The sequence below is a fragment of the Mustelus asterias genome, chromosome 21 (assembly GCF_964213995.1).
Source record: "Mustelus asterias chromosome 21, sMusAst1.hap1.1, whole genome shotgun sequence".
Classification (NCBI taxonomy): Eukaryota; Metazoa; Chordata; class Chondrichthyes; order Carcharhiniformes; family Triakidae; genus Mustelus; species Mustelus asterias.
This window is the reverse complement of record NC_135821.1, coordinates 54825156-54897244: the sequence shown is the minus strand read 5'-3', so window position 1 is coordinate 54897244 and position 72089 is coordinate 54825156. Positions and strand designations below refer to the sequence as shown.

The 72089-nt window shown below is 44.6% G+C and overlaps 1 protein-coding gene across 1 annotated transcript; it reads right to left on the bottom strand.

Moving 5' to 3' along the window:
• Positions 1 to 45121: 45121 nt before the first annotated feature.
• On the bottom strand, positions 45122 to 64212 carry LOC144508967 (ribonucleoside-diphosphate reductase subunit M2-like). The gene is made up of 9 exons (XM_078237187.1): positions 64024 to 64212; positions 58836 to 58985; positions 57271 to 57387; positions 56657 to 56790; positions 55543 to 55637; positions 53130 to 53263; positions 49078 to 49182; positions 47818 to 47931; positions 45122 to 46509 (listed from the first exon to the last, which is right to left on the bottom strand). Exons 1-9 carry the CDS (start codon positions 64099 to 64101, stop codon positions 46357 to 46359), a joined length of 1080 nt encoding a protein of 359 aa, XP_078093313.1. The 5' UTR covers positions 64102 to 64212; the 3' UTR covers positions 45122 to 46356.
• Between the last annotated feature and the right edge of the window lie 7877 nt (positions 64213 to 72089).

Genomic DNA, 72089 nt, shown 5'->3' with positions numbered 1-72089 from the left:
GTTTGCCAGAGTTAGCACCTTATTTATTTCATTTGTTTGCGTGCTGCAATGGATTCTGTCTTGTTGAGCAGAGATTCTAAGCTCCACCCACCTCACGGAGTTGGGTGCCAGCTGCCATCCCTAATTAAAGTTTTTTTATTAGTGTCACAAGTAAGGCTTACATTAACACTGCAATGAAGTTACTGTGAAAATCCCCTAGTCGTCACACTCCGGCGCTTATTCGGGTACACTGAGGGAGAATTTAGCATGGCCAAAGGAATCTAACCAGCACGGCTTTCGGATAGTGGGAGGAAACTGGAGCACCCGGAGGACGCCCATGCAGACACGGGGGGAATGTGCAAACTCTACACAGACAGTGATCCAAGTCGGGAATTGAACCTGGGTCTCTGGCACTGTGAGGCAGCAGTGCTAACCACTATGCCATCATGCGGACAGCTCTGTCAGAGGTGACCAATTAAGAAGATTGTGTTCAACATTCCAACATTTAGGGTTGAGCAATAAACACTGACCAGCCAGCGATGCCCACATCTCGTAAATGAATTTTTTTTAAAATGGTCACTTCCTGATTCCCAACCCAGACCCCACGGCCAACATTGAGCCCATGATCCAAAAAGCAGCCCAACATCTCTGGCCTAGAAACAAAACTAAAGTACAAGCTTTGGGTTTCTTCCTTTTCCTTTCTGCCTCATTTTTTTTTCCTTTTCCTAAACCATTATTACATTCCCTGGCTTTATTTTTCTTTCTGGACCTGATTCAACTCTAATTCACCCTCCTGCCCTTCACTCCACTGATTCTTTCTCAATCCTTAGCCATCATTAATAATGGACAAACACTGTTCCCCCCTCCATTCGCTAAGGACATAGGGGCCTTGTTGCCCTCACCATTATCAGCTCACGCCTCCAGCAGGTTAGAGTGCAATGAAGCAAACTTGAGCAGAAAAGTGCAGGAGAAAGGTTGACACTGGCACAAGCTACGAGATGTCCTTTCCCCAGCAATATCTGACTCCTTGCTTGTGCGCGTCAGGGTGCAAGGAGAGGGCCGCTTGGCCATGAGATCAATCGTCTGCGATTGGTTTAACCTGAATTGACCCAACAAATCTACACTAATTTGCTCATCCTGACACAAACCCTCAACAATAGCATTGTAAAGTGTCCACAATGCTCCCGGGAACACACAAATGCAATTTTACTGAATACATTGAAAGTGACATTTTGATGCATGGAGAATTTGGTTTGTGACTGAACATCTCAATAGAACATGAAGGTCAAGATCCTTCCTGTCTGCTAATGTTGCCACTAAATGGACAGAATGACTGTAACCCAGGCAACGTCAAATCCATCAGATAGTGCGACGTACAGCTAATCAATCTGTAATGAATCCTGCTGGTCTATTGACTTTTCTAATTAAATGTTACTCAAAGAACATTCTTTTCCCTTCACTTTAATTATATGATGATGCTTCTGTTTGCATTAGGACTCGCACGATTCATGCAAGTTTCCTCGACAATAAATCTAACTTTTTAAATAAGTATTTTCGCTGCATAGATTACTCACATTAGTTCCTCTGCCGGACAGTTTCAAATCTAATCAGACTTTCAAACTCAAGCCACTGTCCCCTTTATCCACCCCCCCACTACCCACACACATCACTGTCCCCCTTATCCACCCCCCCCACTACCCACACACATCACTGTCCCCCTTATCCACCCCCCCCACTACCCACACACATCACTGTCCCCCTTATCCACCCCCCCCACTACCCACACACATCACTGTCCCCCTTATCCAACCCCCCACTGTCCCCCTTATCCACCCCCCCCACTACCCACACACATCACTGTCCCCCTTATCCACCCCCCCCACTACCCACACACATCACTGTTCCCCTTATCCACCCCCTCACTACCCACACACATCACTGTCCCCCTTATCCACCCCCCCACTACCCACACACATCACTGTTCCCCTTATCCACCCACCCCGCTACCCACACACATCGCTGTCTCCCTTATCCACCCCCCCACTACCCACACACATCACTGTTCCCCTTATCCACCCACCCCGCTACCCACACACATCGCTGTCTCCCTTATCCACCCCCTCACTACCCACACACATCACTGTCCCCCTTATCCACCCCCCCACTACCCACACACATCACAGTCCCCCTTATCCACCCCCCCACTACCCACACACATCACTGTTCCCCTTATCCACCCACCCCGCTACCCACACACATCGCTGTCTCCCTTATCCACCCCCCCACTACCCACACACATCGCTGTCTCCCTTATCCACCCCCCCACTACCCACACACATCACTGTTCCTCTTATCCACCCCCCACTACCTACACACATCACTGTCCCTCTTATCCACCCCCCCGCTACCCACACACATCACTGTCCCCATTATCCACCCCTCCACAACCCACACACATCACTGTCCCCATTATCCACCCCTCCAATACCCACACATATTGCTGTCCCCCTTATCCACCCCCCCACTACCCACACACATCACTGTCCCCATTATCAACTGCCCCCCCGCTACCCAGAACTATCGCCACCCCTGCCCCCTTCCCCCCCCCCACCGATTGCCCGCAGAGTGGCAGCGGACCCCCCAGCCCCCCCCCCCCCGCGTCCCCACCAGAGATATATCTACTCCCCCACTAGAGATCCGTCTGCCCCCCCCACCACCAGGCATCCATCTGCCATCCCCCCCCCACCGCCTGAGATACATCTTACCCGTCTCCCTCCTCCCCCCCACCAACAACGATCTGGCTTCAGTCATTCCCCCTCCCCCCGCCCAGAGAATGGTCTGGCCTCACTCACCCCGCCCCCCCCCCTCCCCAGAGGAACATTTGACCCGCCTCCTCCTCCCTCCCCACTAGACAATGATAAGCCCTCCCCCTCCTCACCACTGATATATCTGACCCTCCTTCTCCTCCCCCCCCCCCCACCAGACAACGATCTGGCCTCACTCCCCTCCCCCCTCCCAACCAGAGAATGATCTGGCCTGCCTCCCCCCTGCCCCCCACCTCCGATCTGAGTCAGAGAGCTGTTGGAAGCTCTGAACATGCCCTTCAGCAGTTGGAGCTCCCGATTCAGACTTTTATTTAGCAGGTCCATAACGGCCCGGTTCCGGATTGGCAAACGCGGTGGTAAAGGGGGAAATGCTGATAAGGTTGGTCGGGCAGTTCATTCATTCAATTTAAATGCATGCAAATGCATTTAAATCGCCTTTGCCCCCGTTTTGGATGCGAATCGAATCGCCGCCATTCCCGGGTTTCGGTAAAGTGGCAAACTGCGTGGACACGGGTGCGGATCGCGTTAATGGCCTCAAACCCGACTTTACCATGTTTTCGCGGCCGAAAATGGGCGCAACGCAATGGTAAAATCGGGCCCTATGTCTGGGCTGTGAATCGACCTATTCATATTGTTGCAAAATATGTTCCATCATAAGGATCTCCCATCTATGAATTTGATAACTAACGGGTTCCCAGGCCTCTGGCTCTAAACTATGCAACTTTCCCATTATGCCTTTCGGTACCTTGGTTTGATTTGATTTGATTTATTATTGTCACATGTATTAACATACAGTGAAAAGTATTGTTTCTTGCCCGCTATACAGACAAAACATACCGTTCATAGAGAAGGAAACGAGAGAGTGCAGAATGTAGTGTTACTCTCATAGCTAGGGTGTAGCGAAAGATCAACTTAATGCAAGGTAAGTCCATTCAAAAGTCTGACAGCAGCAGAGAAGAAGCTGTTCTTGAGTCGGTTGGTACGTGACCTCAGACTTTTGTATACTTTTCTCGAAGGAAAAAGGTAGAAGAGAGAATTTCCGGGATGCGTGGGGTCCTTAATTATGTTGGCTGCTTTGCTGAGGCAATGGGAAGTGTAGACAGAGTCAATGGATGGGAGATTGGTTTGCATGATGGATTGGGCTACATTCACAACTTTTTGTAGTTCCTCGCAGTCTTGGGCAGAGCAGAAGCCATACCAAGCTGTGATACAACCAGAAAGAATGCTTTCTATGGTGCATCTGTAAAAATTGGTGAGAGTCATAGCTAACATGCCAAAACGGGGCCAAAGTCTTCTGAGAAAGTAGAGGCGTTGGTGGGCTTACTTAACTATAGTGTCAGCATGGGGTGACCAGGACAGGTTATTGGTGATCTGGGCACCTAAAAACCTGAAACTCTCAACGCTTTCTACTTCGTCCCCATTGATATAGACAGGGGCATGTTCTCCATTACACTTCCTGAAATCAATGACAATCTCCTTTGTTTTGTTGACATTGAGGGAGAGATTATTATTGCCGCACCAGTTCACTAGATTCTCTATCTCATTCCTGTACTCTGTCTCGTCATTGTTTGAGATCTGTCCCACTACGGTGGTGTCGTCAGCAAACTTGAAAATCAAATTGGAGGGGAATTTGGCCACACAGTCATAGGTGTATAAAGAGTATAGTAGGGGGCTGAGAACACAGCCTTGTGGGGCACCAGTGTTGAGGATGATCGTGGAGGAGGTGTTGTTGCCTATCCTTACTGATTGTGGTCTGTGAGTTAGGAAGTTCAGGATCCAGTCGCAGAGGGAGGTGCCGAGGCCCAGGCCACGGAGCTTGGAGATGATTGTCATGGGAATAATAGTGTTGAAGGCTGAATTGCATTGGCCAAAAGTATAATCATGGTAAAATACTTTGAAATGCATTTAAAATATCAACTGATATGTCTTAAAATCATAGTTACTTGTTTTAATTCTCTTACTGCACTCACATGTGGTTATGTTATCATTCCTCTTCCTATTGTTAGTGCTGTCAGTGTCTGCATGCTGTCTAAACTAAGAGAAATCTAAAATAATCACTTTCAAAAGGCAATTAGGGATGGACAATAAATGCTGGTCCAGCCAGCGATGCCCACATCCCATGCACAAATAAAAAATAAATGTGCTATTCATCACCATTTAGGAAGCTTTTCTATCCCAGCCTCAATCTTCCATGGGTTGGAGGAGCTCAGGATCAAGGAGGAAGCTCCTCAGCAGATTTTCTCTCCCCATGTGTCTCCAAAGACCCCTCCCTTCCCCCCCCCACACCCCTCCCCCCCGCCCCCCCCTCGCCCCTAAGGTCTCCCAGATATCATCCATACACTTAGCTGGACCCGGACTGACTTGTGACCCCAGTCCTGGCCACTGTACTACTAGTGCAGCTGGGACTATTCAGCTGCCGGCCAATCAGTGTTTTCCGTTGACTCTTTGATGGTTGGCGAGGAGAAGGCCGCCATCTGAAAAATCCACTCCCCTGATTTAAAAGCCAGGAACGGGGTGCGGTGCATACTTGGCCTAAATTGGGTGACACACCTGAGCAGTCCGGAAGAGTGGAGGCCTGGCCCATCTAACAACTGGGCTTCACTGACATAACCTGTGTGTGGATTTCCAAGAGTCATTTGACACAATGCTGCACAACAGACTTACAATCATTGGGCCCTAATTTACCATTTTGATTCTAAGTGCTGGGCGGACTTGAAACTGGGAGTGTTTCAGATCCGACTTTTAGACCCGTTCTGAGGCGCCCTCATACACACTCTGCCTGAAAAAATATCAGCCCGTCCGAATCACGCTGCACAAGCCTGTGGGTGGGGCTTAAGGTGCTCAAAATCCTGCAGCACCAATCGGAGCCTCCAACTGTGCATGTGCAGAAGAAAAATGATAGAATGCTGCTCCCCTGCCACATCGCTCCCAGGCTGGATAATGCCTCTCCCTGGCCCCCATAGACATTGTCCCACCCCCACAACATTACTGACCCCCTTATCCCCCCCCCAACCACCCAGACTGATCGCGGGCCCCTCCCCCTCTTCCCCCCCACCGATCTCAAGCAGAGTGGCAGCGGACCCTCTTCCCCCCAATGATCTCAGGCAGAGTGGCAGCAGACCCCCCTTTTCCCCCATTGATCTCAGGCAGAGTGACAGAGGACCTCCCTTCTGCCCACTGATCACAGACAGAGTGGCAGCGGATCCCCCTTCCCCCATTCCCCCCCATCGATCTCAAGCAGAGTGGCAGCGGACCCATCTCCCCCACCGCGGCCTCACTGATCTCAAGCAGAGAGCTATCGGACACTCGGCACTTACCTCCTCACTAACCCTCACTGATGGAGTGCCCGAGTCGGACTTATATGGAGCATGTCTGTTTCGCGCTGATTCTGGTTGGGCGAATGCAGTGGTAAAGGGGGAAGTGCCAGTAAAGTTGGACGGGCAACTGAGTAAGTCAAGCTAAATGCATGCAAATACATGTAAATGGCTGTAGTGCCCGTTTCGGGCACAGTTCCGATAATGGCCAATTTTGGGCCTTGGTAAAGGGGGAACCGGCGTGGAGGCGGGCGCAGATCACGCTACTTGCCTCACACCTGACTTTACCAAGTTTTCACATCCAAAAACGGGCGCAACGCGATGGAAAATCAGGCCCATAGAATCTTGCAGTGCAGAAGGAGGCCATTCAGCCCATCGAGTCTGCACTGACCATAATCTCACCCAGGCCCTATCCCCATAACCCCACATATTTACCCCATTAGTCCCCCTGACGTTAATGGGCAACTTAGCATGGCCAATCAACCTAACCAATAGATCTTTGGACTGTGAGAGGAAACTGGAGCACCCGGAGGAAACGCGCGCAGACAAGGGGAGAATGTGCAAACTCCACTCTGATAGTGATCCAAGCCGGGAATCAAACCCGGGTCCTTGGCACAGTGAGGCAGCAGTGCTAACCAATGTGCCACCATGCCACCCCAGACTTGTGAGCAAACTTATGGCTCATGGAATAACAGGAACAATAGCAACACAGAAATTCATTGAGTGACAGGAAACAAAGAGCAGTGGTTAATGGATGTTTTTTGGAAGGTTTGCGATGGAGTTTCCAAGGGTCAGTTGTTAGGATCCTCGCTCTTCCTGATATATATTAATTATCTGGAACTTGCTGCACAGGGCACAATTTCAAAATTTGCTGATGATACAAAACTTGGAAGCATTGGTGAATTGCGAGGAGGATGATATCAAACTTCAAAAAGACAGAGATAAGTAAATGGGATGGGTGAACAGGTGGCAGACTAAGTTCAATGCAGAGAATTGTGAAGTGATTCATTTTGGGAAGAAGAATATGGAGAAATAATACAAAATAAAACATACAACACCAAACGGGATGCAGGGCAGAGGGACAGAATCACAGAATTGTTACGGTGCAGAAGGAGGCCATTTGGCCCATTCTATTTGCACCAGCTCTGAATGAGCAACTCACCTTCTGCTACTCTCCTGCCTTTTCCCCGCAACCCTGCACATTCTTCATTCACAGATAACAGTCTAATTCCCTTTTGTGTTCTTCGATTGAACCTGCCTCCGTCATACTCTCATGCAGTGCATTCCATACTCTAACAACTCTTCTGCGTGAAAGGGCTTTTCTTCATATCACTTTTCCTTCTTTTGTTAATTACTTGAAATCAGTGCCCTCTTATTCTTGACCCTTTTACGAGTGGGAGCAGTGGGACCTGGGTGTACATGAGCATAAATGATCGAAGGAGGCAGGACAGGTTGAGAGAAAGGTTAACAAAGCATACAATTTTCCAGACTCTATTAATAGAAGCATAGAGTACAAGAGCTAGAATATTATGTTGAATTTTATAAAATACTAGTTCTGCCTCAACTGGAATATTGCAAGTAGTTCTGGGCCCTGCAGCCTTGGAAAGTTATGAAGCATTGTAGAGAAATTCATTCAAGTGATTCCAGGGATGAGGGACTTTCAGTTTTGAAGTTGGGACTGTCTTCCTTGGAAAAAAGAATGTCAAGAGATGACAGAGAGGCGTTCAAAATTGTGAGGGGTTTGGACAGCGTAAATGCAGAGAAACTGTTCCTACTCCTGAAAGAATCAAGAATAAGAGGGCACAATAAATTGCTGTTTGGCTCATTTTTTGATCTGATTTTGACTTATTATTGTCACATGTATTAGTAAACAGTGAAAAGTATTGTTTCTTGTGCGCTATACAGACAAAGCACATAGGGAAGGAAAGGAGAGAGTGCAGAATATAGTGTTACAGTCATGGCTGGAGTGTAGAGAAAGATCAACTTGTAAAATTAATATTAAAGAAAGTGAAAATTAATAGATTTTCTGGACAATTGTTTCTGACCACAATTTTTTTTTATTCTTAATTTTTATATCATGCAGTGATTTATGTTGCCCATAAACATGGAGACCCAGTGAGAACTGCATTTTGAACTGTTCCCCTTTAACTTATGTTTCGATTCTGTTTGTCCCCGTGTATCTTAGAGAACATAGCCAACATTTCTCAACACACCACCTTCTTCATTCCAATGTTCTATTACATTTACTGAACAAGGATAACACAGCTAACTCACTATTATTTTACTCTTAAAAGATCACCCATCCGGCTTTCAAACACTTAACTCATGAGTTATATTGGGTATCATGACAGCATCAATTATGTGTCACTGTGCACACATTGGCAACAACATACTTTCAAAGTCTTTTCTTCCCCATTCTGTCCGATATTTTCTCCTTATGCCCAGATATGGTTCAATTGCCATCTGTTGGGTAAAATACCAATGGGGTACCAACTGTCATGGAGGAGACAGAGCTTGCCATGGGAACCTGTATGAGTATGCATGTGTATGTGTGTTTGTGTGTGTGTGTGTGGGTGGGGAGGGGGGGAGGGGGGAGGGTGGTAGTAAGTGGTTGGGGTGCGGGGTGTGTGATGGGTGCTACCAGAGCTGCTGGACTACATAAACTGCCATGGTCATTAAAACACAACCCTGGGGGGATGATTGATATTCCGTCAACATAGTTTATTTATTAGTCACAACTGGGCTTGCATTAACACTGCAATAAACTTACTGTGAAAATCCCCTAGTTGCCACTCTCCACCACCTGTTTGGGTACACTGAGGGAGAATTTAGCGCGGCCAATGCACTAACCAGCATGTCTTTTGGACTGTGGGAGGAAACCGGAGCACCCAGAGGAAACCCACGCAGACATGGGGAGAAAGTGCGAACTCCACACAAACAGTAACCCGAGGCCGGAATTGAACCTGGGTCCCTGGCTCTGTAAGACAGCAGTGCTAACCACTGTGCCACCATGCTGCAATAAGAGATCGCTGTTATTGATTGCAACATTGGAGGGGGTGAGGTCAAGCAAGAGGGCAAGACTGTGAGAGTGGCCACTGGGAGTTGGTAATCAGAGTGAAGTTGAGAGAAGACAGAAAGGCAAAGACAGAGGAGAGGAATATGGAGGATTTAGGTGGAGATTGGCGTTTTTGAGGATGGGTAGTCACTTGGCCCATATAGGTTGTCAACTGCAGAGATGAATTGAAAACCTGGAGAAAGCTATCATGATGACACAGATCTGAAGTAAAAAAGAATGGAAAGGATGGAAAAAAGTGTAGCTTGGAGAGAAAAACAAGCCTAAAGAGTAAGGAGAGAGACTGAAGTGGGACAGACTCAGCCTAAATTGGCAACTGAATCTGAGGCATTCTGGTTTACATAACCTGGATACTCATTCTACAACAAAAACAGAAAATGCTGGAAAATCTCAGCAGGTCTGACAGCATCTGTGGAGAGAGAATAGAGCCAACGTTTCTAATCAGGATGACCCTTCATCACCACTTGTTCTACTCTAGCAGCACGGTGGCACAGTGGTTAGCACTGTTACCTCACAGCGCCAGGAACCCGGGTTCAATTCCTGGCTTGGGTCACTGTCTGCGTGGAGTTTGCACATTCGCCTCGTGTCTGTGTGGGTTTCCTCTGGGTGCTCCGGTTTCCTCCCACAATCTGAAAAATGTGCTGGTCAGGTGGATTGGCCATGCTAAGTTCTCCCTGTGTACCTGAACAGGTGCAGGAGTGTGGTGACTAGGGGATTTTCACAGTAACTTCATTGCAGTGTTAATGTTAGCCTACTTGTGACTAATAAATAAACTTTATTTTACTACCATCACGCACGAATTGTTAAAGACACAGCATTTGGGAAAAAAGCCAAAGAATCCTGTTATTCCTGATATTGATACCCGAAAAAAAACAGTGAATTATTTTATTCTTCAAAGTGAACTATCCAGAATTGATAGGCAATGCAGAGAACAAAGAAACAGAGGAATCACCTGTAAGAAATCAATTACTAAGCCAGGATTTTCAGAGCGGGAAACCAATAAATATTTATCTAACAGCAGAAATTTTCAACCAGTACTTGAAGGTAAATAGCAAATGTTATTGCATTTTGAGAAACGGGAAAGTGGAATTGGTTGAAGCATCTGGATTTTTCTCTGCAGTACAGGTTGAGGGACTGGGAGTTGAAAAGTTGAGGTTACAGAGACCCCATTGGCACAATGATGGAAGTGCAGTTTACAAAGGCAGTTCCCATTATAAATATAGACACCGGGATTTATAATGGGTAGGTTGACATAAAAATGGGCCAGAAATGTGACAATAGAAAATAAAGTGTGTATTCAGGAGGTGCGTGCTAGCACAATATTTTAACATATAATAGATTACAACCCATTTGCTGAATAGAGATTCAGATTTTTAAAGAAAATGTCAAATTATTTTTATTTCAGGAGAGCAGAACAGTTTAGTCCACCTCCTGGCAGTTCTGATATTTTCACTCTGGGTGAGATATTAAACTATATTTAGATAGATTTGTCCATTTACACCCCATTGTTTCCCCTGCAGCATGTGGCAGTGAGATAGAAGCAAGGAATTGGTTTATGATTTTTGATTTGATTTGATTTATTATTGTCACATGTATTGGGTTACAGTAAAAAGTACTGTTTCTTGCGCGCTATACAGACAAAACATAGAGTACATATGGGAGAAGGAAAGGAGAGAGTGCAGAATGTATAGCGCAGAATGAACAGTCATAGCTGGGATGTAGAAAATGATCAACTGAATATGGGGTAGGCCCATTCAAAAATCTGATGGTAGCAGGGAAGAAGCTGTTCTTGAGTTGGTTGGTACGTGACCTCAGACTTTTGTATTTTTTTCCTGATGGGAGAAGGTGGAAGAGAGTATGTCTGGGGTGCATGGAGTCCTTAATTATGCTGGCTGCTTTTCTGCGGCAGTGGGAAGTGTAGACAGAGTCAATGGATGGGAGGCTGGTTTGCATGATGGACTGGGCTACGTTCATGACCCTTTGTAGTTTCTCAGACCTGTCTGAGTTGGGAGGTGATGTAGGTCTAACACAGTTTTAGGGTGGTCGTGCTGGGTGTCATTTTTTAGTTTAATCATTTTAAGGATACGGACGTCACTGACAAGGCCAGCTTTTATTGTCCATCCCTCATTGCTTTTGAGATAGTGGTAGTGACCCACCTTCCTGAACTGTTACACTCTGCTGATAGGTAATGGGTTCCAGAGATTTTGACCCGATCATAGTGAAGGAGTGCCAATATATTTGCAAAACAGGATGGTGAGCAAGCTTGGAGGTGACTTTCCCATGAAGCTACCGTCCTTGCCCTGTGTAGTAGACGTTGAGGATTCAGGAGATGCTGTTGGACAAGACTAGGCTGGGATAGATCTCTCACAAATCTACAGAGACTCAGCCTGCCTGGGTGTACCAATGTTGTGTCAGAATCCAGTGTCCAGATTGGACGAAGCCTCACTTCATCGTTCCAGATTGGATGCATGCTTTAACATCCAAGGAGACAAAAGCAAATCATAAAACATCTCGTCATGGCTGACTTTGATATGCCAATCTTTCCTGGAAAAGAAAACGAAAATTGTTTGACATTTAAACAGACATCTCCTGCTTCACTTATTCTCAGAATGTGCCTGTCATTGGCAAGGGTGGCATTTATTGCCAATCCCTCAATACAATAAGAAGGTAGTGGTGAGCCATCTTCTTAAAGCACCAAATAACAGTTAGATTAAACTGAATGATATTCTAGGTCATTTCAGAAGGCATGTCCCAGGTCATTTCAGGTGAGGTTGATGGTCTAGCCGTTTTATCGCTAGACTATCAATCCAGAAACTCAGCTAATGTTCTGGGGACCCGGGTTTGAATCCCACCACGACAGACGATGGAATTTGAATTCAATAAAGATATCACTAGACCCAATGAGTTCCCTTTAGGACTTGGAGCCCACCCCAGGTAAAGTTGGAACAGGTGGAATGACATTGGGATCCCAAAAAAATATCTGGAATTAAGAATCTACTGATGACGTTGCTGATTGTCGGAAAAACCCATCTGGTTCACTGATGTCCTTTAGGGAAGGAAATCTGCCGTCCTTACCTGGTCTATGTGACTACAGAGCCACAGTAATGTGATTGACTCTCAACTATCCTCGGGCAAATAGGGATGGGCAATAAATGCTGACCAGCCAGCAACACCCATGTCCCATGAATGAATTTTTTAAAGTTCTGAGTCAAACCCATTTTTGTGGTTCTGAAGTAATTTAAGACCAGACCAGGTAAGGAGAGCACATTTCCTTTCCTAGAAGATCAAACCCAATTCTGATAGCATCCATTCTGATACAAACGTATTTTTCCAGATTGATTTAATTAATCAAATTCACAAGCTGCTACGGCGGTTTTTAAACTCCCCTCTCTGAGGCATTAGTCCAAACATTTGGATTCTTAGTCCAATAGCATGACCACAATCTCCAAAGATGTACATGTTAGATGGATTGGCCATGCTAAATTAACCCATAGCGTTTCAGGGGAACTAGCAGGGTAAATACATGGGGTTACAGGGATGGGTGGGACTGTTGTCGATGCAGGCTCAATGGGCCGAATGGCCTCCTTCTGCACTGTAGGCATTCTATGACTGTCACTGTCCCCCTTGCATTATTTGAATTCCTAAAGGTAATTTGGAAATAAACTCACTTTCCAACGGATGAAGTAACGCCCTCTGAAATAAAAGAAATAAGGATTAGCAATTTTGTTTAACCGATATTGAGAGGGGGCTGAGCTGGACACATTGCAGCTTTGAACTGACAACAGAAGGATTGTATATGTAGCAATGCAGCATTGAAAATGGTAAGCTGCTTTGTTAATCATTCCCTGCAGCACAATTACTCTTTTGTGGCCTTTTCAGATTGTTTGGAAACAGGGCTGGCATTCGATCAGCTTATAAAAATGGAAGTATCACGCTGCTCAGGGATTCCAAAAACAGGTTGCTTAAGACATATGGGAGGAAAGAGGAGGTATTTTCACAAGTGAATGTAATGCAGACTGGTAAAGGAATACCCCGCAGTGCCTTTATCCTTGAATCATCATCTTGCAATAGAGCCCTGTAATTTAATTTAGCAAAATCTAAAATTCGTTACACAGCATTTGGCCTTCTAGTCAAAGTCACCTTAATGGTTCCAGGGACGTAATCAGTCGTCATCTAATTTTATCCCCGATTACTCCTCCGCTGTTCCTGGGGAACAATCAGTGGGGTACAGACAGAAATGGAAAATAGATACAGAATATCAAAGTTAAGTAACAAACTCTGGAAGTATTAATAAAATGGCAGCCCTGAATTTGAGGCTAATCACTTTATTAGGAGTTTAATTCAACTGTTTTAGATATAGGAGCAAAAGTAGGCCATTGGGCCCATCGAGTCTGTTCCGCCATTCAATGAGATCATTGGCTGATCTGATGTGATAATTCTCAACTCCACTTTCCCGCCTTATCCCCATAACCCTTGATTCCCTCACTCATTAAAAATCTGTCTATCGCAGCATTGAACTGGCTTAACGATTCAGCCTCTATAGCCCTCTGTGGAAAAGAATTCGACAGATTCTCTACCCTCTGAGAGAAAAAAATCCTCTTCACCTCAGCCTTAAACGGACAACTCCTAACTCTGAGACTACGCCCTTTGGCCCTAGACTCTCATACAAGGGGAAACATTGGCATTGTGGGTCAACCCACAGCATGTGGACCGTAGCATGGGACAGCACGGTGGCACAGTGGTTAGCACTGCTGCCTCACAGCGTCAGGCACCCGGGTTTGATTCCTGGCTTGGGTCAGTGTCTGTACGGAGTCTGCACGTTCTCTCCGTGTCTGCATGAGTTTCCTCCGGGTGCTCCGGGTTTTTTTCCACAGCCCAAAGACGTGCAAGTTACAATGCTCAATTCTCCCTCAGTGTACCCAAACAGGCACCGGAGTGTGGCGACTAGGGGATTTTCACAGTATCTTTATTGCAGTGTTAATGTAAGCCTACTTGTGACTAATAAATAAACTTTTACTTTAAGGCAGCTCATTACCACCCTCTCAAGGGCAACTAGGGGTGGGCAATAAATGCTGGCCAGCCAGTGACACCCGTGTCCCACGAATGAATGAAAGAAAACTTCTCAGCATCTGTAATTCACTAATATCTTGGATGTTGAATTCAACAGATTGCAGTTGCAGACCACGGAGGTCCTTCTAGGTGGAATGTATCTACGGTAACAATTAGAGGTTGCATTTATATCATGATTTTAACATAGTAAAGTGCCTCGAGGTGTTTGCACAAGACTGTTACCAAATAAAATTCAGCATCATAGGATTCACTGTTGTCCCATTGCTGAGAGAACAAATGTAATGGTTTTCTCAGGGTAAACACAGTAAGGAGTATTTCTCAGGGTAGCCAGTGCATTCGCAAAGGTGGTCTAACAAAGTGACCTTTAAATCGCCCACAAAAGATCAAGAACATGGGAGAAGCTCAAACTTGAACTGAAGCCACGTGCTACACTTTGTAAATTTGATCTACAAAAAGCAAACAGTATCCCTTGCAGGAATATGAAATTTCATTTGTAAAGATAAAGTTAATTAATAATTAGTGCCTGGGGCAGTCAGTGAATTGAGAAATTAGCTGAGGAGAGACTTTTTTTTAATGAAAGCAAACACTTTCATTTCTCATAATCCATTGGAACGTGGCCCGTGAAACTGTAAATGTGTCATTGGGCTTCTGGAGCAGTGAGCCATCCAAATGGGATGAGATGGGATGGATAGACGGTTGCATGGAATTCCGGAAGAGCTGAGAAGCATCTTGTTTTTAAAATATTTGTTTAGCAGGTGTGGGAGTCTAATCAATTTCCCTGAATCGGTTACATTCCATTGGTGGGGGTGCTTCAATTTTAATCATCCTCCCACCTGCTACAGTATCGCATTCCAGGAACATCCATAGAATATCAACCTTCAAAGAGACTGATCCACTGATACTGGTGCAGTAATCTGGAGGTGCTGGTTAATGCTCTGGGGACACACGGGTTCAAATCCCACTAAGGAAGCTGGTGGAGCTTGAATTCGATTAATACATGCGGGATGTATAGCCAGTCTCAGTAATGGTGACCATGACAGCTCTCACTGAATAATACAAAAACCCATCTGGTTGACGAATACCCTTTAAGGAAATCTGTCATCCTTACCCTGGTCTGATATTCATATGAATTCAGATCCACATCAATGTGATCGACTCTTAACTGACACTGAAATGGCCTCGAAAGCCATTCATTCAAGGGCAATTAGGAATGGGCAACAAAAGCTGGCCTTGCCAGTGCATCGACATGAAAGAATAAAAAACAAGTTATACCTGATGTACCCAGGCACCATTAATAGGAAATGTATTGATATAGCATTACTAAGCTGGTGTCTGAGCTGTCTGGCACATTGTGCTTGGGGCATCTCCACATAACTCTATGCAGCACAGGACAAATTTTAAAAGCAAGGGCAGAAAAGAAGGTTTGTTGGGGGTGTGCCTCAGCAGGAAAGGGTTGTGTCAGGGGTGTGCCAGAGGGGTTGGTGACAGGTGCTAGGGAGACGTATACTGGAAGGCCACAGGGTATCAGGGGATGGATCGACATGGACGACAGGTACGGTGACGCAGTGGTTGGCACTGCTGCCTCACATCGCCAGGGACCCGGGTTCAATTCCGGCCTCGGATCACTCTCTGTGTGGAGTTTGCACATTTTCCCCGTGTCTGCGTGGGTTTCCTCCAGGTGCTCCAGTTTCCTCCCACACTCCAAAGATGTGCGGTTTAGGTTGATTGCCCATGCTAAATTGACCCTAGTGTCAAGGGGATTAGTCAGGTAAATATATGGGGTTACGGGAATAGGGCCTGGCTGGGATTGTGGTCAGTGCAGACTCGATGGGCCAAATGGCTTCCTGCTGCATTGTAGGGATTCTATGATGGACATTGCAGGCGTGACAGACCGGACTGATGGCAGGATGGGATGGACACTCACCATTGCTGCCCGAACAAGTTCATTCATTTTCTTCCGGCACTGGCAGCCAGTCCTCCGTGCCAGTGCGCGGGCACTGACTGCTGCCACCACCACCTCCTAGGTTTCATTGCCGGTCCTACACCTGGCTCATCACCCATCCTCTCCTCCACAGTATCCAGCAGACAGCCCAGCAGCCCTCAGTAAACCTCGGGGCTACTCTGCCAGATGCCATCTTCCTGTCATGACTGCCTGGGAGTCCATCATTGGTGCTTATATGAAGCTCTCTGCTGTTCACGCCGTACAGCTGCAGCCACTTTGGGCGAGTCACGCGCTCGGAGGATCCACAGTGGCGATTACCTACAACCCTCAGAGAACTCGGTTCTCCTCCAATTAGTGGGCGATTATGGGAATTTCCAACCCTACCCACGGACCGGGAATTCCTGCCTAAAGTCAACAGGCCATCGGCAAATGCTCTGGCAAATTTTCCATCCCCCCCGTGATGGTTCCCAGCACAGGCGAGCCTGGAAAATCCCAGCCTGGGGTTGAATTGAACCACTTTTAGGGGCCGTGTTTTCAAATGTGGAGGCCCTAAGCTCCGGAATGCCCGGCATGAGACTGTCTGTCTCTCTTTCCTCCGTGAAGATGCGATTTAAAATCTCTCGTTTTGAGCAAGCTCTTGGTCCTAATATCTCCTTTTGTGACTCGGTGTCAACCTTGTGTTTAAAAACACTCCTGTGAAGTGCCTTTGGTGGTTTTACTGCATTAAACCTGCTATATAATGACTTGTTGTTGTTGCATCTGTTGCTGGATCAGTTAGCACAGGGCGAAGGCCACCGCTGCTATTCACGAACCAATTCTTCACAGAATTCCAATAGGTCACTCAACGTTTACAATGCCAGACCCGAGCACCGATCACCATGGCAACTGTCATTGCAGCAACATCCAGGAATTCTCCAACCATAATGGTCGTGTAGAGATGATTGTTATTTTACCAGAATTCGATGCTGAATCTGGTTACCAAGGGAACTGCCTTCCAGGAAGGTCTGAATAAATAAATTTATCCCCTTGATCAGCTGCCCTCCTGCCATTAAATATTCGGAACGTGGTTGTCATAGTTATGCTGCCAACGTCGGCTTTTTGTTTGTTCTTGCACATTTACTTGACTCACGGTGAATGTACATAGACAGGGAGGAATTCTACAAGTTTTTAAATCTTTGATTCCAGCTGAGAAACATATTTCGTGGATTAGTTGCTGCTTTCTCATGGCCAAAAGAAGCCTTTCCCCTTTTACGGTGAGACATCGGCCTATACGTGTGTCGATGTATGAAGATCGAAAGCCAGGCACGTTATCGAGGTTAAGCTGGATAGCACACCCGACATTAATTGTAGGGATCAAGGTGATCCCATGGCCCACTGGTTGCAATGCAGAACGCAAGCCAACCTTGAGCTGCCAGCTCACTTCAGTGCATCCAGCCAGTGCCAACCACACTGTTGATTGGTTGGACACATCAGTCGGGTACCAATGTGGCCAGTCTTCCACTGTGTAGTTATGATATTACAAACTATGGGTGAAGTCCTCCAGCCCTTCCAGCTGGCGGAGTCTTTCAGTCTTCTGAAGTCGACCCACGGGCGTGGAATGTAAATTGCTATCGACTGGAGTGTCTTATGCAGTTTTGGGTGTCCTTTTCTGAGGGAGGATGTCCTTGCTATGGATGGAGTACAGCAAAGGTTTACAAGGCTGATTCCTGGGATGGCAGGTCTGTTACATGAGGAGAGACTAGGTCGGTTAGGGTTATATTCACTGGAGTTCAGAAGAGTGAGAGGGGATCGCATAGAAACTTATAAAATTCTAACAGGATTAGACAGGATGTTGAGATGCCGGCATTGGACTCGGGTGGGCACAGTAAGAAGTCTCACAACACTAGGTTAAAGTCCAACAGGTTTATTTGGTAGCACGAGCTTTTGGAGCGCTGTTATCAAATAAACTACTCACCTGATGAAGTCACTCACCTGATGAAGGAGCAGCGCTCCGAAAGCTCATGCTATCAAATAATCCTGTTGAACTTTAACCCAGGATTAGACAGGGTAGATTCAGAAAGAATGTTCCTTATGGTGGGGGAGTCCAGAACCAGAGGTCATAGTTTTAGGATAAGGAGTAAGAATTGAGATAAGGAGAAATTTCTTCACCTGGAGAGTGATGGATCTGTGGAATTCACTACCACAGAAAGTAGTTGAGTCCAAAACGTTGTCTGATTTCAAGAAGAAATTAGACATAGCCCTTGGTCCTAAAAGGGATATGGGGGGAAAGGCAGGATCAGGATATTGAATTTGATGATTGGCCATTATCAAAATGAATGACGAAGCAGGCTTGAAGGGCCAAATTGCTTACTCCTGCTTCTAGTTTCTACGTTTCTATGTTTCTGATACTTTGGCAGCACTGAAAGGTCCGACCAGTAGCCAATGGCGGGCAGTCTCAGCCTTGGAGAATTCCGCCCTAAAATACTGTTCTAGAGATCAATTTGTAAACATTGGACTGTGGTTCAAAATGGGTTCCAAAGAGCACTAGACTTTCTCTTGTGGATTGGGGTTGGAACCCCTTTCAGCCATACAAAGAGGGGACATCCTCATAAACATATAGGAAAGGACAGTTCACACATAGACCCTGATTCCTCTGGGTTTTTAAACCTTTGGTTGACAGTAGGTTGGGAGGTTTACATTTCGGAACACAGACAGTATAAAAAGTATCATGCAACTGAAGTCAGCTATACAGCTCTGGTGTAAAATAACCTTTTTTTAAAAGTTCATTTGTTAGTGTCACAAGTCAGATTACATTAACACTGCAGTGAAGTTACTGCGAAAATTCCCTAGTCGCCACACTCCAGCACCTGTTCGGGTACACTAAGGGAGAATTTAGCATGGCCAGGCAGAGCTGGGCCTGGTTTACATGCTCTTTCGGAGAGTCAGTGCTGACTCCATGGGCCGCCTCCTCCACTGTAGGGATTCTATGGTCCCTACAGTGGAGAAGGGTAGAAAGAGTAGGGATATGGAATTGTGGTTCAAAGGCACATGAAATACTGATGATGTGGAGATGCCGGCGTTGGACTGGGGTAAGCACAGTAAGAAGTCTCACAACACCAGGTTAAAGTCCAACCAGGTTTATTTGGTAGCAAATACCATAAGCTTTCGGAGCGCTGCTCCTTCGTCAGATGGAGTGGAAATCTGCTCTCAAACAGTGCACAGACACAGAAATCAAATTACAGAATATTGATTAGAATGCGAATCTCCACAACCAGCCAGGTCTTAAAGGTACAGACAATGTGGGTGGAGGGGAGGGAGCCCTCCACCCACATTGTCTGTACCTTTAAGACCTGGCTGGTTGTAGAGATTCGCATTCTAATTAGTGTTCTGTAACTTGATTTCTGTGTCTGTTTGCACTGTTTGAGAGCACATTTCCACTCCATCTGACGAAGGAGCAGTGCTCCGAAAGCTTATGATATTTGCTACCAAATAAACCTGTTGAACTTTAACCTGGTGTGAGACTTCTTACATGAAATACTGACAGTGCATTTTGAGATTTGCCCATAAACTGTTGCAGTGGCCACACTCCCGTTCACTCTGATATCCACACTCCCGTTCACTCGGCCTTTTGGCTAAGATCAAGTGTAGTTATGCGGATGCTGCACTTGGTTGAGGTCATTGGGTTGCATTTAAGCTTCATATGTTTCATATTGACATATTTTTTAAAGCGGTATCTCGGCCTTTTGGCTAAGATGCAAATGAGATCAAGCCTTGGCGGAGGAAATCTCCGCCTACTCCAATCAGCTTGGCTCATGCAGATCAGGCCCAAGACAGGGTAGAGGATTGCATGCCCTGTCTTGTCAGCCTGGATCGGAAATGTCTCAACTTGTTGAGACTCTGAATTGGACTTGATTTGATTGAATTGGAAAAGTATTTTTAAAAAATGCACCTAACCAGCATGTCTTTCGGATTGTGGGAGCAAACCGGAACATCAGGAGAGGAGGAAATCCATGCAGACACGGGGAGGATGTGCACACTCCCCACAGACAGTGACCCAAGCTGGGAATCGAACCTGGGTCCCTGGCAAAGTGAGACAGCAGTGCTAAACAATGTGCCACTGTGCCACCGTGCCGCCCCTGTTTGGAAGAAGTAATTCAGGTTCAGGTTTCCTGATTTTAAGTTATACTTCCTTCTTTACATTCACTGATGAAGTTAAATAACCTGCTTGCAACATTAAAGTTCCCAATATTGTAAAGACCTAGACGGCATTCTCCCTCATTCTTTCTTTCACCGAGGAGAGTGACAGGAGTAAGCCGTTCCAAGCCTTCGCGTCTGTTCCACCATTCAGTTGGAACATGACAGTTCCATGCTGCAATTTTATCCACTTTTGATTTATATTCCTTGATGCCCTTATCTAGTAAGTTTTCAACCTCAGTCTTCATGATGTTAATCGGCCCAAAATTCACAGCTTTTGGGGAGGAGGGGGCTGGGGGCAGTGGATGGGGGGGCGGGGGGGAGGGGTGGTGCAGGGCAGGTGGTGAAAAAGTGCTTTCTGGTTTCACTCCTGAATGGTCTAGAGCATAGAAAAGCTACAGCACAAACAGGCCCTTCGGCCCACAAGTTGCGCCGAACAATTTCCTTACCTTCTCGGCTCATCTATAACCCTCTATCTTACTAACCTCCATGAACCTATCCAAAAGTCTCTTAAAAGACTCAATCGAATTCGCTTCCACCACCACTACCGGCAGCCGATTCCACGCACCCACCACCCTCTGAGTGAAAAACTTACCCCTAACCTCTCTTCTATACCTACTCCCCAGCACCCTAAACCTGTGGCCTCTCGTGACAACCATAGAACATAGAAAAGTCTAACTCTAAACATGCAGCCCTCTGTTCCAGATTTCCCCACTGGAAGAAACTGTTCTCTGAATCCTACTCTATTGAATCCTTTTTATGAAATGAAAGGCCTCGATGAGATCACAGTTCAGCCTTCTAAACTCGAGGGAGAGCAAGGCAAGCGAATGCAACCTGTCCTTAAGCCCTAGTATAACTCAGATGAAACTGTGCTATATCCAGACTGAAGTGTGGCGCTCATAGAAACATAGAAACCCTACAGTGCAGAAGGAGGCCATTCGGCCCATCGAGTCTGCACCGACCACAATCCCACCCAGGCCCTACCCCCACATATTTTACCCGCTAATCCCTCTAACCTACGCATCCCAGGACTCTAAGGGACAATTTTTAACCTGGCCAATCAACCTAACCCGCACATCTTTGGACTGTGGGAGGAAACCGGAGCACCCGGAGGAAACCCACGCAGACACGAGGAGAATGTGCAAACTCCACACAGACAGTGACCCGAGCCGGGAATCGAACCCGGGACCCTGGAGCTGTGAAGCAGCAGTGCTAACCACTGTGCTACCGTGCCGCTCATGATGCTTTCTCATTTAAGGTTACATGCAAGATATTAACGTAGCATTATCTGTCAGACGCTAAAAGTTTGCTGTTCATTTCAAGCATTTTCTGCTTCTTTCTCTCATTATTTTGAAATCGGATTTGTCCAGCCTGACAAATTGTATTTCCCCATGTTATGTATTGTCAACCAATTCATCTCTGTGTACCATGTCACATTATTACATGGTGCCACCATCAGAGGCATTAAGGAGATTTTTCCTCTCTTCCATCCTGGACTACAAGCAAGCAGCACCTATCTAATGAAGCATTGCAAACTGGTTAAGCCACCGTGTGGCAATCTTTTCATTCTTTTATCTTTGCTGTTAAACTGAGCTGACCATTTTAGACTGCAACACCTCACGCCATGAATGATGATACAGTATCTCAGCTTTCTGTATTATTTAGCAGCCAGGAAGAAAATGTTTCCAATTTTCCACTTTGCCTAATCCCCAAGCCGCGACAACCATAACTCGTATACTGTAATAACTCAGGAGTCAGCTGTAAAGAAACAGTGCTTTACTGCAAAGTAAAACCACAAGCCTGTGGTGAACACATACAGGATGATACAACAATGGACCCGCTCAGGGGCCTGCTTTATAAAGGGCTCAGGACACCAGTTCTACCTGTTAAGGTAATTACCTATTGCCACGGGAATTCATATTTTACAAGTCCCACTGGGAGATCAATCGGGGATTCCCCATGTAAATCCTGGGGAGAACAGAGACCACTCCATCTGACGAAGGAGCATTGCTCCGAAAGCTAGTGGTTTTTGCTACCAAATAAACCTGTTGGACTTTAACCTGGTGTTGTGAGACTTCTTACTGCGATTATTACACATACCATGGCTAGAATTCTCCAACCTCGCCTGTGGCTGGGATTCTCCAGTCCTGCTGCTATGAATGGAGATATGGCTAAGCGCCAAATTCTTCGTTCTCGCGGGCACTAGTGGTGAGGCGTTCAAGACCAGAGAATTCTGGCCCATATGTTTGGGCAATAGTAGATTCTTGCCATTGCATAAGGAAGGTGCTAAGGCAGCTATTGGAATTAGCACAGTGTGGCTGAAAGGAAGACATCTTAAATGGCTAAATTGATCCTAGCATCAGGTGGATTAACAGGGTGAATGAGGCCTGGTGGGATTGTGGTTGGTACAGATTCAATGGGCTGAATGGCCTCCTTCTGTACCATAGGGATTCTATGATTCTATAATTCTACATCCAAATGAATTTATGAAAAAACAATAACAACAGTAGAAGAAATAATGTTCTGAAAATCTGGCCCATGCCAACTAGCAAACTGTCCACTCAACTGTTAAATACCACATAAAGTAGATTTGAATTATTGAATCCCTACAGTGGAGAAGGAGGCCATGCAGCCCATTGTGCCTGTACCAGCAACAATCCCACCCAGGCCCTATCCCCTTAACCCCACATATTTACCCTGCTAACCTCCCTGACACTAAGGGGCAATTTAGGATGGCCAATCAACCTTATCTGCACCATCTTTGGACGTGCAAGGAAACAAAAGCGCCCGGAGGAAACCCACGTAGACTCGGGGAGAATGTGCAGACTCCGCACAGACAGTGACCTGGGGCCAGAATTGAACCATGGTCGCTGGCACGGTGAGGCAGCAGTGCTAACCACTGTGCCACTCTTAAAGATTAAAAGGCTGTCTATTCAAAGCAAATATTATTTCATTAATGGGCCCAGGAGTCTAACCCAGAAAGCAGGATGCACACCTCCTTTCCTTGATGGGGAAATGGTGAATGCAAAGTGTTTAAGCACAGGCTTTGGTTTCTGAAAGTATAGGCATAAACATAAAATACAGATAGTGAAGCAAAAAAGACCTGTCAGTGTGCAATTATTTTACCCTGAATGAACTTTATTTCTTGATATTCCCAGTGCTATATGAGTCATCATAATGAGTGGGTTTTTTTCCCTGATTAGATCAGTGTTGGTTTTCCATCACTAATCAGCTAAATAAGAATGAGGCGCTTAGAGTCAGTTCATTAATTCTGCCAATAAAGAGCCGTTTTGGAAATTTCAAAGGCAATAAAACAAGTACAAAAATCTCTGCCTTCCAGGAATACAACGTGCAAACAAATTTAAGTGAGGTTTTAATCTTTCTCCTGTGAACGATAATGTAAGTTTTTTTTTAAAGTTAAACATCATAATAATATAATGAATCCAGTGGCCAAGCTTTCAACTATCCCAGTGTCAATTACACATGTACTGATCTGTGGGAGTGCAAATTCAAGAAGAGCCTCGAGTGGACTGAAGTATTTCTCTATACGATCTGTCTAAAACAGAGGAGATAGTACCAATCTGCGGCCAATTTGGCTTATTGGATAAGCATGTGAGAATGTATATTCCATCGGCTTTCTCATAGGTTTGTGCATAGGGGTGCTCTGCCACTGATCAGCCCGGATGGCACGATACTCCATGGACTGCAGACTTGGGGGCTGCAATTTTACCGTCCCGCCCACTACAGGAATCAGAGCGGGTGAGGGGCAGACCCTGGAAATGTCCATTGATGTCGGGCGTGATTTTACGATTTCGGGACGAGTGCGGCTGGAAAATCCTGCCCAGTACAGCACAGAAACAGGCCCTTCGGTACACCAAGCCTGTGCCGACACATGATGCCTTTCTAAACTTTTGCCCCTACGTGGTCTGTATCCCTCTATTCCCTGCCTATTCATGTATCTGTGAAGATGCATCTTAAATGTTGCTATTGTATCTGCTTCTAACGCCTCCTCCTCCAGCAGTGCATTACAGGCACTTACCACCCTCTGTATAAAAAGAATTGCCTCTCACATCTCTGAAACTTATGTCCCCTAGTAATTAAAATTTCTACGCTGGGATTTGTGCATTAGAACTCCACACGTGTTGATGTGGAATCTTCCACCCTCGCTGACACATGGTGAAAGCTCCAAGACTGCCCATTGTATCCAGCAATCTCTCATGGCCAAAAAATGTAGCTTTGGACGGGAGTGGATGAAAGAATCCATAACGTACAATGAGCAGGAACAGGTGGTGTTAGTGGCAGGCTGACTGGATGCACTATTAACTCACATTCTTTCTCTGAACAGGAGAAGGATACAGAGGCCACTCACATTTAGCCTGCACCCTGAGTTACAGTCATCTGCCTGACGTAGGGACAAAGAGAGGCCCAAGGATTTGGATATTGTTGGGACGCCAGGAATTGGCATTGATTATTTTCGTCACCGGACCCTAGGGTTTTTGATTGCTCATTAGTGAACTTGTTTGCAATGAGTCAGCTGTGAGGGAAAGAGTAAGGCCGTTTACATATCTTGGAACGGGTCTCCGCAAAGATGTTGAATAGCGCCACTTCAGGAAGGGCAAGAGTTTGGAGTATCTAGGAGGTTGACGGTGTGTGAAAAGTTTGGTAGGGGCGGTTTTGTTTCCTGTCTGGAAATTGGGAGATAAATAACTGACATTGATTTAAAAAAAGCTGTTACCATTTTAGCACGATGACCAGAACAAGCATCAAGCCTATACAATAATTGAAGTTGCTAAGAGAATGAAGTAAACGACAATGGTGGCTCAGCAAAGTCTTCCCAGCTACTTAATTGGCAAACATGGGACGATCTCTTGGGGTCGATAATCATCGTACCCTGCTGAGTGGAAGTAGTGAAAAACATGAGTGTGCTTCCTTTGTACATCTGGTAAAAAGCAAAATGAATTTCTTTCAGCATTGTAGACAGGTATAGGCTGCTGATATGGAAGTGAGAATCACAAAGGTCTTGCCAATTCTGCATTCTAACCCTCCATGAGACACAGTGTCCATCTGTGGTGTTATGTATGTTGGGGCATGCCCCTTTAAGGGAACGGGTCAGGTGACGTGGGACTCAAGCTCCATCCTGGGTGGAGGTAGCCTAGGCAGTCTTGTGTTGCCCTGTGCTAGAGAACAGACATTTTAATAAACAGGGGCAGCACAGTGGCACAGTGGTTAGCACTGCTGCCTCACAGCGCCAGGGACCCGGGTTCGATTCCCGGCTTGCGTCACTGTCTGTGCGAGTCTGCACGTTCTCCCCGTGTCTGCGTGGGTTTCCTCTGGGTGCTCCAGTTTCCTCCCACAGTCCAAAGACGTGCTGGTTAGGTGCATTGGCCATACTATATTCTCCCTCAGTGTACCCGAACAGGCGCCGGAGCGTGGCGACTGCGGGATTTTTCACAACTTCATTGCAGTGTGAATGTAAGCCTACTTGTGACTAATAAATAAACTTTACTTTACTTTAAACAGCTCCAGTTAGTTTACTTCCACTTACCTCGTGGTATCAGACCTCAAACATAATATGAGGGAAATTGGATGTCTTGGTCACAAGACTCCATCAAATCGTCTCTGTCTGTAAACCTACATATTCCACTGCTCTCTCATCCAGATTATGGGTGGAATTTTCCCATCCCATCTGCCATGGGAATCGTAGCTGGTGGGAATGGACCACGCAAAGGTCCGTTGACCTCGGGCGGGATTTTCCGGTCTTGGAGCGAGAGCGGCCGGGAAACCCTGCCCTATATTTCAGGAGAGGTCCTGAATCGTGTTTTCCATCTTTGACCAGGAAAGGTACTCCATCATGTTTGGTATGAATCTGTAAACAAGTTACTAGCTGCTATTATGTGCAACATTTTTAGCTGATACTTGCTATCAAGATCGTTAAAACCCAGACACAAGTAGATGTGGTCACTGAAGTGTGGGTGATTTAATGCTCTTTTTAAATGGGATGGATTGGCAGCAAATTAATTATTCAACTCAATAAAATATGATAAAATCATCAATAAATATTAATGTACTGATTGCCAAATTAATTAATATATTTCAACCAGGTTTGCTGCTTTACTTCAAAGTTCCAGCTACAGACAAATAAAATACAGTAATTATTCAATGAAATTTTAAGGAAAGTACAATGAATGCCCTGTAGCTTGTTTTGATTTGATTTATTATTGTCACATGTATTAGTATACAGTGAAAGGTATCATTTCTTGCGCACTAAACAGACAAAGCACACCGTACATAGGGAAGGAAAGGAAGGAGTGCAGAATGTAGTGTTACAGTCATAGCTAGGGTGTAGAGAAATGTATTTAATACATTCTGTCCTCTGTAACACCATTCAGTTTTGACAATAAGCAACTCATTCTGTTATTTCAACTTCTAGCTGAACTTGCACCTTCAGTCTCTGCCCTCTTTACCTCTCTGAATCTCACCTTCCACATAAACACAGCCACAAATATACATAATCATACTTCCTCAGCTTTGTGACATTACTAGGCCTGTTGACCTTTATTGCCCTAGAGTTTTTATTTTCATATTATTTTCTCCACCTCAATGTTATGAATTATGGATTTTCCCCACTACCTGTTCGGCTTTTTATAGAGCCTGCCTCTGCACTCCAGACTCTTTCCTGGGTTGGCTGGCCTGACTCCAGTCCAAATTAATCTCCCCTTCATTCTTATATCTGTCTTTCATAGAATCCGTACAGTACAGAAAGAGGCCATTCGGCCCATCGAGTCTGCACCGACCACAATCCCACCCAGGCCCTACCACCATATCCCTACATATTTACCCACTAATCCCTCTAACCTACGCATCCCAGGACACTAAGGGCAATTTTAGCATGGCCAATCAACCTAACCCGCACATCTTTTGATGGAAACCGGAGCACCCGGAGGAAACCCACGCAGACATGAGGAGAATGTGCAAACTCCACGCAGAGAGTGAGCCAAGCCAGGAATCGAACCCAGGTCCCTGGAGCTGTGAAGCAGCAGTGCTAACCACTGTGCTACCGTGCCGCCCTTTCCGTCTTTCCACATCCTGAAACATTATCTTCTCCGAGATGATTGAATGCCTATTGTTATTGCAGCTGAACCGTGTGGTGTCAAGACAAGATTAAGGTTATTGGAAAAAAACAATTAGGAGTCCCATTTGGGATTTGGGTTGGCTCTTTAAAGTCTATCTATATTGTTAAAAAGTAAATTCTAACGTTATCGTAGAGTCTGTTTGACCAATCTGAGCCAGTTCCACACTGCCCAACACCAGCATCCAGGAGTGACCACAGTCCAATCCATACCAGCGCATGAACAACGCCAATGGAGATTAACTATTTTTGTTGATTGTGTGTTCCTACCTGATTGGAAATCACATTAGACCCATGAGTTTCTACGCTGCTGGCACCAGTGATGTTTTATGCTGCATTTATGATTTTAATTCGTCTTAAATTTTAGTCAGTCTGAAGTCCTGCTAACCCAGAGGCTTGGACTTTTATGTGGGTAGTGGGAGTCAAGTATATTCACGGATTGGCCGCCCACTTTGGTTAAAGTGCCTTCAGAGACGGGATCTTCATTGCTGTCCAGTGGGTATGGGCTGGAGTTGGGCTAGCCGGCCTAGGAAAGAGTTCAGAGGCTTCCACAGGGGCTGCTGGGTGCATATAAAAGGCCGGCCTCAGTGCTGTGGGACTTTGTCCAAGTTAAAAACAGCCCTCACCCCTCTTCACCCCCTCGCACACATCCAATGCTCCACTGATGCTACCTCATGCCTCCACTGCCTCCTACGGCCCCCCCATGCTAAGGTAAGGGCCCCCCACATACCAGCTATGGTTACTCCTGTCCCCTCCCGACCCACCTCCATGCCAATGTAAGCCCTCACCCATACCCTATAGCTCCTCATATGCCCCATGCCAAGGTAAGTCCCCCGCCCACCCACCTCAAAGACCTCTCATGCCCCTCCCCCATGCCAGGCTATGGCACGTTCATGTTCATTAATCCACTATACATTGTATGGAACCAAAGAACCCTATAGTGACAATAGGATGAGCTAAAAAAGCTTTCACAAAATAGACATTCATCGAGAATATTCCACTTTCTTAAAGAAAAACTCATTTTTACTATAGGGCAATGAAAGTGTCAATCATCCAGATCCTTTAAAGTTTCATTAGTTGAAACCATAAGCACATGAACTCTTAATCTCATGTAAATAAATATAAACATTGTGAAATTGAGAGTAGAGATCAGAGGATCAAGCAATGTTTCCTATGGGGCTCAGGTGTTTTCATACTCTAATGGAGGTCTGGACTCTTAATGAAGCATACATAATAAGACTTGGCTGAGAGCCCAGAAATTATCTTGTGGAACAAAGGAGTTTTGCTTTTTTACGTGTAAAATTATCAATGAATGACATTTTTTTCTGCCTTTACATATCCTACTGTCATTTTAGAGTTCATTTGTTCAATACAGTGCAGCAGATGAATGGGCATGGGAGTGCCGTAGCGTGGCATGGGGGTATAATCAGCCACATAGGGTGGGTGAGGACCTTACCTTGGCATGGAGGGTATGAGGAGGACCTTTTTTGAACTTACCTTTTGAAAACCCCCTTCTGCAGACTACAGTTCACAACATCTCTGAGAGGCCATGAAACACAAGTTATTTAAAAGCTGGCCTGATGCTATGGAAGTTGCAGAGGAAAAGGATATGTCTTTCCCTGCAATAGAGCCAGCCAGGTAGGGAGTGCAGGGTACAGACCTTTGACCCTTTGAATCAGTCACAGCCTTTAAAACCACTCCCGAAAATTGGACAGCCATCTTTAAAGGTGTGTGTTCCCCCACTCCCATCATTGAAAGCCCAATGTTCTTGTTTACATGTCCTTTCTTGAGGATCAACATGCTTAAGTTATTCCAAGCTACCATAGTACCACTGCCCAAAATTTGTGTTAATCTCCCATATTATATAGTCAGTAAAGCTTTTTTAAATTTTTTGTCACAAGTAGGCTTACATTCACACTGCAATGAAGTTACTGCAAAAATCCCCAGTTGCCACACTCTGGCACCTGTTCAGAAACACTGAGGGAGAATATAGCATGGCCAATGCACCTAATCAGCCCGTCTTTCAGACTGTGGGAGGAAACTGGAGCATCCAGAAGAAACCTACGCAGACACGGCGAGAATATGCAAACTCCAGACAGACGGTGACCCATGCCGGGGATCGAACCCGGGTCCCTGGCACTGTGAGGCAGCAGTGCTTACCACTGTGCCGCCCCAGTAGCAAGTAGGTGTCTGAATTGTACCCAACCCTGTACAATCTATTTTGTTGCACAATAGCTTCTAGAAGAGGGTGTGTAGCATTGGGAACAGCAAGTGATAACAAAAACTATTACCTCTTTTTCTATATAAGGGAGAGAGAGGTTAAGGGGAAATTCTAGTTTCATCATGGAACTTGTTGTGTTATCTTTGGGACAACCTCAATGTAAGAGCCCCCATATGGCTGCAGGACCATCTGTCAGGCTGCAGCCATTCCTCAAATCTTTATTGAGGTAGGTTAACATTGGCAAAGCATTCTGGTTTCCCCGTGCCCTTTGCACAGTTTACAGGTCTAGCTGATGGATAAAGATTGGGAATAATGGGCGCTGACCTTTCAGCTGCCAAACAGTAACACTTTTGATTTCCTTAGTACAGCCATTGAGAGCAGTCCCAGAGGAGACATGTCTACTGCCGAAAAATACCACAAATCTCCCTTTGAGAATGCTGAAATGAGTGGCTTGCTTGTTCAATAGATTTGTCAAAAATACAATGTTATTTTGTTCACATTTTATCATCCACTGCTATTAACCCTCTCATTACCAGTAAGCAGCAGATCCAACAACTTGTTCTCTCATATCAGTGATGGAATTGATTGCTTAAGGTTGTTATGACGTATAGTATGACTTAATTTTTTTTTGAAAAATCCTTTTATAAAAGTCAAGCCTGGCCATTTGGATTTCAATTGGGTACAATGAATTGGACATGCCATACAAATTTGGAATAGAGAGTATATTCACGGGCTGAGGTATAACAATGTGCAAAAAGGGAATGCAATGGGAAAAGAGAAAAATGTACCAGAGGAGATACAAGAGAAACTGAGATTGACTAATGTGGCTGTTATAAATCAGGCTCCCTCACAGATCACTTTTTACAAGTGTACTGGGGCGGCACGGTGGCACAGTGGTGAGCACTGCTGCTTCACAGCACCAATTCCGGCCTCGGGTCACTGTCTGTGTGGAGTTTGTGTATTCTCCCTGTGTCTGCGTGGGTTTCCACCAGGTGCTCCGGTTTCCACTCCTGTGGAGGTGGGTTGGCCATGCTAAATTTTCCCTTAGTGTCAGGGGGAATAGCTAGGGTAAATGCATGGGGTTATGAGGATAGGGCCATGGTGGGATTGTTGTCGGTGCTGACTCGATGGGCTGAATGGCCTCCTTCTGCACTGTAGGATTCTATGATTCAAATCCAACCCCAAACAATTGCTACCCCATCAGTCTATTCTTGATCATCAACAAAATGATGGAAGCCTCATTAACGGTGATGTTAAGTGGCAATTAATCAGCAATAACTTGCACACTGATTCTCAGCTTGGGTTCCACCGAGGCCACACGGCTGCTTACTCCAAGCCTGCACCAATCATGATGCCTGCCTAACCTAAAACCATATGCACTTACGGAGTCCATATCCTTCCATTCCCATCCTATTCATAATTTCATCTAGTTGCCCCTTAAATGTTGATATCGTACCTGCTCCCACCACCTCCCCGGGCAGCGCATTCCAGACATTCACCACCCTCTGTGTAAAAAACTTGCCTCGCACATCTCCTCTAAACTTTTCCCCCTGCACCTTAAATCTATGTCCCCTAGTACGTGACTTTTCTACCCTAAGAAAGAGCATCTGACTATCCAGCTACTTCATTACAGCCTTGAGTCAAACACGGACAAAAGAGCTGAACTCTGAGGTGAGAGAGACTGCTTTTGATATCAACTGTTTCTGATGAGCAATTATTTCTGGGATATTATTTGTATCCTCCTACAAGACAAATTTTGACAGATGCAAAACATCGATTCAATACTTCCATCATTTCCTTATTTTCCATTATTAATTCCCCAAAATAGCTCATGAGTGCGGAGAATCACAGCTTCCATGCACAAAGTTGTGCTGCCTATTATCAAAAATTTACATCCTAATGGAAAGCATGAATGAGGTTATTGGGCATCAGATTAAAAATTACCCTTTAACCGAGATGTTTAGCCTCCGAGGTTACATGGCCTATCCACCAATAGACCTCCAGAAAAGCAGAAAGCATCTAAGCAGCCTATAAAGACTAAAAGATGAGACAGTTTTGAACCAAGGTCGCTGGGAGATTAAGAATACAATTTGAATAATGATTTGCATCACTCATTAAGAAAGGCATTCTCTCAGTTACATTTTTCATATTAACCCTCAAAGATAGATAGAGATGTTATTCCTGTCTTGGCACAAAAGACATTAATTAGTTTTCTTTGTCCGCTGAAATGTCAATCACAAGTCTGGAAATGGACGTGAGATTCCTGTCGAAACAATCATATCAGAAAAATCAATGAAATGCACTGTGAATTACTCATACACCAACAAAAAAGGATTAAGTGAGCATGTAGCGCCAGATTGTAATATATATGGAAATTACAATACATCTATATTACAGAATTATTACCAACATTTTTGCCTTGATCTCAATAGGAGTTTAATTAGGTATTCTACTTAAAGGATTTAGACTTATTGCTGAAGAAAAATTAAGTCTGACATTAAAAGACGGGTTAAATCTATCATCCCAGTCGATTAAGCTGGCGACAGCAGTAGACATGCTGCAACATAATTGTCTTTTTATTTTGCTCAATTTCAGTTCCATTTTAAATTAAAAGATATCAATCAATCTAATGCAGTATATGCACTGGCAGTCATCCCAGAAACTGACCCCATCATACCTAGTCTTGTCGTATTGGAGGAAAGTCTTTGAGATTCCTACCTTCCCAGACAGTCTCCAGGAATTGATTAATCTCAGGGACGCTTCTGCAAGCAACCCCAGAGGCAATGCCAGAGGCAACCCCAAGGGGCAGCACGGTGGCACAATGGTTAGCACTGCTGCCTCACAGCGCCAGGGACCGGGTTCGATTCCCGGCTTGGGTCACTGTCTGTGTGGAGTTTGCACATTCTCCCCGTGTCTGCGTGGGTTTCCTCCGGGTGCTCCGGTTTCCTCCCACAGTCCGAAAGATGTGCTGGTTAGGTGCATTGACCCGAACAGGTGCCGAAGTGTGACAACTAGGGGCATTTCACAGTAACTTCATTGCAGTGTTAATGTAAGCCTTACTTGTGACTAATAAATAAACTTTAAACCGTTGGGGCATCAAACAAAATGCTATCTTTTTTTCACACTCCCTTTGAATGCCTCATTCTAAAGATTTTGGGGATTGTCAAAGTTCTTTACCTGTGTCAAAAATTTAATATGAGTGGATAACGAGCAGTCTACTGCTCTGGTAGCGGAGCACAGTGTACCTTGAGGACGGGTACTTGGTGGGAATGTGGGTGCTGTGTAGTTTGAGGCAAGGTGCAATGCACCTAACCAGCATTGGCACCTCTAGCTATGTTAATACCTAATCTGAGAGGGACATGGGGTCATTGAAATCTGGGGCAGGCAATAACATTTAACATGAGGGTGGATTTCTCTGATCTCATCCATACCCAGCCCGCTGCCAGCGAGACTGGAGAATCTGGCGCTCAGGCAAACACCAATCACAGCAGTGGCACTGGAGAATCGCAGCCGCGGATGAGGTTGGAGGTTTTTGGCAATGATCTCCCTCCATTAATGAAGAATTTCATCGATTATAACCTGGATTTTTCTCCTGTATCCCACCACTCAGGATCCCCACCCCCGTCCATCCCTATTAATACAATTCCCTGGGAACGCTAGATTAAACCTTGTGACGGTCCCTGGACACAAAGAAGAAAGGTCTGATAGTCTCCTTATGGAAGGCAAGGGCTCATTAGCCATTCCTCTCCCTCGAATATGACCTGGTCCTTTACCTGATAAACCCTCAATTTCAACCAAGGCCTTCAGTAAATAACTTTAACCTGAACTCATGGCTTTTTTGTCACTGTCACAATGATCTAATTACAGAATTACCTGGATTTTCTTACTTCCTGCAGGGAATCCCTCAAACATAAACAATGACCCTAAATGGAAGAAACTGCGCTGGGGTCATGGCTAGTTATGATGGGTTAGCTGAAGTCCCACCATGAGAATTCCTAATTGAATTAAGGAAAATCCCATCCTATGTTTTCAAGTAAAAATTCCAATTGCTTTGGAGGATTATTCTTTTGAAAAATAAAAGGAATAATTTCCATAGTAATTCCAAAGGATACATCGACAGTACTCTTGTACACCTAGTAGAATGGGGTTGGTCCTCCCAATATTCCCACCCCCCCCACCCCTCACAGGAACCACTAGGCATCTGTTGCTGTGCTCAGGACTGATGTAAGACCATAAGACCGTAAGATATTGGAGCAGAATCAGGCCAATCGGCCCACTGGGTCTGCTCCGCCATTTGATCATGGCTGATAAATTTCTCAACCCCATTCTCCTGCCTTTTCCCCGTAATCTTTGATCGCTTTACCAATCAAGAACATATCTATCTCTGTCTTAAATACATTCAATGACCTGGCCTCCTCAGCCTGCTGCGGCAACGAATTTCATAGATTCACCCCCCTCGTTGCAATGTGATTGAAGTTGAGATTTATACCATGATTGCTCTTCAGAAACCTTTCAAGGTCTCGAGATGAAGCATTTAAGTCTAATTCCGATAGATCTGGTATGGGCAAAATATTGGGACTGAATGGGTTAAGCAAGACTCCAGCTGGAATCATTAAAGCTCCTGGTTTTTAATCTTTTGAGCCTCAGTTGATCTTTTTATCTTTTAAAATGCATTCCTGCTTCTCATAAAAATCAATAATGTGATACGGCTTGCCTGAAGCACCATAGTCATTCAGGCACAAGAGGCTTGTAATATTAGATGTGGAGACCTGAAACTTAGACTATACCCAATGGACTTGATGTGCCGCAGTGCAGCACTTTCAGTCAGTGCACAATCTGTGTGCAAGGTTCATTAAAGGTGCAGCTTTACTTAACTGACAAGTCCTTCCTTTGATACAATGCGGAGCTTCAGAGAAATGCCTGATATCCTTAGCACTGCATTAAACCCGCACTACCAACAAGATCTGTTCAATTCAACTGGGCTCTGTTTTTAAAGGTGCAGTATTGAATTCCTCAGCAACAGACCCTCCAACAATACCAAAACATTGCAGATAAAAAAGAGAATTTGTTGCAAATGACTGGGGTCTTCCTCATAACTACTTAAAGCTGTACTTAGTGGCCGCATATAGAACTATAGCTGTTTGAGAGCTTGTAACTGCTTGTAACTTTCAGATTCTGAAAGAGGAGGATTAATACAATAGCTCTAAAATAGACAGGTGATATTGTACACTAGATGTTCCAAACAAATATGTTCAGATTCTTACACAAATGACCAGAATCTGGTATCTATTACTATCTGAAGAAACTAGTCAGGGCCATATTAGAAGCTTGAGGAAGCCTTAGCTCTGCATTCTCCTAATGCAGATTTGGAGGCCAGTTGCAACAAAGGGGTGGTTTGGTTAGTGGCGAGTGTGGAGAATCTCTATCACAACAGCATCATATCAAGCAGGTAACTGATGCACTGCTTCCACATTTTGCATGAAAAGCAGTCAATAGGAAGAAAGATCCCTCCAGTTGAACTCTGTGGCAAGGATTCACTCAAGGGTTAATTATCAATGACTGCACATGTGGCTGCATCTTGAATGTGATTCCCGAATAGAGGCAAGATGGCTTTTCCCATCTTTGTACATGTGTTTGTACCACAGGGAGATAGATCAACACAAGAATGTACATTTCCCCACAAACACCCATGGTTTATTCATACCGTGGCAGTCACTGGTGCTGGCTTTTTGGCACCAAACAAGATGGCTTGGGAGAGACCAAGCACAAACTATACCTACAGCTTCTGACCATCTGAACAGTATGGTAACCAAGGCCAAGTACTCAGGAACGGTTTAGCATGTCACCACCCCCTTCCACTGGGGCCCATGTGAAACAAAGCTTTAGCAGCCTGAGAGGCAGAACGCATTGTTTGGACTGACCGGGGGTCTTGTACTGTGTAACCCAGCCAAGCTGCAGAATTATTAATCTCATGAGACAAAGAGATTTAGCATTGGAGCAGGCTGAAAGAGGAAAGGACAAGTGTGGGAGAGGATCGTCTGGTGGTTTGTTACATTCATCAGGCAGGATCTGACTGTCAAACCTCCGGTTAGAAAACTTTTACCATCAAAACAAAAAAAATCTTTGCCAAAAGATGATGAATCTGCATTTGAAGTAAATGTCCCCTATTTGGGTCCAGTCCACATGGCTCAAAGGGCCAAATGGCCTACTCCTGCTCCTATTTTTTATGTTTAAATGTATAATCCCCCTGTCCACCCACAGCTTGTCAATAGGTAAATCACTGCAGCATATCACCTAAACACACTGTTAAGATTGAGGTCAACCACAACCCAATCACCAATGGGAGATCCCTCTGATTACACTGACTCAGCCTTCAAAGGGACTTCAAAAATTAAGCTCGAACCTCTGGGGTCAAGGACACAATAGGTACAAAGGATCTGAATGTTTTATTTAAGTTACTAAAGGGACTGCCTAGTACATTCCAATCCAAATACAAAAGTTATTTAAAATTGTCAGATTTAAAGGTGCATATTTTTTTCATTTTTAGCTGTACTAATCCACATTTGCCAAGCATACTTGCATATATTAAGGAGCATTTTTAAAGTTTTCTTTTAAAAATTGTATTTTAAATCGCTACCCAATTACATTGTTGCACAGAATATTTTGCATTCAGTAATATACAAATGAGGTTTAGCAAAACTCATTTGGGGTGGGAGGGGCAGGGGTGAGGGGGCTGAGGGGAACCAAAAGGCTCAAATGACTGAAAATATGGTTAGAATCACTGATTGCCATGGGCAGCACAATGGCAGAGTGGTTAGCACTGCTGCCTCACAGCACCATGGACCCAGGGTCAATTCTGGCCTTGTCTGGAGTCTGTGTGGAGTTTGCATGTTCTCCCCAAGCCTGCGTGGGTTTCCTTTAGGTGCTCTGGGTTCCTCCCACAATCTAAAGATGTGCAAGTTAAGTGGAATGGCCATAGTAAATAGTCCCTTTGTGTCTTAAGATGTGTAGGTTAGGGGGATTAGCAGCGTAATTACGTGGGGTTATAGGGATAGGGCTTAGGTAAGATGTTCTGTCAGAGAGTCAGTGCAGACTCGATGGGCCAAATGGCCTCCTTCTGCACTGTAGGGATTCAATGATATACCCAAACTGGAAACTCTACCCCCATATGTTCAAAGCAGGTTACTCACATGCATCCAAACCCATTGTGATCAAAATTTAGCATATTTTCCAATTTCTTGGCTGTCTGTAGCACAATGGATCCTCCCTGAACTTTTTGACCTCCCACCTTTAAGACATCATACTGGCAAACAGTTCCACTAGTGCCAATCATCTTCTGATATTTCAGTCACGTGTTTTCCTTCACCTTGGAGTAGTGGTAGACTGTTAGACTGCATGGGGCATCATGGCTGAAGTTGATCCTTTCCTCACCACATAGCCACGATTCTTTAGGGAGTTGCTGAATGGTTGTCAGGACATAGGACTTGGCTAACTTCCCAACATTTAAGTGTCATAGAATCATAGAACCCCTACAGTGCAGAAAGAGGCCATTCGGCCCATCGAGTCTTCACCGACAACAATCCCACCCAGGCCCTACCCCCGTAGCCCCACCTATTTACCCCGCTAATCCCCCTGAAGGGGCAATTCAGCATGGCCAATCAACCTAACTTGCACATCTTTGGACTGTGGGTGGAAACTGGAGCACCCGGAGGAAACCCACATAAACACGAGGAGAATGTGTAAACTCCACACAGACAGTGACCCAAGCCGGGAATCGAACCCAGGTCCCTGGTGGTGTGAGGCAGCAGTGCTAACCATTTTGCCACCGGGATGTCAAAGCAATATGGAGTATTCCCATTGTAGCTGAGTTCATCCACTTGCATTCAGACCATGGAATGAATCTGCGACCATTTTGGTTTGTAAGGCTTATTATCACATGGCACCAGTTACTGATCTATCAAGGGAGCTACAATCTGTGCAACTTGTCTGCATTTCAAAGGTGTTTCGTTTACTTTTGTACTCAGGATGTGAAAAGCACTAGACAAATGAAAGTTCTTTTAACATAACAAACACCACCCATCACATTGTCTTTTTTACTGTTTTTAGTGACATTACTTCGACAAGGCCCCAGCCTCCCAGAAGCCAACGCTTCAACTGAATATCTGTCATGCAGCGGCGACTGAGTTTTCCTTTTTTCAAATTCATTCATAACACGTGGACATTGCTGAATAAGCCATCATTTATTACCCATCCCGAATTGCCTTTGAAAAGGTGATGGCAAGCTGCCTTCTTGAACCACTGCAGTCCCTGAGCTGTAGGTGCACCCACTGTGCTATAAGGGAGGGTGTTCCAGGATTTTGAGCCAGTTACAGTGAAAGAACAGTGATATATTTCCAAGTCAGGATGGTGAGCCTCGTGTAGGAGAACTTCCAGGTGGTGGTGTTTCCATGCATCTTCTGCCCTTGTCCTTCTGGGCAGTACCGTTGTGAGTTTGGAAGGAGCTGTCAAAGGAGTTTAGGTGACCTCCTGCAGTACATCTTGTAGATAGTACACTCTGCTGCCTCTGTGCATCGATGGTGGAGAAGTGAACATTTGTTAATGGGTGCCAATCAAGCAGGCTGCTTTACTCTGGATGGTGTCAAACTTCTTGGATGTTATTCGAGCTGCACTCATCCAGGCAAGTATAGAGTATTCCATCACACTCCTGACTTGTGCCTTGTAGATGGTGGACAGGCTGTGAGGAGGGGAGATAAGTTATTCATTGCATGATTCTTATCCTTTGACCTGCTCTGGCAGCCACAGTATTTATTGGCCAAAAGCAAATTACTGCGGATGCTGGAATCTGAAACCAAAAGAGAAAATGCTGGAAAATCTCAGCAGGTCTGGCAGCATCTGTAAGGAAAGAAAAGAGCTGACGTTTCGAGTCCAGACGACTCTTTGTCAAAGCTTTAACAAAGGGTCATCTGGACTCGAGACATCATCTCTTTTCTCTCCTTACAGATGCTGCCATACTTGCTGAGATTTTCCAACGTTTTATCTTTTGGTATTTATTGGCTAGTCCAGTTTAGTTTCTGGTTAATGGTAACCGGTAGGATGTTGATAGTGGGGGAGTAAACAATGGTTGATTGATTGCAATTGATTGTCATGGGGTGATGGTTAGATTCTCTCTTATTGGAGATGATCATTGCCTGGCACTTGTGTGGCATGTATATTACTTGCCAGCCCAAGACTGGATATTATCCAGGTTTTGCTGCATTTGAATATGGCCTGCTTCAGTATCTGAGAAGTTGAGAATGGTGCTGAACATTCATCAGTGAACACCTCCACTTCTGACCTTAGATGGAAAGAAGGTCATTGATGAAGCAGTTGAAGTTGGTTGGGCTAGGACACTACCCTGAGGAACCCCTGCAGTAATGGTCTGGAGCTGAGATGATTGATCTTCAACCATCTTATTTTATTCTGAGTATGGTCCCAACCAGCGAAGAGTTTCCTGGATACTCCTTGACTCCAATTTTGAAGCCACACTCAGTCAAATACTGCCATGATGTTAAGGGCAGTCACTCTCCCTCTGGAGTTCAGCTGTTTTGTCCATGTTTGAACCAAAGCTGTAATGAGGTCAGGAACGGAATAACCTTGGCAGAACCCAAACTGAGCATCCATGAGCACGTTATTGCTGAGTAAGTGCCGCTTGATAGCATTGTTGATGACTCCTTCCATTGTTTTACTGATGATCAAGAGTAGATTGATTGGGCAATAATTGACGGGGTTGGATTTGTCCTGCTTTTGGTGTACGGGACATACCTGGACAATTTTCCACAACATGGGCTAAATACCAGTATTGTAGCTGCATTGGAGTTATTATGTATGCCCCTATGGGCTAAGGGTTCGTAAAGAATCACAAGGTAGGCTTAGTAAGTTGAACATTGGGAGCTGTTTATTCGAGGTGTGCACTGATTCACGGTCAGGTCTAAGAGAGCCCCACAGGGTCCCACACTGGATGTAATTGCCCAGGGGTCACCTGACCCACACCCTTAAAGGGGCAGTCCAGACCCCAACATATGTTATATATATACATGTTACAAGGGGCACAGCAAGTTCTGGAGCACAAATTTTCAGTACGATTGCCGGAATATTGTCAGACCTTTGCAAAATCCACTGGCTTCAGCTATTTCTTGATATCAGATGGAGTGAAGACCAGGGGAGGCTGAGATGGATCATCAACTCCACCCTCCCGGCTGAAGATTGTTGCGAATGCTTCAGCCTTATCTTTTGCACTGATGCGCTGGGCTCCTTCATCAGCCAGGATAGGGGGTAGTTGTGAAGACTTCGCCTCAAGTCACCTCTGGATACAGAGCAGTTTCTGTCTACACAAAGCCCGAGGCTATAAGGTGGATTAACAGGAATTCAAAAGCAAAAGGGAGCTCCTGGGCTTGTGAGGCTTTTACCAAATTACAATTGAAAGAAATAGGGAGAATAAAGTATCAAAGCTTTAGCCCAAGTGAACAGATTAAAAAACAGAGTGGCTTAATTATCAGTTATTTGCTTTGACAATTCAGTTTAAAATCATTTTCTATTCATTGGAAAAAAAATCAACATGAGAACCTTGAGATCTGTGCATTGGTTTATGGAAACTAATTTGGATTGAAGACTACATACATGAGCAAACCCATTCAGGCTACATTAACTTTTTCACTTGTACACTCCCAAGTGTGATAGAGAGTGTGATGGCTCAAGCAATTGAGCATCCTCATCATTTTCAGTCCATTAATTTTGAGCAGAGAAAAAGAAAAGACATGAACAGACTGTCAAAAAGTGGTGATGGTGGTGGAGATACAGGTGGGAGTAAAAGGAATGATGTACAGGTCAGGGAAGGAGGCTAATGAACAGGAACACAATGGAGGCTGGAGACTGATTGCTACACTTGAATACACCGAAGTTCAATCCCAGTACTGCCATCTTCTAGTCCTCTGTTCCAGGTTTGCCCCAGTGCTGACAAGCTGGTTCATCTAATAATACAACTTGACTTAGTGCTGCAAAATCTCTTACACAGCAGAAACAACACCAAGGGAAATCTATTGTTACATAGTTCATTTGGCCCAGTTTCCTCATACCATCTCCTGTCTATCATCTGTATATTTTCATAACCTTCCATTTCCCTTCTGCCTCTTTATATTTACCTACCCTTTTGATATTTTTGGGAACTTTTTCATCATCACTGGGGTCTTTCGCGAGTCAAGGAATGAGGTAACTTCCAATGGATTGTGATGAAAGGCTATCAACATGAAACATTGGGTGGAATTTTTTTTCCATCTGGAACCAAGTCCTACGGCGAAGACGGGAACGTGGGAGTGTTTCCCGTTATGGAGGCCAGTCGGAAACCGCGCCATATCTTTCGGTGCTGACCTCATTAATTATGCAACTAGATGTTTCGCACCATATTCTGTGGCAGGGCAGGTCTAATTTGGCACGTAGTCCACTGTTGTATCCAGGTGCCATATTGAAAAAGTGCCCAACATCATGGACCAACTAGTGAAGAAAGATGATGGACACATGAGTGGGATACAAATCAGTTTCGCGCCAACCTCTGGCCGGTTTCCCAATCCGTCATGGTGGGCACTAACTGAAGACACTGGGAAATTCACACTCCCGTGAAACTGATTTTTGCACTCACCAAATTATTTTTCTTCCCCACCCCCCATGAACAATGGGAGATTTCTGTCCATTAATATGCCTGCTGAATATTTCCTTTATTTTTATTAGATACCATTCACTTTCTTTAGTAGTGAGTTTCACATTCTTAATTCCCTATTGCATTTCTTATCTTGCATTGGTAGCCTCATTATGCCCTTCCCCACAAGTGGGAACATGCTTGGCAGCTGTGTACCGTACACAAGATGCCCTACAGCAACTCACCAAGACGCCTTTAGCAACACCTTGCAAACCTGCAACCTGTCACTTAGAAGGACAAGGACAGTAGACACATAGGAACATTACCACCTTGAAAGTTCTCTGCTTCCCCCCCCAACCACACACCATCCTGATATTTTGGAAATATAATCACTGTTCCTTCATTGTCACTAGATCAATATTCCAGAACTCCCCTGCTAAAAGCACAGTGGATCTATCTACACCAGATGGACTGCAGCTGTTTAAAACCACCTTTCCAAAAGCCAATTAGGGACGTAGAACGAATGCTGGCCTTGCCTATGACACCCACACCATCACTTGTTTAAAAGAATTGTGGCATCTCCACATCATTAAAAAATTGTACACAGGGCTTCTGGTGTGGTTCAACCTAGATGCAATACAAATGTAGCTTCTCTATTTTCCTCTCCAGAACAGAGATACTGTTAAATAAAACTTGAAATATCATAATGTTCAAGGATATGGGACAAATGCAGGAAAATGGGATTAGAGCACCTTTAGTGGTAGGTGTTGCCGATGCAGACTTAATGGGCCAAAGGGTCTTTTTAGTGCTGTACGATTCTATGACTCTAAAATTAACTTGTGTCATTACTTTTAATGACATGCATACAATACTAATAGTGAATTATTCACAAGTTCACACTGCATCATAACCACCAGCCCACTCATGCTACACCCAAAGTAGAACGCTGGGGCTGGCATGTTCCAGTTGGATTTTAAGAAGTCTTACAACACCAGGTTAATGTTCCAGTCGCACCAGTGGGACAGGAAACTTTGGAGAGTGCCCACAAACAATGATACCAGTCACCAATGTGGTCAGAAAACCCCAACCCTCATATTCAACATCCACACTACTCTCTCCCCCGCACCCACCCACCCCCGTCTCCAATATCCTTCATTCTTTTAACCTTCAGAGAAGTTCTTTCCCCAGCAAATTGTTTATCTCCACCATAAACAGCAGGTGGCGCAGCTGCCAAGGCTCCAAGCTTTGCAATGAATCCCCCAAACATCTGATGCTGCTGAAACATGGGCACTCTCCTTCCTGTCTCTCCTCCCCAACCCCCCTCCCCCCACTTCCGAAAAACATGTTGCCAAATCATACGCAATCCTGTGGATTTTAAGTGTGGTCTTGGGTGGAAAAAGTGGAGGGCAGCCTTGCCGGGTTTTCCCGCCATATTTTCTAAACACTTGGGAAGAAAATGGAAGGGGCATGATTCACAACGTTATACTACGTTGGTAGGCCTGTCCCATCAAGCACCCAGATTTGAAAAGTTAGAAAAGGCCGCCAAAAAATTAACGAATACGACTGGGGTTCTGGACCCCATTGGAGGGGACAATCTCAAAACAGAAAATCCCACTACGTAACAAACCCTTTTGGGACTCCCTTTGGATTCTCCGGCCTTCCCGTCTGCTGAAAGCAGGTGGAAATATGACCCCCCTCACCCCTCCCTGCCCAGTTTCTGTAGCTCAATTCATGCTAGGGCTGTGAATCTGTGGAATTCCCTGTCCAGTGAAACATTGAGTGCTTTTAAGGCAAGGATAGATAAATCTTTGAACAGTAAAGGAATTAAGGTTTATGATGAGCAGGCGGGTAAGTGGAGCCGAGTCCATGAAAAGATCAGTCATGATCTTATTGAATGGCAGAGCAGGCGCGAGGGGCCAGATGGCCTCCTCCTGCTCCTAGTTCTTATGTTCCAAATATAGCTCTGATGTGGAGATGCCGGCGTTGGACTGGGGTAATCACAGTAAGAAGTTTAACAACACCAGGTTAAAGTCCAACAGGTTTATTTGGTAGCAAAAGCCACACAAGCTTTCGGAGCTCTAAGCCCCTTCTTCAGGTGAGTGGGAATTCTGTTCACAAACAGAGCATATAAAGACACAAACCCAATTTACATGAATAATGGTTGGAATGCGAATACTTACAACTAATCAAGTCGTTAAGAAACAAAACAATGTGAGTGGAGAGAGCATCAAGGCAGGCTAAAAAGATGTGTATTGTCTCCAGACAAGACAGCCAGTGAAACTCTGCAGGTCCACGCAACTGTGGGGGTTACAAATAGTGTGACATGAACCCAATATCCCGGTTGAGGCCGTCCTCGTGTGTGTGGAACTTGGCTATCAGTTTCTGCTCAGCGACTCTGCGCTGTCATGTGTCGCGAAGGCCGCCTTGGAGAACGCTTACCCGAATATCAGAGGCCGAATGCCCGTGACCGCTGAAGTACTCCCCAACAGGAAGAGAACAGTCTTGCCTGGTGATTGTCGAGTGGTGTTCATTCATTGGCGTTCTCCAAGGCAGCCTTCGCGACATACGACAGCGCAGAGTCGCTGAGCAGAAACTGATAGCCAAGTTCCGCACACACGAGGACGGCCTCAACCGGGATATTGGGTTCATGTCACACTATTTGTAACCCCCACAGTTGCGTGGACCTGCAGAGTTTCACTGGCTGTCTTGTCTGGAGAAAATACACATCTTTTTAGCCTGCCTTGATGCTCTCTCCACTCACATTGTTTTGTTTCTTAACGACTTGATTAGTTGTAAGTATTCGCATGCCAACCATTATTCATGTAAATTGAGTCTGTGTCTTTATATGCTCTGTTTGTGAACAGAATTCCCACTCACCTGAAGAAGGGGCTTAGAGCTCCGAAAGCTTGTGTGGCTTTTGCTACCAAATAAACCTGTTGGACTTTAACCTGGTGTTGTTAAACTTCTTACCAAATATAGCTGCCAGAAACCTCCTCCCAGGAGTTTGTGGTACAAAAACAAAATCATTGGGACCCTAAAATTCCACCCCAAGTCCCTGGACTTCTGAACTGTTTTAACTACATTGCCCAAAATAGTTATATGCACACAGTGATTGTGAGTTGGGAAAATAACTTCCCACTTAACCTTGCAGTCTTGACACAATTTCTTAACAGAAACAGCCCAGTTAGTCACAAGGGGAAATGCTAATGACCTTGTATGACTGCTTGACTTATGAACCCAATCATGGGACAGTTCTGCCTTTCGGTTAGAGTGACATATCTTCTTAGAATTCACAATGCCATTTGATCTTCAGCGAGTCACAACCAATTAAACAGATCATAGCAATCATATTGCATTGTCATGTTCCACAAGCATCTGCTCCACTGATGTGATCCAAGAACAACAACTCCCAGAGAAGCTTATACAGCAGCATCTTTGGAGCTGATGAGTGACAGATATTTCAGTTACAACTGTTTGGTTTCAACTCCCGTGATAGACATCTCTTGAGATGGCAACAGCATCAAACAGCACTGAATTTTGGTATTGCTACCATCACACTCCCCAGCATAAATTAGCCAGTTCATTGAAAGAGAAAGGAGTGAAATGGTTGTGTACAATATTAGAGCAATGTCATTAAATATTATGGATGGAGAACAGTACAGGGTTCAATTTCAAGCATTACAGGACACAAAAAAATACTTGTCAGAAAAGACGGCATATTCAAATCACTGAAAAAACTGATTTTATTTAATTGCAAATCAAAGTTTATTTAATTGTGAATTAAAACATAATAGGTTAATCTCAATTAACAACCAGATCAGACAAATACTGAGAACACGCATATGCATCTTTGGAATAATTCTCATCAGTCCAAAGACTGACCAATCCCAAGTTGATCACTTTGTGCATTTGATGCAGCCAGTTTGACAGCCCTAGCAAAAGCCCAGGACCACATCACCAGATGGTCCAGAATGATCTCTGTGCTACTGAAGCCAAAATTGGAAAACGGACATTATATTCTTCCTCCGTGATAAAAACAAGCAGTGTGTGTATTGCTTTGCTTGGTGATAAAATGGGTTTGCCAAACTAAATTAATTCATTAAAGCCTACTAATACCAACTTTCAATATTTAGTCTTACATTTCCACAAGTCAACAATTCATAAAAGTGTAATTCAGACAGAGCTAAAATGCAAACTTGTTCCAGCACCATTTTTCCGTGCCAGAGATCAAACCAAATAAGGCTCGTATCAGGAGAAATTTAGCTGCCATAAATTCTCGACTTATGGTTTTCAATAAAAAGTCACATTATACAATTCTCAGAGACTCCAAAATAAAGCAAGGGTTTAAAAGTACTACAAAATTTAAATCATGTTAAGAGGCTGCTTTTAATGTTACTCAGAAATAGGAGCTCAGACTCCAGTTTGGAAGTATGGGTAACAGAAATCCATCCAGTATAGTTCTGTTTGTACAGCTGCTGCAGTTGGCGGATTTTAAGTTTGGGCTATTTTGCTTTTAAAGCCCTTTCTAAAAAAAAATCTGGAACAAAGTCACATTCGGACTCTGGTCACAAATCCCATTTTCAAGCGAGGTGCCCCTGTCGAGAGATTTCTGAACTGTGAGCTTCCATCATTACAGAAATCCCAAGTAAAGAGAACCTTGATTGCTCAATGCGGGGCCACTGCTGTGTGAGGTACAGACAGAGAGGTGACTCGCTTTGACAGCGGTTACCTTCATCGGATGTGTAGAGATAATTGCACCCACGTCAATCAATCCAAAAGATATTTTTTGAGCAAGATCACAAAGCGTTGCAGTACCTTCAGGAGTTGCTTTGAGACCAGTTAAAAGAACCAGCTGTAAAATGAGTGGTCAATCCCAGTACATGGCAGATCATCTCTGGTGTCCAAGTCTTGCCCCCAACTAAATCATGCCGATGCTTGGTATCTCTAACAGCATGCTTCAGACTAAAAGTCAGCATCCAGTGTGAAGTTGTTATCTTTTGCCTTTGACATCACACCCATCCTCTGATATTCAGCGACTCTCTTTTCAAAGAAGTTGGTCTTCCCTTCTAGGGAAATGTTTTCCATGAAGTCAAAGGGGTTTTCGGTTTTAAAAATCTAAAAAAAAAATGTTATTAATCACAAGTAGGCTTACATTAACACTGCAATGACATTGTTAAAATTCCCTAGTGGCTACACTCCGGTGCCTGTTCGGGTACACGGAGGGAGAATTTAGCATGGCCAATGCACTTAACCAGCATGTCTTTTGGACTGTGGGAGGAAACTGAAGGAAACCCACACAGACATGGGGAGAACGTGCAGACTCCGCACGGACAGTGACCCAAGCCGGGAATCGAACGCGAGTCCATGGCACTGTGAGGCAGCAGTGCTAACCACTGTGCCACTGAATTGGAAAAGAAAGAAACAAATCAAGGCAGTTATAGTTCAGTCTTTTCATACGGTAGTAAAGTCGAAAGTGACTCGTTGCGGCTTCAACAATGAACAAATTATTTTGGATGCGCCCCTGCTCCCCATTGGCGTGGCTTCCTGCGCAGCCTCTCCATAGGGTCCGGCCCGATCACGTGGCCCTCAAGATTGCCTGCTTAAGGGGTCACAATTAGTTTATTAGTGTCACAAGTAGGCTTACATTAACACTGCAATGCAGTTACTGTGAAAATCCCCTAGTCACCACACTCCGGCACCTGTTTGGGTACACAGAGGGAAAATTTAGCATGGCCAATGCACCTAACCAGCAGGTCTTTTGAACTGTGGGAGGAAACCAGAGCCACGCAGACATGGGGAGAACGTGCGGACTCCACACCGAGAGTAACCCAAGCAGGGAATTGAACCCGGGTCCCTGGCGCCATGAGGCAGCAGTGTTAACCACTGTACCACCCATGCCATACATGCACGCACACCTCCTGGGGTTTGCTACACGTTAGTCACAGCCTCTCTGTGGTTGCATAAAGCCACAATAGCTTTCAATTACAATTAATCACAACAAAATCCAAGTCAAGAAGTGACGTGCATTTTATTTCAAAATCTTTGCAAAGTGCTGCTATTAAATGTGCAAAGTCTTATGTAGACATTTGAAAAGGGCAGAATAGTTATATTATGCTCTCAAAACATCCACATTTTTCATATCAGTCAATGAATAGCGATCAGGAGTGGGAGCAAAGGCCAATTCTCTTCATCTCCACTGACTTTTCATTAGGTTTTGAGAGATGGAATACATCATAAACCATCCTGGCTATTATTTCAATGAACAAAGCACTTTGTTAGCAGTTGATTTTGGCCTGAAGATACAGGAATACTTTTGAAAATTTTGTTTTTTTAAAAACAGGGGAGGGGGGGTTGGCGGGTGTCACCTCAGATTTACAATGCTGCTGTACCACTGCCAGGATTAATACACAAATGAAGACTAACCTTACTGAAACCCAACTCCAACACCAGGCGGTCAGCCACAAACTCAATGTAACATTTCATCAGGGTGCAGTTCATGCCTATCAGGTCCACAGGGAGAGACTCAGTCAGGAACTCCTGTCAAAAAGAAGAATGGAAATGATGGCTGTTTTGATAAGGGCAAACCTGTTCTTTAGCAATAAATCCTGGAACACCATTTGAAAAGTCACTTTAGTATTGGCGGGGGGGGGGGGGCACGTGAGAACGGCGGCGGCAGTGGTTAGCACTGCTGTCTCACAGCACCAGGGACCCAGGTTCAATTCCGGCCTCAGGTCACTGTGTGCGTGGAGTTTGCATATTTGCCCCGTGTCTGCGTGGGTTTCCTCCGGGTGCTTCAGTTTCCTACCACAGTCTAAAGATGTGCAGATTAGGTTGATTTGCCAAATTGACTGTTAGTGTCCCAAAATATGTAGGTTAGAGGAATTAGCAGGGTAAATAAGGAAGTGAAGTTACGGGTTGGGTGGGATTGTTGTCAATGCAGGCTCGATGGCTCGAATGTCCTCCTCTGCACTGTAGGGATTCTATGAAAGGAAAGATCTTGAACTGCATTTTTGGACCATCCTGATGGCAGGGACAGAGGCAAAGATGATGGAACATATTGGCACACTCATTTCCTGACTAACTATTCTTGCCAAGGTGGGTTCAGGACCAAATACCCATTCCAATGGATGGGGGCGGTGGGGGTAGCCAACTAGGCTTGTTAAGCCCATTTAGAGAGGATGTCCAGTTGACGTTCCCGACTGTATAGGGTAGGGACACAGGGCAGGTTAACCTCCTGCAGCTCCCTAACAATATAGTGTGTGTGTGTGTGTGTGTGCGCGCGCGCATGCGTCTAGGAAGCCTCCCTGTGGGCACAGCCGAGGCCACCCTGTAGAGGGGTTCACTCCCACCACAATCAGTGGTAGCCTGGCAATTGCATCTGTTTTTTGTGACGTTTAAAAAATATTGGAGACACAATATTTTGAGGGACACCTCAATGTTGAAATACCCTTTCAGTTCCCTACCCTCTTATGCTTGCTGCTTCCCCCAGCTGAAAGGCCTCCAGCTCGGAGCTGCCTGACTAGCCAGTAACCCATTCCCATGCCAATTAAGGGGGTGCCTCCATAAAAGATTCCAGAGAGTATCTGTTTGCCCCTTCCATAGGACTCAAAACCATCCCAACTCTGACTTTCCACCCAAGAGAGAAGATCTAACCCTCAAGTATTAAGTGTAAAAGATCTTTACCTGTTCAATCCTCACTGCTTCAGTGATGACTTCTCGGACTCTTGCTTCAGAGGGCTTGTGAACCAAGTGTTTGAACAGAAGACAGGCAAAGTCACAATGCAGACCCTAAGAGGAATGGAAGTAAAGTTTATTTATTAGTCACAAGTAGACTTACATTAACACTGCAATGAAGTTACTTGAAAATCCCCTAGTCGCCACATTCCAGCGCCTGTTTGGGTACAATGAGGGAGAATTTAGCACGGCCAATGCACCTAACCAGCACGTTTTCAGACTGTGGGAGGAAACCTACGCAGACAGGGGGAGAATGTATGTGTGGAGCTTGCACAGTGATCCAAGCCGGCAACCGAACCCAGGTCCCTGGCGCTGTGAGGCAGCAGTGCTAACCACTGTACTGCCCAAGAAACAGCAAGACAAAAGCACAGGGATTTCAGTGAGATAAGCTTCCCTCAAAAATGCTAACCACGCTCCTACAAAAACACGCAACTCTTGTCAGAGAACATAAATTTGATGGGGACAGACAAGAGTCTGTCACAGACCCAAAACGTTAACGCCGTTTCTCTCATGTTGTCAGGCCTGCAGAGTGTTCCCAGCATCCACTATATTTTGCTTTGATAAAAATTGGACAAGTGTCAGCCCACATGGGCCACTTAAAAAAAGAGACTGACAGCGTTGTAACAATCTTTACTGACTGCTTTCGAGAGAACCCAAACAGATCAGGCTGGATATTGGAGGAGAGGGAGGGAAACGTCTTTAGGCTTTTTGTCAGTCTTTGCAAACAACCACTCAAGAGCTCAGAGTGGTGGCACAGCCTATCAGCAGGCCTTTGCAAAAGGAGGTGAAGCCAGTTCTGTTCTGGTCAAAGAACTCAAAACATACTCTGGACCGAACAGGTGTCGAAAACAGACTTGACCCAAACTGAAAACATCGGGCTGAATACAGAATTAAGTTTTCCGTTATCTCGCATTGAAATTGTTTGGTACAGGCTGTCTCTAACTTTCATAAACAAACAATTTGCAGCTGTGGCCATGAGAAGCTTTGTTTTGGCTTATAAGAAAGCCTGTATCTGCTCGCATTGTAATCTCAAAGAATGCCGTCGATTTTTCTAGCTAATCCCAGCATGCCTGCTGAGTTTAAAATGTGGTCAAGTTAACTCTAAAAGCAATTGCATGGGCAGGAATATCTTAAAATGGAGTCTTTGAGTAAAAGCAAACAGAGCTAAGCATACACAAGATCCCTCAATTAGCATATCCAAAGAGGCAGTTGTTTATTGAGGGGGTTATTTGCCATTTAGAACCAAGCTGTTTGTATTGTGCCACTGACAGATGCAAAGCCCATCTCAAGCTTCATCACCCAGTCACTTCATAGTTATGAGGTGCACAAGTAAGCAGTTAGTGGCAGAAACAGAAAATCTCAGCAGGCCTGACAGCATCGGAGGAGAGAGAGTAGAGCCAATGTTTCAAGTCTGGAAAACAACATAAACATCTTGTGGAAAATTAGTTTTTGCTAGACTGGCCAGAAGGTGATTATCACTCATGAACAAACAAATGCAAGTATCCTTTTCGAAGCCAGGTTCACAAGCATTCAGGCAAATCTTCTGCCAAATTAAACTTCAAATGGGCTGCTCACTGTCCACACAGCTGAAAACAGCCACCTCCTACCTGGACAGCTTCTCTCAAGTGGCCAACCTTCCATTGACAGGACAAAGAAAATGTTTGAATCTCTCCCTGAAGTGTGGCAACATGGACTTCAAGTCATCTGGGAGGAACTTGCTACCGGTTACTCAGAATAGCCACATATACGCCCCTCAAGCCTCAGAGTGCCAATGCCTTAATGGGGAGGCAGGGCAAAGGCAAGAGAAGGAAAGAAAAGGAAGCCAGTCCTGTCCAAACGTGGAAAATCAACCTGCTTAAGTCACTTGAAAACCCATGGCAGACTCAAGACCCCAGCCCTGGAATAAGACGTCACCCTCGAGGTGAGGGACAGCTGAGGATTATTGCCCACGTACATCTTTATCAAGAATAAACGGTACAAAGTCACTGAAGAGAATTAGTTTTAAACACTTTGGGAAATTAAATTTATTACTGCCCTTATTCCTGCATGTTAATCCATTCCTGAAATCCTGTTAGTTCCACTGTAAAAATTAGGTGTTAAATAGATATGCTCACTGGAAATAGTATAGGATTGTTAGAGTTGGAAACAGCAGGGGGCAAATTCTACAGCCAATCCCGGGGGAAGCATATAAAACATGGCTAGTTCATTACCCGCCTGGCCACCCCTGACCTGGTCCCAATAATACATGGTGCCCATTAGCCCACACTTGGGCCTATTTTGAGACCCTTAGTGGCCAACTAGTGCTCACTTAAGGTCCTCAATCCAGCTCCAGTACGATAATACCCTTAAGATCGTATTCTCCTTTGTGCCTCCCTGTCTGACCTCCAAAACCTCCCTAGGGTCTTCAATCCCTCCCTACCCAAAAAGCCTGGCCCCTGGTATCTGTGACACTTCATGGGGCAGCTTGTGCTCCCAACAGTGCCCACTACGGAGCCGTGATGACTGCAAGAGCTGCTGCCCTAACACATTGGCTGGCAGTTTAAAGGTGGGACTTGCTTGCACGGAGAGGCGGAAGTCTGACTCTCAGTCTGTTAAGGCACTGGCAGCATGGCCTTTTACAAGAGTCAGTTAGGTGGTTTCCAACCCTTGAGTGGTGGGGAGAAAGAGAAAACGTGCCAAACCTCTCCTACTAACCCACCCCCATAACATCCAATGATGATTCACTTGATAGGAAATAATTGCCAATGGAAGCGGGTTATTCTGTGGTGCAAGGGTGTTAAGTATCTGGATGGAGCTAAAACGTTAACAGATGCACTGGTTTTCCTGTGAAGAAAATGTCATTCGTACAAAAAAAAACGAACCTCTCCACAGGCATTTTAAGAACACATTATTCTCCATCAGTAAGCAGCAGCTGTAACCACAGCAATTCCATTGAATATTTTAATCTAGTGTCTACCAATTCACACCAAAATGACAGTTTTACCCACTGCCAAATTACAAATCTTAAATTGACCATGTTGCCTTTGTTCCAGATGAAATGACATTAATCAGTACATCTTCTATTTAAAGAGAGAGTCCTGGCTCCCCTTTACCCTGCCCAGAGGTAGGATTTCCTCACTGCAGTGAAAGCTCCTCTATTTTAAAAAGGAACACAATGGCATTCTATACATAGAACTGAATGTACGCTCTAAACAATTTGAACCCAAAGTTCACGAGGGGGTCATGCATGTGGGAAAGTTAGATATTTTGAAGATGTTTGGGGTTGGCGGGGGGGGATTTCAGATCCAAAACATTAACACCATTCTCTTGTCACAGATGCTGCCAGACTGCAGAATCACTGCACTGTAGAAGGAGGCCGTTTGGCCCATCAAGCCTGCAACAGACAACAATTCCTTTAACCCCATATGTTTACTCTACCAATCCCCCCGACTCCAAGAGGCAATTTAGCACGGCCAATCCACCTAACCTGCACATCTTTGGACTGTGGGAGGAAACACACGCAGAGAGGGAGAATGTGCAAACTCCACACAGACAGTGACCCAAGGCTGGAATCAAACCCGGATCCCTGGTGCCATGAGGCAACAGTTATAACCACCGTGCTGAGTTTCTCCAGCATTTTGTTTTGGTTTTTATTTCAGATTTCCAGCCTCTGCGGTATTTTACTTTTATTTCCATACAGGATCAGTTGAGAGCAGGTTTCACTGTAAACCTGGTCTGAAATCAAATATTTTAAATGCATTATACAGCCCAGTGGCCGTTTGTCTCAAGGTAGATGCAGACAAGATGTGCTGAATGGCCTCCTTCTGCACTGTAACAGTTCTGTGATTCACTGGCTGCTTTGTTTCGACATTTATAGCATGGTAATGGAATCTCATTATGCATTGATTAGTGTGCGAACAGTTGAACACAAACCTGATACCGGTAACAGTTAATGTCTAAAGCTGCTATCGCCACAATCAGCATTTACTCCACATTACATCAGCAGAATGCTCTACACTTACTTCATCCCGACTGATCAGTTCATTGGAGAAAGTTAAGCCTGGCATCAACCCTCGCTTCTTTAACCAGAAAATAGCAGCAAAGGATCCAGAAAAAAAAATTCCCTCAACAGCAGCGAAGCCAACCAACCGCTCCCCTGGATCGGATAAAGGACAGAGGAAAATGTACTCCGGATGAGAGAGAGCGCAAGTTGTAGGTTCAAACACACAGTTTATAAATCGCAAATCAAAGCCCCAAGAGGAAGCAAGATATTTACAATCAATTAGAACACCAGAGAATGTCCCACTAAAGCTCAGGTGATCCCATCAACCAAAGCAGCTCCTGGATTGGCCAGGCTAAGATCAAGTGTAGTATGGTCGGCAGCCCATGGTCGGCCGCACTTGGTCGAGGTCATTAGGTTACGCTGAGGCTTCATATGAAGCAATTTTTAAAAGCGGTATCTCGGCCTTTTGGCTAAGATGCAAATGAGCTCAAGTCTTGGAGGAGGAACCTCCCCCTTCTCCAATCAGCTTGGCTCATGTAGATCAGGCCCAGGACAGGGTGGTTTGGTCGCTCGCCCTGTCTTGTCAGCCTGGATCTGAAATGTCTCAACTTGTTGAGACTCTGAATTGGATTTGATTTGATTGAATTGGAAAAGTATAAAAAAAAAATTTCCCTTAGTGTCAGGGGGACTAGCTAGGGTAAATGCCTGGTGTTATGGGGATAGGGCCTGTGATCGGTGCAGACTCGATGGGCTGAATGGCCTCCTTCTGCACTGTAGGGATTCTAAGAATTCAATGATTCCAGCAAGCTGTTGAAGAATACATCATAAATCAAAAAGAAAATGCACAAGCAACAGACAAGAAATTAACAAAGCCCCGCATTAACATAGCATGGAAATTAACCACAACTGGTGGTTGTCCTTACTTTAAGAGCCAAGTGAAGCACAGCAGAAGCTGGATCCAATTTTCACCCAAGCTCACAGAGGACATCCCCAAAAGAGGTGCTGGATTTAAGGGTAAAGGCTAGACTGATGTGTAGTCAATTAGCTAGTTTCAGAGAGACCAAGGATTGAGCCCCACTCCCCCAACTAAAATGTTGGGAGACTGAAGCTATTGCCTTCAGTTCCTATCACTATTGCCATTCCCTTACCACCAACCATCACTCTTCTTGGTCACGTAATCTGAACTAAAGATTGCAACCATGGCCCTTATAGAGAGTGTAGAGCTAGTGAACCCAGGCGGAATTCCCCGGCCGTTCATGCCAGCAGGATTCTCCGTCCTGCTGCAGGGAATGGAGATTTGGCCGAGTGCAAATTCTTCGTCCTCTCTGGCCGCAGTGGGGCGTGAATGGCCAGAGAGTTCTGGCCTCCATATCTAGTGCATCATCAAGGCTACCTCCATAACATGAGCAGCTTTAGCTCATTTGCTGAAACATCTATGTTTTAGTTACCCTTGGACTGGACTATTCCAATGCTTTCCTGATCAGCCTCTAATTTGTGACGGTTGGAAAGCTCTGCTGCTAGCATTCTAATTTACTTCCCGAGTGCTGGCACACATTGGCGCCTGGTCCAGCAACATAGATTCTCATTCTGGTTTTGAAACTCCCTGTGTGTTTTTACCCTTTCCCATCTCTAACCTCCTTCAGCTTTACAACCCCAAAGAACTTTGCACTCTGGCCTTGGTGACTTTTCAGTTCTAACTATGACCACCAATACAAAGCTCAGGTTTGATGCCAATAAACCTACACCAGCCATGGAGAGTTTATTAACTCACTGAGCTACGTGCGGCACCAAGTTGAGACGAATTTTACAAGTGATTCAACCACTTGCTACTTCAGATCAACTTGCAGCTGTCAAGGACAAAAATCTAAAATTCCCTCCCTAATTTTGCCTCTTGCCTTCAAGATGCTCCTACAAACCTTTTGATCAACTGTCTGATTATCGCATCAGAATTTGTTTGATTGATTACAAATGGGACATTTTAGTCCATTAAAAAAGAGAATTTCTTGCAAGGAGGGAGACGTTTGAGTCACAAACTGGCAATTATATCAAAAAATGATTTCAGGCAAGTTTGCTTGTTTAAAAAAAAACTACACGGAGTCATATTTCTTCAGATCTCAAATTTACTTAGAATCTTTTCCACTTGGGATTTTCACAGTAACTTCATTGCAGTGTGAACGTAAGCTCACTTGTGACTAATAAATAAACTTAAACTTTTGAGGGTGTAATAAGAAAACAAAGTGGTTCAACCGAATCCAGAAGACTAATTTCCTTCTGGAACAATTAAGCTAAACAGACTCGCATTCACGCACTTTCATTGCTTAGAGGCAAAATCTTTGATTTTAAGATTAACGTAGTGCACTCTCTTTCATTAGTGTGTTTTTAAAGCTGGACATGTTTCTCTCCCCACCCCCAAATTTAATTCGGACACATACCAAACGTGGACTCCCGATCAGCAATCCACTGCAAAGCCCAGTCAGCCTTCCTCTTCACACATGGCATTCTCTCAATTGCATTGAACAAGAACTCCCTGAAAAGCACCATGGAACCCATTATTAGATCAAGCATAGACCAGGAACCCATTATTAGATCAAGCATAGACCAGGGCATTTCTAATACCTCGTGCGTATGAAACGGGAAACGTTTTCAAACAGGCTTTCCCAATTTATTCCAAGAACCTCCACAGACTGGCAACATTTTTAATTATTCAAAGAGAGACATTCTGCCTCCCACACAAATAAGTGATGTGGCATTATGAATTTCAATGCCAATTTCACAACAACTAACAGATTGCCTATTGTGACCAACTGAAGATACACAGTACTGAGCATTTTCAACCAGCCCTTGTTCTTCAGAACACGTCTACTGTTAGATGTAATTCTGTGGTTGGGCAACACTTGCTGAACAATCCTGAGTGCGCCAAGAATTACACTTAAGATGGTCAGGTTTACAATGTGACTCACACTCTTGCTAGGGGTGGCATGAGACACTGTTGCCTCACACTGCCCAGGTCCCGGGTTTGATTCCGGCCTTGGGTGACCGTGCAAACTCCACACAGACATTCTCCCCGGGTCTGCGTGGATTTCATCCCACAGTCCAAAGATGTGCAGGTTAGGTGGATGGCCATGCTAAAATCGTCCCTGAGACACCCATGATGTGTAGGTCAGGGGGATTAGCAGGGGAAACATGTGGGGTTACGAAGATGGGGCCTGGGTAAGAGTCAGTGCAGACTCAATGGGTTGAATGGCCTCCTTCTGCACTGCTGGGATTCTAATTAGTCTTAATGATGGAGAACAATTGAACATCATGGGAGGAAGACGAACCATCAAATTAACCTGCATCATAGCTACATAGAACTAGTATTCAAGCTTACGTGTCTAAAAAAAAAATCAGAGTTCACTCTCTCCACCCCCAACCATTTGAGGTCAAAATTGCATCTTTTAGTCCCAAAAAATTAAAATAACTTTGATGAAGCAGAGAATAGAACTACATATTTATAGGAAGACCTCAACTTTGGATAGGATCCACATAAAACACTTGACTTCCTACCTCTCAGTGGGATCCTTGATGTAGGCATCAATAAGGAGACTATACATCTCCGAATGGACATTCTCCATGGCGATTTGGAAACCATAGAAACAGCGAGCTTCAGTGACTTGGACTTCCTGGCTGAATCGCTCTACCTATAAAAAAAAAGGCAAAAAGAAAATCTAGCTATTTGAATGGCTGCAGGGATTGGAGTTCCTCACAGCAAAACAAACCAGAACTGCCCAAGTCGGGAGGAGGTCACCATTTTAATATATCAACCCATATCAGCCATGATTGAATGGCGGAGCAGAATGGCCTAATTCTGTTCTTGTATCTTATAGTCTTATATCTGGCCCAATTCAAGAATCCTGCACAATTAGATGATATTTGTACAGCTAGGTCACCATTGTAGAAATTTTTTTTTTTTAAACCATTAAGCAAATTACTTATATAAAAAGAAACATATCCAACTACCTGTCTAAATGTGCGTGTCAAACACTCCAACAGCAATAGTTAACTTCAATCACAGCACCTTATCCATTTGAATTGATTCACATCTTGTACCACAATGCAGACAATAAAGTCATACTGTCTTAATTTGTATTGAAACAATTTTCGTATGCAAATAGACTTACCAGGTTCTCATTTACAATTCCATCACTCGCAGCAAAAAATGCCAGAATGTGCGAGATAAAGTGTTTCTCCTCTCGTTTCAGAGATGCCCAGTGTGCGAAGTCCTTTGACAAATCAACCTGCAGAAATATACCACATTTCTCTCATTTCAATTGACGCACAAGCTGCCCAAAATTACCTGTGCACACCCATTAGTTTTTGTTGAATCATTCGTGGGAATGTGGGTATCACTGGCCAGGCCAGCATTTATTGCCCATCCCTCACCGAGAACTTCCTCGACCATTTCATAAGACATTTTAAGAGTCAACCACATTGCTGTAGGTCTGGAGTCACATTTAGACCAAACCAGGTAAGGACGACAGATTTCCTTCCCTGAAGGACATTAGTGAACCAAATGGGTTTTATGACAATCGACAATTGTTTCATGGTTATCATTAGACTTTTAATGATTACCAGTCCAGTGACAATACCACTATGCCATCGCCTTCCCATAGTTGGTGCAATCCTCATACAATGTATTTGGGAAGGAATCACCCAATCTTAAAAATTAAAATGGTTAATGCAGCACAGTGTATGAATCATAGAATAGCTATGGTGCAGAAGGAGGCTGTTCAGCTCATCAAGTCTGCACTGACGTTCTGACAGAGCATACCACCTAAGCTTTATCCCTGTGACTCCATATATTTACCTTACTAGTTGCCCTAACTTTAACATCTTGGGACACTAAGGGACAATTTAGACTGGGCAATCCATCTAACCTGCACATCTTTGGAGAGAGAGGAAACCCACGCAGATGTGGGGAGAATGTCCACACTGTCACCAAAGGCTGGAGTCGAACCCAGGTCCCTGTGCCGTCCCGACACATCATTTTGTTCCCAAATGCTAGTCTTGCAAATAAGTGGACAGCAATCATTTCTCTTTCTTTTAGTAGCTAAGAGAGCAGCAATTTTGATGCAGTCTGGAGTAATCTCCAGCTCACCCGCTGTCCAAACAGATGACATACACACTTCAGTTAGATTTGACTGAAGCAAAGGACTTGGGAGATTACAACCTGTAATTGCAGTAGCTGAAGCAGATCTAAAGAGTTGTGACTGTCTTTTTTTTCCCCCCTCAAAAAAAAATACTTCAAGAATAAATGAGTACACTACATGACAATTTGAAGTTGACATTCGACATGGTGCAATATGCTTACAATATTTCTATGCTAATCACTATAATTAGAGTTAATACTTACCATATTCATTAATGTCGAGCATACAGACCAAGGTGTTTTTCCACAGCTTCGCGCCCCAGAGTGTGAAATAGCTAAAGGGCTTTAGACAGTGGCAGTTCCCACTGCACCTTTGCTAGCAGCTGCCCCAAGCTTTAGTGCATCCCTCAGCATATTGTCCGAGACCTTGGGACGTGCCGGACTGCAACTCTCAATTGGTGACAACTCTTTGCACTGGAAAACCACCAGGTTTTGGGCAGACCAAAGAGCATCTGTCACCGAATTCAGCCGATGAGTTGTTACTGACTATCACATTTATCCAGGGTATTTCCCTGCTACAATCTGCAATGCATTTACCTCTTCTGCAGTCCAGAACGATGCTTCTGCCTTTTTATACATTTGCCAGATATCATGGTACTGGATTGGAAAGATGACAAACCGATTGGGGTTCCCCTGAAGAAGAGGCTCATCCTGAAGTTTTGCAGCTTTTGGATCTTTCGAGTCAACCTACAATTCAAATTGAATTATGCAAATCACTTAAAGAAATAATCCCAGTTAATTAAGGTGCACTCTTACCAGCCACACCTGGAGTTTGTGCGCAGTTTGTCTCCTTATCGGAGGAAGGATGTCCTTGCTCTAAAAGGGGTGCAGAGAAGGTTTACCAGGCCGATTCCTGGGGTGGCAGAACTGACTTATGGAGGAGAGATTGAGTCGGTTAGGATTGTATTCACTGGAGTTCAAAAAAAATGAAGCCGAAATCGCATAAAAACCTATAAAATTCTAACAGGACTGGACAGAGTAATTACAAGGTGGATGTTTCCGATGGTTGGAGTGTCCAGAACCAGGGGTAACAGTCTGAGGATACAAGGTAGACCATTCAGCGCAGAGAAGAAGAAATGTCTTCACTCAGACTGGTCAGCCTGTGGAATTTGTTACCACAGAAAGTAGTTGAGGCAAAAACGTCGTAGGTTTTCAAGAAGCAGTTAGATATAACACTTGGGGCAAAGGATGTTTTGATCTGGTGCTAATCACAGCTAAGAACACAAGTTACCTGCTTTTCAGCACTCAGTACCAGATTCAACACCAATAGGCCAAATGCACAACAAGACTCTTTCCTTCAGTTGCATGGACCGATGCATCCTCACTGTTAAGCCAGCACCAAACATTAGTACTTATAGCAAGATGACTTGTTGCCCCAGCATATTTATCTGATGGAATCCAAGATCTGATTTCAAAGAAAACTCCCAAGGTGATCTAGAAATCTGTGGTGTAGAGCTGCACTTTTCGGATACCAGCTTGTTTCAGGTGCCTGGTCAGGGGATACCCCAGGCATCCAGCAACATTGTCATCAAGGAGGGAAAGCAGCCAGTTGCATCAAGGTATGCACACAGACAGCAAAACAGGAAGTAACACACCATATCCTATCACTTTCATCTTTTGTACTTTACAGTTAGCAAAATAAATTAAATCAGAGGCATACACATGGGATTAAGATAGAAGTTAAAACATCAAATTTTAAAACATAGAAACGTGGAATTGTTTAATGGACAAATTTGGCGTTCTACAAAAATAAAAATACCTTTTCAGTGTCAGAGAGGGCGTTAGGAGTAATAATGAACGTTGTGCACTACCAACAAACATCTACACCTCGTTCAACAAGGAGTAACATTTTCAAGGGTTTTTATAGTGATATTAATAGTGTGACTAGCAACACAACATTCAATGGGTAAATACATATTCACTCAAGAGATGTATAATTAGCAGCATAACAGTTGGGAAATTGGTAGAAGGAATCCAAAATAATTTAACATCTAACTTTGCAGAAATCCAATTCACCTTTGCTCTCAGCCTGGCTGTGTAAACATCCCTTTGGTCATTCATACAACTACACATAGTTTAAATGCTTACCTTACAAATAACTTTCATTTAAATCGAACCAAGAAATCCCCAGTGCAGAGGAGCTCATTCGGGTCTGCGCTGACTCTTCAAAAGGAGGATTTCACCCAGCCCACCCTACCCCTATCCCCGTAACTCTACACATTGACCATGGCCAATCCACCTAATCTGTACATCTTTGGATTGTGAGAAGAAACCCACGCAGAGACAGGGAGAAGGTGCAAACTCCACACAGTGACCCAAGCCCAGATTTGAACCTGGATCCCTGGCACTGTGAAGCAGCAGTGCTAACCACTGTGCTACCCTCATGATTTACCTACATTTAAAAATCCACTCAGACTTGAAGATATTAAGAAGCAAATCAGAATGTCCTAATCAACAAAATTTTAGATGAATATAGTCACTCTCTGGCTTTGTTCACCATTTAAACACAGAAAAAACCCCCAAAACTTCTTTCCTGTTGATCTCCTGTTCTCTTAAATTTGCATTTTATCAACTGCTAGTCACAAAAACAATGACCATGAAAACACACCTGGTTCACCACTTTCCTTCAGAGAAGGAAATCTGCCACCATCACTGTCTGAACTGCATGTGACTCCAGACCCACAGCAATCCATTTTACCCTTCACTGCCCACTCAAATAGCCTCACAAACCACTCAACAAGGTCGATGAGGGATCTCTTTTAGGTACCAACCAAATAAATGAACTCAAATTAACTTAGGGACAAATTAAAAGGGGCAGCTCCCCCAAAAGGAGGGGGAACAGCCCGAACCAAAATCAAATCACAAAGGAAACTTAAAACATTTAAATCATAATGTGATTGTCGGGGTTTATAATACACCCCAGCCCCTGCGGTGTCCAGCGGGCGTGGAAGGCATCAACTGCGTCCGTGGACACCGCATGCTCCCTTTCCAGGGACACCTGGCCACAAAAGATTAGCTGCAGTAGAGGGGCAAACAGTCAGGATGGATGACACCGTCGATCCTGGACTGCCTGGACCTATTGATGGCGCGTCTCGCCAGGCCCAGGAGCAGGTTACGGTCAATGAGGGACAAACAATAAAAGCGGGTCTTGCCAATGATGTTGAAATTCCATAAACAAAGGAAGAAACATTTTTCCTTCTTGCAAAAGTCATATGCTGGAATTCTACCACCCCACCCCCCACGGAATTGGAGCAGGAGAGATGCGGACAATGTAAGTGTCCATTGACCTCAGGCAGAATATTCAGGTCTCGCTCGTGTGAGGCTGTAGAATCCCACCCATAGGGTCTTACAGTGCAGAAGAGGCCCTTCGGTCCAGAGTCTGCATCAACAATAACTACCACCAAAATAAAAATCATACTAATCCCATTTTCCAGCACGTGTACCATATCCTTCAGTCTAATGATGTTTCAAGTGCTCATCCAAATACCTTTTAAAGATTGTAAAATTTCCAGCCTCCACTACCTTCCCAGGCAGCGCATTCCAGATTCCCACCACATTTTGGGTGGGAAAAAAGTGTTTTCTCAAATCCCTTCTATACCCTCACGATTGACCTCTCAACCAAGGGGAGCAGCTGCTTCCTATTCACCTATCCATACCCCTCAATCATGTCCCCGCCCTCAGCCTTCTCTGCTCTAGAGAAAACAATCCAATCTCTCCCCACAAAGCAAAAGAAAATGTTAAAAATTTGAAATAAAAAGTTGAAAATACTTTGATCTGGCTGCATCTGTAGAGAAATATCTGTAGATATCTGCAGATATCCACTCCATCTGGCGAAGGAGCAGCGCTCCGAAAGCTAATGGCATTTGCTACCAAATAAACCTGTTGCACCTTAACCTGTTGTTGTTAAAACTCTTACTGTGTTTACCCCAGTCCAACGCCAGCATCTCCACATCATCTGGAGAGAGAAACAGAGTTTAAAAAGTGCCCAAGAGGTGAGAATTGGAGAAGTGCAGAGATTTGAGAGCTGGAAGAGAGGGAGCTGTGAAAACATTGAGGGATTTGAAAAGGATGAGAATTTTAAAATGGAGGCATTGCCTTGGTCATTGCACATAGGGGAATCGTTTCAGGTGACAAGAACAGAAGATGCTGGAAAAGCTCAGCAGGTCTGCCAGCATCTATCAGGAGAGAAATAGAGTTAACGTCAAGTCCATAGATTGTTTGTCAGAACATATTCCAGCATCCATTGTATTTTACTTATTTGAGAGTTTCAGGCAAGTTTATTTTTGCAAAAGCTGGCTTGAAGAGCATTAAATCAGTCTTAGAGATAACATAGGCATGGGATGAGGGCTCCAGTATAAGAACAGCTGAGACGGGAAGAATTAGGTATGGGTGGCACAGTGGTTAGTACTGCTGCCTCACAGCACCAGGGACCCAGGTTCAAGTCCCAGCTTGGGTCACTGTCGGTGCAGAGCCTGCATGTTCTGCCCGTGTGGGTTTCCTCTGGGTGCTCCAGTTTCCTCTCAGTCCAAAGGCGTGCTGGATAAAGGCAAAATTTAGTGTGGATGCTGAAATCTGAAACCATGAGAGAAAATGCTGGAAAATCTCAGCACGTCTTGCCAAATCTGTCAGGAGAGAAAAAGAGTGACGTCGAGTCCAGATGGCCCTTTGTCACATGCAGCTTTGACAAAGGGTCATCTGGACTCAAAACATCAGCTCTAGAATTAGAGGACACAGCCTCAAAATAAAAGGGGGGGGGGTCAGTTTATGACAGAGTTGAGGAGGAACTTCTTCTCTGAGGGTGGTGAATCTCTGGAATTCTCTGCCCACTGAAGTGAAGTGGTGGAGGCTACCTCGTTGAATATGTTTAAATCACAGATAGATGGATTCCTGATCGGTAAGGGAATTAGGGGTTATAGGGATCAGGCGGGTAAGTGGAACTGATCCACTTCAGATCAGCCATGATCTTATTGAATGGCGGGGCAGGCTCCAGGGGCTAGATGGCCTACTCCTGCTCCTATTTCTTATGTTCTTATGCTGCCAAGCCTGCTGAGATTTTCCAGCATTTTCTCTTTTGGCCAAAGACGTGCCGGTTAGGTGGATTGGCTATGCCAAATTCTCCTTCAAGTGTACCCAACCTGGCACCAGAGTGTGACAACTTGGGGATTTTCACGGTAACTTCACTGCAGCGTAAATAAGCTTATTTGTGACACTTTAAAAATTTAGATGTGATGGAAGAGCAAACTGTATTGGAGTTACTTGGTTGGTGGTGACACGTGATCATCACAGACTGAGTCAATCAGCTGTATCAAACGTTCCGCTATCTAGATTAAATAATCACATTGTAATACGAAACATCTGAAATGCGCGGTTTTCAAAAACAAGAGGTACTGGCTGGACTTTGGAAAAAGAGTTGCACAAGGGAAATCTTTACACTCCCAACAATTACATCCCAAGGACAGTAACACGATCCACACCAGGCTAACCTTCATCCCGAACAAAAACTCACCGCAACTTTTGTCACAACTTTTCGCGCTAGACTTTTGTCACAACTTTTCCATACTGGACAAAAAGTTTCAATCATCGGCGGGGTAAGGCAAAGAAAGGTTAGTTGCTCCCAACTGCAACAGGATTTATAAACGTGTCAGACGTGGCCACTTTTCCCCCAACGCAGCTTCATTACTGGTGGGATTTAAAAGGAGAGAGAAAAAGAAAAGAAACATCTTACCCTGCTTTCTTCCTCGGGGGGTGATATAGCACAAACGGAGATTTGATTCTGGGGGGTCAGGAGAGCTCGGGAAGACATGGCTATAATTACAGCTCTTTACAAAACAATTTACACCAGTTTTGCAATCCCAAAGTGCAATAACTAACACCGTGTGGCTACGAGTGACTGAATTACTGGCTTGTTAAATGTGTTCTCTTGCACTCTCTCCAGCATTTTTAAATGTTCCCGCGCTGGGGTGGGCGGGCCAAGTATCCACAACCCCGCCCCATGACAACACCGCAACCAAATAGGATCCACCACAATGCTCAGAGTCTAGCGGGAAATCGTACACAACATTCTACTGATATTAACACTGTCCTGGACATGTCAGTGCTCAGGGGGCAGATTGCAGAAACAGCCAAGAGAAAAAAGAAGCAAATGTCTTTTCATAGCAACACTTAATTGAAAAAGGCAGAGGGTCGGATGGTCTGTCTTTGCATAACGGTCTGCAGAAACCGACCCACCTGAGCTTATTCTGGTACTTTTACTCCAGACCTACCTGCCCCACTATCATCAACTCGACCCCATCCTGCTCCCGAACCCCTCCTTCCTTCTCCCTCATATACTTCAAACCTTCACTTAAATGCACAGTAAGAAGTCTCACAACACCAGGTTAAAGTCCAGCAGGTTTATTTGGTATCATGAGCTTTTGGAGCGTGGCTCCTGCATCAGTCAAGTGGAGAGTTGGGTTCACAAACACGGCATATATCGACAGAGACTCGATTGCAAGATAATGGTTGGGTTAAATGCATCAATGCCTCAAACACCCCATGCGACAGCTGGTTTTCCATGTCTTCTACAATAAAGAAACTCCTTCCAGATTTGACTTGCTCCATCAATGACGATGGCACAGTGGCGCAGTAGTTAGCACTGCTGCCTCACAACGCCAGGGACACCGGTTTCAATTCCAGTCTTTGGGTGACTGCCTGTGTGGAGTTTGCATGTTCTCCCCATGTCTGCGTGGGTTTCCTCCGGGTGCTCCGATTTCCTCCCACTGTCTGAAAGACGTGCTGGTTAGGTGCATTGGCCGTGCTAAATTCTCCCTCAATGTACCCGAACAGGTGCCAGAGTGTGGTGACTAGGGGATTTTCACAGTAACTTCATTGCAGTGTTAATGTAAGCCTATTTATCTCACTGATAAGCTTTAATGGCTATCTTTTATATCAGAACTCATCCACAAGTGGAAGCTGTTTTTTAGATACTTTTCCTCCCACGTCTTTCAGACTGTGGGAGGAAACCAGAGCACCTGGAGCAAACTCACGCAGACACGGGGAGAACGTGCAGACTCCACACAGACAGTGACCCAAGCCGGGGATCGAATCCAGGTCCCTGGCGCTCTGAGGCAGCACTGCTATGTATCTTATACTCTAACATTCAGAGTAAGTATGAGGTAGACATGAAACAACAGATAAACTGTGGTCAAGCACACCGCACTACAGAGTAAATGACTGCTGCAACCAAGACAGAGTCCATGGATTACTCAAGAACACACCCAGACATCAGTCAACATCAAGTTAAACAATCTGATTGAAACTCTGTCTCATAAAAAATTCCCAGCTTCACCTTCGAATATCTCTCCTTGAAATTCTCTCTAAAAATCACTCCCACTCAGATAGCTTTAACAATGGCCCACATCACAGATCTTCAATCTTGCCTTCCAAGATTCCTTCTCCCTGAATTCCCAAGTACACTCAGCCACTCGCTTACAACACATATTCAGATCTATGGCCGTGTGAAGCAGAACCCCACTGCTCTAAATGGCTACCTTTGCCCCAGCAGCTCACACTCTGCTAACTGCAGCTCTTTCTTTAACTCGGAGCCTGTTTCTTTACTGCCGTCTTTCACATTGACAGGATTTATTCCTGTCCCCATGTCTGTGATATTCTGGCTGGTCTCAAATTGACTGCCTCACAAAGAGTTGATTCTTGAACAGGACGTATCAAAACACTCCCAGAGCATCCCACCCTTGTCATTAGGCAGGAGCCAATGTAGCAAACATCGGAACATCCCTACACCTTAAATTCTACCATTAGAATTCTAATTTAGCACCCAAGGGCACACAGATCAATGGTTTCATGACAATTGGCATTACTGTGTCCATACTAAGAAATTTAGATGTTTTCGAAGACGTCTTCATCGGGTGTGGGCATCACTGGAAAGACCAGCATTTATTGCTCATCCCTAATTGCTCTTGAGTAGCTGGTGGTGACGGGGCCGGTGCAACCACTGGATGGCCCAAACCCCTCAGGTTGATCGCCTACTTCCAATTTCGATTGGGCGAGGGCCCACAAAGCAAATTAGACACTACTTGCTCAGCCTGTTGATGTGCATGTGATTCATGTCCTACCTGGTTATAAATTACCACAGAAATACAACTTAACCAGACAAAAGACTTGAATATTGCTGCCCTAGAGGTTCAGTCATTTGAGGTGTGCCCTTTCTATCCATAACTCGTGAACTGAAGCACAGAATATTAAGGGAGCTTGTTAATTTCTGTACAAGTAATTTGTCTTGAGATTCCTCTCCAGTGTAGTTCTCGAATCATAGAATCCCTGCAGCGCAGAAGGAGGCCCTTCGGCCCATCGAGTCTGCGCCGACCACAATCCCACCCAGGCCCTATTCCCGTAACCCCACATATTTACCCTGCTAATCCCCCTGACTATAAGGTCAATTTAGCATGACCCATCAATCTAACCCGCACATTGTATTTGAACTAGAATATCAGAGAATTCCTGCAGTATAGAAGGAGGCCATTCAGCCCATCAAGTCTGCAACAACAACAACCCCACCCTATCCCCATAACCCCACACATTTACCCTGCTAATCCCCCTGACACTAAGGGACAGTTTAACACGGCCAATCAACCGCATATCTTTGGACTGTGGAAGGAAACTGGAGCATGCAGAGGAAACCCACTTAGACACGGGGAAAATGGACAAACTCCACACAGACAGTCGCCCGAGGCCGGAATTGAACCCGGGTCCCTAGCTCTGTGAGGCAGCCGTGCTAACCACTGTGCCACCGTATCGCCATGGCCTGGGCTTCTTCCCAAATTTTAAAGTGAAATAGCTTTAGTGAAATAACTTGGCTTAACCTTCCCTTCAATGTTAGACAGCCTGTGGGGCAGTGACAGATTGGAACAACTGGTATTCTTGATGTTTCATTTGCACTGAAATTCTGTTTTTTGGTTTTCTAGTGCCATTTATCTTCGGGTATGCCAAGCTGCCACCTCCCCTGGGATTGCTAAATCATCCTTGTTTAGCTAGGAACATGACCATAAAACTATGATTGGAGTCTCCTCTTCAACGTCACATTGCTGCTGGTCTTTGAACTTTGCCTCATACTTCTGCTATCTGCGCAGATAGATGTGAATGGGTACAATATAATTGGGATTACGGAGACATGGCTGCAGGATAACCAGAGGTGGGAACTGAATGTCCCAGGGTATTCAGTATTTAGGAAGGACAGGCATAAAGGAAAAGGCGGTGGAGTGGCATTGTTGGTTAAAGAGGAAATTAACACAATAGTGAGAAAGGATATTAGCTCTGACAATGTGGAGTCTGTATGGGTAGAGTTGAGAAATACCAAGGGGCAAAAACACATTAGTGGGTGTCATATATAGACCCCCAAACTGCAGTCGTGATGTTGGGAATGGCATTAAACACGAAACTAGAGACGCCTGTGATAAGGGAATATCGGCGATCATGGGTGATTTTAAATCAAAAGAGAAAATGCTGGAAAACCTCAACAGGTCTGACAACACCTGTAAGGAGAGAAAAGAGCTGGCGTTTCGAGTCGTCTGGACTCGAAACATCAGCTCTTTTCTCTCCTTACAGATGCTGTCAAACCTGCTGAGATTTTCCAGCATTTTCTCTTTTGGTTTCAGATTCCAGCATCTGCAGTAATTTGCTTTTATGGGTGATTTTAATCTGCACATAGATTGGGCAAATCAAATAAGCCACAATGCCTTAGAGGAGAAATTCCTGGAGAATACGGGATGGTTTTCTTGACCAATATGTGGAGAAACCAATGAGAGAGCAGGTCATCTTAGACTGGGTACTGTGTAATGAGAAGGGAATCATCGCCAATCTAGCTATAGGAGACCCCTTGGAGATGAGCGACCATAACATGATAGAATTTTTTTTATCAAGATGGAAAATGAAGTAATTGATTCAGAGACTGAGGTGCTCAATCTTAATAAAGGAAACTATGAGGACATGAGGCGTGAGTTGGCCTTGATAGTTTGGGTAGAGTTACTTAAAGGGATGACAGTGGATAGACAATGGCAAACATTCAAGGAACGTATGGGGGAACTGCAGCAACTGTTTATTCCTATCTGGCACAAAAGCAAAATGGGTAAAAGGGCCAATCCATGGCTTACAAAGGAAACTAGAGATAGTATCCAATCCAAGGAAGAAGCATACAGATTGGCCAAGAAAAATAATAGGTCTGAGAATTGGGAGCAGTTTAGAATTCAGCAAAGAAGGACCAAGGAATTGATTAAGAAGGGGAAAATAGAATATGAATGTAAGCTTTCAGGGAACATAAAGACTGACACTAAGAGTTTCTATAGATACGTGAAGAGAAAGAGGTTGCTGAAGACAAATGTAGGTCCCTTAAAGACAGAAATGGAGGAATGTGTAATAGGGGGCAAAGAAATGGCTGAGCAACTGAATACATACTTTGGTTCTGTCTTCACAAAAGAGGACACAAATCAGATACCAGAAATATTGGAGACTGCAAGATTTACTGAGAGGGAAAAACTGAGGGAGATCAATATTAGTAGAGAAATGGTTCTGGGAAAATTGATGGGATTGAAGGCAGATAAATCCCAAAGTCTGATAATCTACATCCCAGAGTACTTAAGGAAGTGGCTCTAGAAATAGTGGATGCATTGGTGGTCATCTTCCAGGATTCTATAGACTCTGAAACAGTCCCTGCAGATTGGAGGGTAGATAATGTCACTCCAATATTCAGAAAGGGAGGTAGAGAAGAAACAGGGAATTAAAGACCAGTAAGCCTAACATCAGTAGTGGGCAAAATTCTCAAATCCATTATCAAGGACTTTATAGTGGAGCATTTAGAAAGCGATGGCAGGATCAGATAAAATCAGCATGGATTTATGAAGGGGAAATCATGCTTGACAAATCTGTTGGAATTCTTTGAAGATGTAACAAGTAGAGTTGACAAGGGGACGCCAGTCGATGTGGTATATTTGGATTTTCAGAAAGCTGAGAGGGGCAAAGTATAACTCAGACATCAGAGGGACGTTTTTTACACAGAGGGTGGTGGGGGCCTGGAATGCGCTGCCAAGTAAGGTGGTGGAGGCAGACACGCTGACATCGTGTAAGACTTACCTGGATAGTCACATGAGCAGCCTGGGAATGGAGGGATACAAACGATTGGTCTAGTTGGACCAAGGAGCAGCACAGGCTTGGAGGGCCGAAGGGCCTGTTTCCTGTGCTGTACTGTTCTTTGTTCTTTGTTTGACAAAGTCCCGCAAAAGAGATTATCATGCAAGATTAAAGCGCATGGGATTGGGGGAAGTATACTGAGATGGATAGAAAACTGGTTGGCAGAGAGGTAACAAAGAGTAGGAATTAATGATTCCTTTTCAAATTGGCAGGCAGTAACTAGTGGGGTGCCACAGGGATCGGTGCTGGGGCCACAGCTATTCACAATATATACTAATGATTTGGATGAGGGAACAAAATGTAACATCTCAAAGTTTGCAGATGATACCAAGTTGGGTGGGAGGGTGATCTTGACGAGGATGCACAGATTCTTCAGCATGATCGGGACAGGTTGGGTGAGTGGGCAAATCAATGGCAGATGCAGTATAATTTGGATAAATGTGAAGTTATTCACTTTGGAAGCAAAAACAAGAAGGCAGATTACTATCTGAATGGCTGTAAATTAGGAAAGGGGAGTGTGCAGCGGGAGCTGGGTGTCCTTGTGCACCAGTCACTGAAGGTAAGCATGCAGGTGCAACGGACAGTAAAGTAGCGAATGGTATGTTGGCCTTCATTGCAAGAGGTTTCGAGTACAGGAGCAGGGATGTGTTGTTGCAATTATATAGGGCAATGGTGAGGCCACACCTCGAGTATTGTGTGCAGTTTTGGTCTCCATTTCTGAGGAAGGATGTTCTTGCTCTCAAGGGAGTACAGTGAAGGTTTACCCGGTTGATTCCGGGGATGGCGGGACTGATGTATGAGGAGAGATTGACTAGGTTAGGATTGTTTTCGCTGGAGTTCAGACAAATAAGGGGAGATCTCATAGAGACTTATAAAATTCTAACAGAACTAGACAGGGTAGATGCAGGGAGGATGTTCCCAATGGTGGGGGAGTCCAGAACCAGGGGTCACAGTCTGAGGATTTGTGGTAGACCTTTTAGGATGGAGATGAGGAGGCATTTCTTCACCCAAAGAGTGGTGAGCCTGTGGAATTCATTACTTCAGGAAGTAGTTGATGCCAAAACATTGAATGTATTCAAGAGGCGGCTAGATAGAGCACTTGGGTCAAATGGAATCAAAGGTTATGAGGAGAAAGCAGGATTAGGCTATTGAGTTGGATGATCAGCCATGATCGTGATGAATGGCGGAGCAGGCTCGAAGGACCCAATGGCCTCCTCCTGCTCCTATCTTCTATGTTTTCTATGTTAATGAATCTTTTGGATGTGATTGCATTGGAAGGGATACAGAGGATGGTGCAGAGAAAATTCACCAGGATGTTGCCTGGGATGGAACATTTAAATTATAAAGAGAGATTGGATAGGCTTGGGTTGTTTTCTCTAGAGCAGAGAAGACTGAGGGGCGACTTGATTGAGATGTTCAAGATTATGAGGGGCATGGACAGGGTGGATAGCGAGCAGCTGCTCCCCTTAATTGAAGGATCAATTACAAGGGGACACAAGTTAAAAGTGAGGGGTGGGAGGTTTAGGGGGGATTTGAGGAAAAACTTTTTTACCCAGTGGGTGGTGACTGTCTGGAATGTACTGCTTGGGAGGGTGGTGGAGGCGGGATGCCTCACATCTTTTAAAAAGTACCTGGATGAGTATTTGGCACGCCATAATATTCAAGGCTATGGGCCAAGGGCTGGCAAGTGGGATTAGATGGGCAGTTCAGGGCCTTTCATGCATCGATGTAGACTTGATAGGTCAAAGGGCCTCTTCTGCACTGTGACCCTTCCAACACTTTGCACCAGACCAAAAAACACCAATTTGGACACTTACAATTTTGGATCTGAGTTTGAAACAGCTTGTGACTACAGATTTGGGGAAACTGTTTATGAGATCAATGTGTTCAGTCGTTACATTATTTGTGTTCCTTTTCATGTAGGTATTTCCTTAGAGAGATATGACCCAAAATAGTCAGGGTTCTAAATAATGCACAATAATGATTTTTTTCTGTCAGTTTAATCTTTAATGTGTAACTGCGAGGAAATTGATCTTGGGAACAAGATCGCAATAAAGCCATGTGTAGGGCTGTGGTGTAATTAATTATATTTCCCCATGTGGGCAAAATTTTAGGCAAGATACTGCCATAAAATGGAAATTGAGTATTTAAAAGCTGGAACCTGGTGGAGCTGAAAATATTCGACCTCTTACTGAGATAATTCTCTGTGTATATTTATCTTTCTACTTTTAATCTGAAAGGTGAAAATTGAAGCAGGCTTTGTGACTGCATTTCTTTCCTAATGTCATTTCTGCAATTGACTGAATGACCAGAATGGGGGTTATTTTACATCTGTAATGTCAAACATCAGTGCAGAAAGACGCTAAGAAACTGCAAAAAAACCCCCACAACATCCTAAACACCCAAGGTTTTATTTCTGGTTAACTCCACTTAAGAAGAATTATTTTAGAAGTGAGACTGCTTCCTTTTCATTCATATATGCAATACAGATCATTTCTATTATCCAGCATCATGCTTGGGGATAGTGGGTGCCACTCATTAAAAATGCCAGCTACCCAAGAGTTCCATGCCTTCAAGTTCCACCATTCAGAAAGCTTCTGGGTGATTCTGTGA

Coding starts and splice junctions, on each gene's coding strand:
- LOC144508967 (XM_078237187.1), bottom strand. CDS start 64,101: ATGTCTTCCCGAGCTCTCCTGACCCCCCAGAATCAAATCTCCGTTTGT. Junction 58,986..64,023: donor CCCCCGAGGAAGAAAGCAGG/GTAAGATGTTTC, acceptor TTTGAATTGTAG/GTTGACTCGAAAGATCCAAA. Junction 49,183..53,129: donor AACTGATCAGTCGGGATGAA/GTAAGTGTAGAG, acceptor CATTCCTCTTAG/GGTCTGCATTGTGACTTTGC.